Below are 61,246 nucleotides of genomic sequence, written 5' to 3' on the forward strand. Positions count from 1 at the left end.
CCTCATCCCACCTCCCCAGAGTGAGTTACTGTCACACAGGGATATAACATAGGCATATAACATCCCCTGCTTCTCTCATCATAATCTTGCTGCTCTGCACCTGCACACACACACCTGTCTGCACACTCACAGGAAACTCTCAGCACACTGGGAGTTAAGGGGACATTACCTTAATAAACAGGCAGATTTAACCCAAGCCAGCAATGCTGCCAGAATGGCCCCAAGCCCAGCTTCAACGTGACTCTGGAAAGGCCACCAGCACATGGATGAACGAGCCTTGGCCTCTCTGGCTTCTTGAAAGCAAAATGTCACAGTGCAGAGAAACAAGCGTCCTTGTCGCGGAGCTAATCTAGGCTGGGCAAGAGACACCTTGTCCTAAGCCTCCCTCTGTGTGATTTATCTGAAAAATACTGGCTTGCAAAGATCTGATTAGGAGTCTTCCAAAACGGCAACATCCCTTCACACTCTGTTCCCCACTGAAGGCATTTCCTCCTCTCATCTCACCCAGATTTCCTCATTTCTTCTCTGTCTTAAAGGCTTTTAAGACAGAGGCTGCCAGAGCTGTTCTGGGTCTTGGTACTCCCTAAGCCAAAGGAAGAACCAGGGAACCCCACAAATGGTATTTTTCTATAGATACAGGCTCACAGCAAGAGCTTGATTTTTAGAAGGGAAAGAAAATCAAATCCTTCAAAATGTGTCTACTTTGAGGATTAAATCATATTCATTGCAGCCTATTTGAACATTTAGCACATTTTCTTGGCATAGATATAGATGCAATTCTCATTTCGTTTACACAGCTGCAAATCCCTATCTGAGTTAAAAGAAGAGGGTAAAGTCAGAGCCTGCAAATCCACTCTGGAAAAGATATTCAATCTTGTAAATCACAGTTTACACTAGACCTTAGCCACAAGAAACTGAGAGGTTGTCTATTTACTGTTACAGCCAGGATGCAGGACTTGCAGACAGTTTACTTCTAGAAGCCAGTTCTGCCCCCATCTGTAGCTGCAAAGCATCTCAGCACATTATGGGTAATTAGCTGCTCAGTGGTGAAAGACTGCTGTGGTTTCCTTTGGGAGAAACCATATCCATAGTCTAAGCATTGAATGATAGCCTGGCACCCCTGTCAGAGCCTGGCTCAGGAGTTGTCTCTGCATCAGCATATTCGGCAATCCAGAAAAAAAATATGCTTCCCTATTCTCCCAAAGGAAGGTTTTAGCAAAAAACGTGTGAGAAGAGATATATCATGGATACCTGGAACCATTGGATACGTTCGTTGGTGTAATTTTTGGAAAATGCCTTTTCTACTTGCTCAGGGAGACTTTAGAGATGATTCAAAACTGCCACAAAGACCCCAGTCCTAAATGGGGCATGAGGATCAGCCAGTTCTCTCCAGTTTTCTTCCCTTCCTTACTGATAAAGCCAACTTGGTGCAATTTCTTCTATCTGTATTCATTACTGGTAGATCAGACTATTCTTTCAAGACTATTAAATATGGCATTTTACTGATGCCATGTTTTTTTACACCAGGTCCAAAATGTATGGCTACAAAACATATTAGCCAGTCTGAATGAGAACATGGATGTAGAGTTAAATATTAGAGGTACAGTAAAAATCTGCTATAGCTGATAATTCTGGGTTTCGTGATACATTTTCAACATGTAAAAAAACTATACATGTTAATATAAATATCTGTGATTTTTACTCCTTCTATTTGAAGCCTGGATCTGGAAATCCAGGATTTTCCTACAAGCCTTCAGACTCGGATTTGGACAGATGAAAACAAATAACAAATATGCAGGCAGGTGGAACATCTCTGTTCAGTGCTGGCATAGCTCAGAAGGCTGTGCACGGGTGTGGGGGAAATGGGCCTCCACATCTCCTAAACACTGTGCCACATGCCAGCTTTGTGCAGCTTTAGCACACAGCTTACCTGGGAGAAGAGCAGGGAATTCATGAGCTGGGGAAACACTGTGCTGCAGTCACCATCGAGGTGGTGAGACTGATGGTCCCCCAGCCAGTCTGCACTGGTGTGAGTGCAATCAACAATCCTGTGCTGGGAACTGACTGAGGCCCCTCCCTGACAGCTCCACAGGCAGCATCAGAGGCAGTGGGAGAAAAATCAGTTTTTAATATTAAAAGGCAGTTCAAGAGACTCCAATACTTGGGCAAGGGAATAGTCTGCTGCTTTGGCCATGAACTCTGTCTGTCCTACACCCCAGCAGAAGGACAGGGCTGATCTGATCCTGGGTCAGCTTTCTCACTGCAGAGTGTGGTTATGGGAACATCCACACTACACATATGTTAGTTTACTCCTAGCCTCTGCTGGAGCAGATAAACCAGCTGCTACCGAGGCAAAATCTGTGTGTTCTATGGACATTCAGCTTTATCCTTCAGGGAGAATAGTGGAGTCCTCATCAGACTTGTCTTCCTCAGCCCTATACAGCCTTTCAGTGTTGTACCCCCAGGCACTGACTGCTTGTATCTTCTGCCAGGGGTGCTTTTCTGGCTCTCTCTCTGGCCCAGTGCTGACTATCTGGTGTAAGCCTTGGAGTAATCCCTGGGCACTCTGCCCAGCAACCACGGGAGTTTCATGTGCCTTCCAAATCTATGGGAACTGGTTTTGAGATGATGTCCTCAGCAGCTGCTAATCAGTTCTCCCCCAGGATCTGAGACTTCCTGGTGAGGTGGCATGTAACTTCCACCCAAGACCTTCTGGAGCAGGTTTCTTAGATGGGGAGTTTCCAAGTCTAACTTGCCCCTTTAGGAGTTTAATAATGCCTATAAAGGCATGAAATAGCCTTTGATTAGGAACTCCTAACTGCTACTTATTTCTCTGGAGAATTTGGCTGTTTACAGCTTTGCTCATTCCTCTGTACTCTCACTCCCAACCAACTGGAGGTTGTTATTTTGGGGCTGCATTCAAAAACACCCATATGGGAAGAACATAAGTTGTTTCCAGAACAAAAATAAGTCATGATTATGCACATGCCTTAAAAGACAGTCAGTCCCTGTCTGCCTCTTGCAGTGGTATTCAAGCACCTTGATCTTTCTACCTTGATCTATCTACCCAGCAATTCAGTCAGCAAAGCACCTGGGAAAGATGTAGCCATAACTCTCTTTTCAGATGTGTATTGTCTAGTTTTGGCACTGTCTTAGTCTACAAGGAAATCAATTGCAAACCCTAATTCTCCCAATTGATTGCTTAGGCATCTAACTCACTGTGGGCCACCTGGGCAGCCATCTCCTCCTCTCTTATACCATCTGCCTGTAGCATCTTCTGCCTTTTTCCTCTTCCCTCTCCCCATGCAAGAGGTCCCTTCTATGCCTGGCTGTACCCTACCCAGCTGCCTTCACAGACTGGGACGAGCAGGGGGACACAGATGGGACAGGCTGTGGAGGCTTCTCTTAGCCTTAAGGATCTGCATTGCTTCCTCTGGAGCATAAGAAATGTGAATGACTGAGGTTTAAAATTAACAGTTGTCAGGAGAGATTAATTGCTACAAATTAAAAAAAAACTGGCTGAACTGGCTATTTGCCAGGAGTGAGAGTTTACCGAAGTGGATCACTTTGACAACTGAGATCCCTTTTGCAGCTGAATAACATTTCCCTTGCTTTTGTTTCCAGTTTATATCAGTCCGACAGTTAACCCACTCAAAGCTAAGAAGCAGCATAGACAATGAAAAGGGGAAGTCTGTTCTCTTCAAAATTAGGCTGATATCTACTAGTCCTACAGACCTGATGAACACCAAAAGGAAAATAACTGCCACTAGCATATTTTCTTTGGGTAACAAACCATATGTTTTAATGCAAAATATTTTGATAAGTGACTTCTGTCCAGCACATGTAATGTTGTTTGACTTAGCTTATAATACCAGTTAAAATGCTATTTTTCTGGATTCTAAGCTGTTTCCTAATGATATTTACATTAGGAATTTTAAAAATGTAACTATTTAAAAAGCAGTGAATGATTGTTCTACTATACTAAGATGTTTAAGTCTGTGGCCAAGTTGTTCTCTTGATTTGCAAAAAGAAACACCTTATTTATTCTTCAGTGTGTAACTAGTTGCAAATCAGACTGACAAGTAGCAAGGGGGAAAGAAAAATTACTTCTTTTTTCCAGGGAAACTAAAAGAAAAAAATGAAAAGGAAAAAAAAACCTCACAAAAAACTCAAACTCATGAATAACAATAACAGATTAAACTTTCTTGTTTGGCACCTTTAGGCACAGCTAAATGCAGTGATTTTAAAAACACATTCATTTCAGCCAGCTGCCCTTGCAATGATGACCTGACATTTCTGAGGGGGGCAATCAAATATGATCCTGTTATTTGTTTGTCCACCTGTTACAAAGCAGGGATAGAGAGTGTGCACAGATTCCCTGTGCTGAAATGAGATTGAGTTCCCATGTCCTCTGGCTCAGCTATCTCTAACCTTGTGTGCACCATGCTGTCTCTGTACTCTGTGGGATTGTGTTCTTGCCAGACACATTCAAATGTGCTTCATTGCTTGGATCCTGGGGTCTGCTTAAAGGAGTGAATTGTATAGCTCACGTGTGCAATCTCTATGTGTGGTCCTCTCTTCCTATGCCGAGGAGTTTGCTGTCTCTGTAAGAACCAACCAATAACCTCCCACCCAGTCTTGCTCGGGACGCTCTGGTTCAGTACACTGTGGACCTGAAATACCTTTCCAAGTACAGCAGCCTTGTGATGCAGTGCTTAATGTTCCTTGATCATGTAGCCAAGTAAGTTAGAAAGATTGATTGCCTTGTCTTTTCATGTTGCTGTAGCTCTGAGCTGGATGATGGGTGATTCCTGGCTCTCTTGGTCTAGCTTTGCTCTTGCAGCTTCTCCTTGCCAACCTCTTGTCAGCCCTTTGATGCCTCCTCCAGCTTTTGCCACTGGTGGGTCTGTCTGCATGCTCAGTTCACACAAGCTCCAAAAAAGGCTTTTGCTACAAATCCCTGGGTCTGTCCAGGACATGGATCTTTTTCAATATGGGAAGTCACTGCTGAGCTGACTTCTGCTGTCCCTGTGGACTTTGTAACCATGGCTCCTCATCATAGATGTGAGAAATGTTTTCTTCTAGCTCCCAGCAAATGTGTCTCAGCAGCACTGCAGCTGTGGGGAGCCCATGTCTCCTCGGTAAGGATGCTTCCTTAGAGATACCTTGCAGATAAACACAGTACCCTGTACTGGAAATACACTGGGGCACCTTTAAGGAGAAGGGTAGCACTTACAGCTATTCAAGAACTCTCTACTCCTCCCTTCCTACATACACCATACAAAAAAAAAAATAAAGTGCCCATATTTTAACTAAGAATCAGGTTCAGTTAAGTCAAACCCACATTTTAGGTGTAAGTGTACATCTGGGTGATGCTGCACCACAGACACCAGATCTCCATCATCACAGATGCAGTTTTTCTGGGACATGTCCTTCAGTTCACCCCTGTCCAGGTGACACCAGGGCTTTGCCACCCCTGGAAGGGCCAGAAGTGTTGATACCTGAAAGACACTGTGCAAGTGGAGGGAAGGAGCCCTAGGAGGAAGGTGTGGAATGGGGGGAGCAGCATTTTCCAGTCTTGCAGGAACCCTGGGAGTGAAAAGCCCAGCTGTTGTGAACTCTTCAGATCCCACAGGAAGAAGAGCTGCAGAAATTCCTCAGGAAGATGGATAAGCGCTCTCCCAAATTAGTCAGCATCTAAATATAGTAGCTCAACCCTTGCTGAATGACATGTAATCAGACCTCTACCTTAACGCTGTATTATATTGTTAAGCTGCATTATCAAGAATAATCACCACATATGTATGATGATCAATACCAACGCAATGTATTATAATTAATTTTTTTCCCCCAGAGGCAACAGATATGGGTGTATGTGGTAGTGAAGACATCCTTTAAAGGCAGGCTTTAAACTTTCTCAAAAATGAATCATCTTGAGATATGTGGGTCAAAAGATCGCTGTAAATATGTTTATTATGAACTTTAGGATTACTGCAGTTCGCTGGCTCGCTGTTCAGGTGGGGAGCTTTGTTCTTCCAGTTTCCTGAATTTTAGGGGAACTTGGGGGGATTTCTGGCCAAATGTATTCAGGTTTTAGTATAGAATTATAATTACTAAAAATGTTAAATGGCCAGCTGAAAAATAATAAAGACTAAATGACTCAATGATCACAAGAGCCTCTTCAAGAAGTTATCAGATATTCCCATATTTATAAAATATGCCATGATGTTGCAATAGCAAAGAGACTTTACAAGATTTCTGTGTAACACAGAGCTTTTTAAAAAATTCATTGCTTTTTTCTATAAAAATGTCTTATGAAGGACAGAAGTATCTTCTTAGAACAAAGGCCTGGGAGGACCAATTAACTCTATTCCCTTTTCTATAGCAAAGATCATTGCAATACCCAGTTCACAAGCTCCACTTTAAAAGCATTGCTAGTTTTTGCCTCACTAGTCTTCTCAGCAGAAGTTGCTCAAAGGTTAAATGCATTTGTAGAAAACTTTTGCACATTTACCACTTTTTAACATTGTCCTGTGTCTGGAATAGCTGCTCTCCCAACCTGATAATCTTTTCCTCCTGCTGTGTTTAGCTGAAGCCAGACTCAAGAGATAGGCTGTTGTGGCCTCCCTTTATATGACAGCATTTCCTTAAACTCCCCAGGAAACTCCTTTCTCTGCCTGCTGGATTCACCTTTCCTGAACATGGCTTGACTAAGGTTGAATGCAGCCTGCCAGCTTGAGTTTCACTGCAGCCAACACCCACTATTCTTTAGATGTCTGAGCATCCGAACAGATGCTCAGATTTTAATCCCCTGAAAAGGTACTCACATGTATCCTCAGAAGTCCTGGACTCACTTCCTCTTCCCTTAGGAATTTCCTGTTGCTTTCCAAAGGCTTCATTCCAAAGGCTTGTCATTTCAGAGGTGAATGCAGAACAGGTGATTAACCCATGGAATTTACCTTATCACAGCTGCTGTCATTTGCTTCCCTATTCCCACCAGGAATCATTCCCACCATCTCATCATTGAGATGAGATTCTTTTGGTGTAAAGTGAATTCTCAGGAAAGGCAGCTCTGGGCAGTTTTGGCTGAAGCAAGCAGCAGATTAAAACCTTCTGTTGTATTTTTGGCTGTGATGCTGATTTGATATTAAACATTCAGCAGGTCATTCCTTCTCTGTATCCCCTCCATCCATATTTCTGTTTTGCCTGTTAACACATTTTTTAGTCAGTCCTTTTGGCATCAGCTTTTCACTACAGAGCACAGAATAAAGCCCAGCACAATGCCTCTTGGATTCAGTGATTAATTGCTGGTGTTTTAAATACTAATAATCGCAATTCAACAAAAAAAAATAGTTTTTGAAGTAGGAATTCTGCTCTCATCCCAGAGGCTGATTGCTGTGACGTTATCAGTGCTCAGTTCTAGTTTAGCTTTACCATTTCAGTCCAAAGCTGTAATACTGCATCATGGGAGCTCAGGGCTTTTAGGAATAGCATCTTTCCTATTCACATCAGACCATTCAGCATGTAATCTTTTTATCTCATGCTGCAAATGCTTCTTGTGGTGAGTCCAATCTTCTACTGCAGCATTATTTGAAGTGATTAGCTTTGACAGATTCTTAAATTCTGACTCCCAGACTTGATTTTTTGAGGTATTGAGCCACGATGCTTCATGATACATTTCCCCCCAGATTATGATCAAAAATGGAGCAGTGGTTGTTGTTTGTTTGAGGTTGAATCTTATTTCCCTTTAGGCATCTGAATAAGGCAGTTTTCTGTAGCTTGATACTCACAGAGGAAACACAAGATTAAGAGCTTAATCAAACTAAGAAACAATGCCTGGCAGGAGCCAAATACCTCCCAGTCTCTTTCTCAGTATCAGCGTGTGCTTAGAATCCTCTGTAACAAAATTCCTTGTCAGGAACTTTCCAAAGAAGGTTGTTTTTTTTTAATGTTTTCATGCCCATCCACTAAAACTGAGGATTTTTTTTTCAGGGATAAACCATCTGAGTTGAAACTTGTCCTTGGGGGAGATTGGTTGTCATTCAGACACTTTGCTGTGTATTTTTCGCCGTTGTTGAAACTGATGAGAGAGACCCATCCCCCAGTAGATTTATATCAGTGCAGGAATAGAAGAATATTTGCCCTTCAGAAAACTTCTAAGGATGGAAAAATACATTTACTCTACATATTTATTCTGAAATCTATCTCCCATTGAAGACTGCAGGCTGATTTCCATCTCAAATGAATTGCAGAAACTTGTATTGGCCTATAGGGGTAATCTATATCTATGTGGTCTTCTTATCCAAAAGAACTTGCAAATATCTTTACAGTCCATAGATATGTGATCCAGAGTCAATAGCAAGTTTTGTTACTGGCTTTGAAGGCTTTACATTAGTCTTCTCTGTACACAGTAGGATTTACTTTAGGAAATTCACATCTGGTATGAAATGTGACATCTGTGTAACAGTCTAGAGAGAGATTTAAGTTCTACATAGTCAGAAAAAAAACCCAACAAAATAAAACATCCATCCCAAACTGCAATTAAAGTTTGTCAGACTGGAATAGGACCAGGACATGAGCAGTCTGATCACTGCTCTTTGAGAAGGTACTTACAAATGATCATAAATGATGAGTAGCCTGGCTTTCTGTCTGATCAGAATTTGGAAGGTCTTTTGATACCTGAATGTCAGCCTCCTATTAAAGATATTATTACATTTCTGAGGAAAGAAAATGGTACAGTTATGCCAAACAGCAGGAAAAGAAATGTCTATTCTGTAAGAGCTAGGCTTGCACTAACACTGTCACTAGTTTGCACTAGCACTGTAAACAGAGGTCCAGGAGACAGCCAAACCACTGAAATAAAATGACAGGGTTCATACAAAATAAGAGGCAAGTTGTCTATTTCAATGGGAAATGAGCATTGTGGAAAATCAATATATATTTCTAACATTTTGAAAGTTATTCTATTCATCTTTTGGACTGCAGGAGGTGGCATAAGTCTTTATTCTCCCCTGAAATGACTGATAGTTCCTTTTGCAAAGGACAGGACAAAAGGCTGCACTTTATTTTAATCTGACTCTGACTCTAGCTGGTACTGAAAGCCACCTAATTGGCAGCCCACAAGAGTGAAATCTTCCACTTACCCACAAAAAAGCTACAGCTGTGATAGTGGGAAGGCAAGCTACTCACCACCAGGAGAGGACCATGGAGGAAAATGCTTAGACCAAATGAAAAAGGTGCTGTTCATAATACATTTGAACCATTGAATTCCATTGAAAATTACACTGGGGGGCTGTGATGTTGGCATCTGGCCATTGTGTCAAGGATCCTCTCCATTTCACCTCTATTTATGTTGCTCAATGAAAAATCCATCAGGCAGGAACCACTTCTAGTTACTAAGGACCAAGGCTGTGTTTGAATGAGTGGCTGGCAGGGGAAAGTATTAGCACTCCCTAAATTCAGTCTCTTTTGTAAGGACCCTCTTAAACCTGTAATCTCTTGCATTGTTGAGGGTTTGATTACTACTCTTTTCTGAAAAAAAAAATACCCTTCCATTTTAATATGACTATTTTTAGCAAATATCTGTAGTGAGGGAAGAAATATGTCAGTGAGGCCCAGCAGTTATAGGTGAACAGAAGATACCAGCAGTTCAGCATCTAGACAGCATCAGCATCCTGGCAAGCATTCCCCACCTGCTGGACCAGTATGATCTGGAATGCGTGGTTTCAAATCCAGTGGCCACTTATCTCTGGTAGGTTTGTCCTGCCCTCTGTCCCCAGCCAGGTCCCCTAATCCCTTCCCTTGTTGTAATGCAGTTAGGAAAAATGGTATGACCCAAAAAATGTACCCCCAAAAATGTAGACTTTTAAATTCTTTCCCTTATCTTGTTCTCCCCAGTTCCCCTTATTGGTTGTGTAAATTCCCCCACACCCCTTTCCCGTGCATTGAGAAAGGACTGCTTATTGATACCTCTTCCTCTTTCCCTCCTGCAACTTCACCCTGAAAGATCACAAGAAACAAAGCTGCGACTGCCATCTCAGCAAAGGGAAAGAGTCTCGTTTTTAGGGTCTTCTTTGGAAGCTAATCTACCTCCCCTGCCTCCCTGGCTGCTGTGGGACAGACAGTGGTAGCAGAGGGGCAGGGAACCTAGTAATTATAGTATTCCCTCACCCTGATGATTTTCTGTACCAGCAGTGAAGATAACAGGGTTAGGTTAAAGAAAAAAAGTAAATAATTAGTTCTCAAGAGGTTTTTGCTCTAAACCAGTGTGCTGAAGGAGTTGAATGAGCCCCAGTTCCATCAGGAAGGAGAGGAGGGGAAATGGTACCTGTCACACACCTTTCTAATCTGGACAGTCCGTGATGATGGCCAAAGTCTCAGCCAAAGGCTGCAATTAGGGTTTGGGAGAGGATTAGGATTAAAAAAGCCACAAAGCCTGGAGCTCCAGGGCTACTGGAAGTGCAAGCTCAGTACCTTGTTACAGACTAACCATTTTTATTTTCTGGTTGAACTGATTTTCTTCCAACTTTGTGAGTCAAAGCTGCAAACCAAGGAGTCCAATGTGTGTCAGAAGTACCCATGAGAGGCTGCTGGGGATTGTGACTTTTCTCCTTTACTGAAAGCAATACCCTGGATCCATGGCAGTGCTGGCCTTAGGTGCCTATAGCTGCTGCCATGACACAGAGTGCTTTTGTGAATTTAAACTAAGGGATTAGACAAACAATCAGCTAAACTAGAGTGCAGCACTGTTTTGTTAGAATTAAAACCTTTCTACATTTTTCACCAGCTCTTTATACTTTGTTTAAAAATACATTGCTTAGATATTTCATTTTAACCTTGGCATGTTTCTTTTTTTTCCTGCTGTATTTCCCTGCTTGTAACTACAGAACATGGTGCTGTCTAATCCTTCTTCAGTTCTACATATCCAAGCAGTTGTTGGTCAGGCTGAGGCTTACACTGTGCTCTTATCCTGCTGAGGCAGTGTTGTTCTGTAATCACCCTAAGCCAAGAGCTGCTTCCTCCCGCTGAACAGATCAGCCTTGCACAACACCAACCTCTGCACAGCCTGACTCCTCTGCTGCTTGAGCCAGCCTCCTCCCTCTGCCTGCACCACTCAGGCAGGACAGAGCCACACTTGTAAAATTAAGTGAAACTAAATGAAGATGTTGAGACTCTCTGACATTCCCTAGGACTGGACTTCCTGTGTTCCTAGTTGCTATTTTTACAAGGAAATAATTTTCATGGGTTAAAAGCTAGGGGAACTTAGACACTTATTTTTTTAACCCCATTTTCATGGCTTAGAAGCCTGGGGAGCCTATAGCAAAGGCTTGAACATGGTGTGGCACTCACTGTGGAGTCATTCTTCCTTTCTGAGAGTACCCAAGAGCTCTCTACCTGTTTTGTTGTTTTCACTGGAAAAGCATTCATAAAATGAAAGGGCACCCATGAGAAACAGGGAACTAAAGTCAGAGTATATAGCACACAGCCAAAGCCAGAGACAGCGACTGGATCAATGGAGTCATCAGGGATTTAAGGACTTTGGTCTCATGTTGGACTGAGAAGGATGCTCTCAGTTTACTGACAGAAGGGAGAGCATGAGAACAACTCACTGTGTGTGCTGAGCAGCAATACTGATTTACTCTAGCTGAAGATCTACACAACTATTACTCTATGCAGAGGAGAAACAAGAGCTTGCAATAACTCTCTCCAATTAGCTCTGGAGAGATGACTACTATTTGTTCCTTCTCCTTTCCGGAAACTCCCCTATCTTCCTTGCCCAGATCTCTCAAGCATCCTTCTGTGTAATGCTACAGCAATCCTGCTATGCGATGACAGATATATCTAGTGTATCAGGGAGGATGGGGAAGGGGCTGCAGTGGGAAACAGCAGCTGTGGAGGCTGGTGCACTTCCTGTGGCAGTGTGGTACTGCAGTGCCTCTCCCACCCAGGTACCATGGATCAGAAGACACAGGACATTCAGCTCTATCTGGCTCAGGAGGGCTTTGGGGAAGGAAATAGTCAGAGTATTGTGTCCTACACACAAGGTATAGGACACCTGGCCTGCTGCAAGGAAGAGTAAGGCAATTTGAGTTTTGCATTTTAATCACCAGCCTCTATTCTTATTGGCCTATATTGATATATATTATTATTATTGGTCTCCTATCACCACTGCTTGCAAAAATCCAAATCTGCCAGGCTTCCTTTATCCCTAGATATTTTCTGTATCCTTGAGGACTATCCAAAATATGTGGGCTTCCCCCAGCCCTGTGGGTGAGTACCCTTTCCCACTGATATCTCTTCTTAAATATTAGAGAAAAACACAGACATGAACAGAAACAAGTCTAAAGTATTTTGCTGTGGAAGCCAGCCCAAGAAGTAAATAATATGAGGGAGCACAGGTCCCCATTGGCGCAGAAGATCTGCTTGGCTCAAACTTCTGTGACATCTACAGAGTGCTGTGTACCTCTACCAGATGCTTCTGTCCTTGAGCAGCCCTAGAGGGATGGATGGCCATTTGTTCTAGTTTGAAAGTAAACTGTCAGAAGTGAACCCCACTCAATTACCTTAAGAGAGATTTCAAATCTCTCAGAGTTACAAATTAGAGAGATTATAACAAAGGCAACAATACAGAGAAAAACTGGCTTAAACCCACCAACTCAGAGTGGAACCTGTAGGTCAGGGTGGTGGCCACTGTCCTACCAAATGGTGGTTGCAATCCTGTTCAAAGCAAGGGTCCTGTAAATTTCTAGTACTCCTATGGATCTAGCAAGGGGTGGTGGTGGTGTCCCAGGTCTCCAAACCCAAAGATTATATACCCGCAGGTTTGGGTGAGAATGCTCAGTACCTCACCCAGGGCAGGGAGTTTCACAATGGAATGATGTAATCCTGTGAGTCATGGGGTACTTTGGAAGTCCTTGATGGTCCAAGTCTTTGCAGCTGTCTGTTCTGGTGGTGCCATTGCATCCATCATGACCCATCAGAAGAGATGATCCTCTCAGGACCAGGTGACCGTGCTGGTGCTTTCCCCGAGGGAGTTATCACAGCTAAGTCATTTGTGAAGAGAAACAAACACTACCCTGCCTCCAGAGTTTGCCTCCTTTCACTTATCTAATTTAACACCCAGCTTGTAGCCTGAGGTGTCAGGTGTACCCTGGGCAGCTCCTGCAAACCACCCACCATCAACAGTTCATCAGAAATTACCTAGAGGGGAGTAGAGTACAGAGTTTAGTTACACTCCCATAGCGCTAAACTGGCACTCTACTTCTCTAACCAGGACACCATTGAAAAAGGGGAGAGGGGAAAACTGACTGCAAGTTTTAAAGATGTTGTTTCCTGAAACCCTTTCCTAATGTTCCTGATCTTTATGTTTTAGTGTGCACCTGTCTCAGTTTTCCTTTGCTGCCCACAGAGGCCGTCCCCGTTTTGTTTCACAGTTCAGCTCTGTTGCATGCCTTGGGCCTGGCCCTGTCACCTGGCCACAGGGAGCTGAGTCAAACCCTAGGCCATGAAGAAACTGTTTGAACACAGAAGCTTTACCTTCAAGAAGCATGGTGTTACCTAAGGGCAGAAGTGAATTTGAGGGGTATCGTCTGTGCTTTCAGGGAGTTATTCACGTGGAACCAGAGTACACAACACATTTCCCCCTCCAGGATCTGTCTGGGCATTGAGGGGCTTGGCTTCTGTAGCCACCACAGGCATAGCAATGCAAACAGAGCCTGCTTCATTGCAAGTGAGGTTAAGAGCTTACAGTCTACTGGCAGTCTAATGGGAAAAAAATTTGAGCCAGCATTTTGGACTTCACCTTCTCCCCATTCCTGTTTCGGCCAGCTTCAGACAAAGATGTTGCTAAGCTGGCTGAGCTTAACCCTCTGCATGCCCATCTGCATAATGGGTCTGCTTTAGATCCCTTTTGTTGCATTCAGTTCCTTATTGAACTATGATGAATTAGTGTGGCTTTACTGTCACCAGAAAACACATTCATGCTTTATTTTGGATGTTCCAATTAACTCTTTCTCTCTTTCCCCTCAGCTCTTCTCCTCGAGCCTTCCACACTCCAGGTTTTCCTCCCACTTCTTCCCTGAGTGGTTGTGACACCCCATTTGCTGAATTTAAGCATCTACAACGAGGACAGTGGCCAGGAACCAGCTGTGCCCCTGCTCAACCATTCCCACCTCTGCCCTCTGTTCCTTCCTCACATAGCCCTTGCTGCATCCCATGTCTTCTCCTGGCCTCTCACCCCAGCACAACTAGATCATCTGGAAGATGTTTTGATGAGCACTAAATGGAACTACTTGCAAAAATCAACAAATAATTTTGGCTGGGGAAAAAAAAAAGTTGTGAAGAGAAGGAGGAATTTTGAAAATGCCATGCAATGTCACTTAGACATGTGCAAAATGAGATGTTCCGTTTTGGAAAAGCCTAAATCACATGAAAGATTTTCTGACTGGCTTCAGACTATCAAACAGCATTCCAATCACTGGATTCCAAAACAGTGGGTTTTGATAGTTGATAGCAGTTTTGTATTAAAAAAAAGAGAAAAAAAAAAAAAAAGATTTTCAGAAGATTCAGAAGACAATGTTTTCTCTTGGCCTGAGAAAAAAAGGCCTCAGGATGACCTGAAGTGCCTTTACTTTTGGGTTTTCACTTTTTCTATTTTGAGAAAAATATGTTTGAAATTTTCTACTTCACTCTGACCCAAACAATCCCCTCTACCTCTCCAGTATTCATCCCAGTGAAAAGACACATTAAGAAGGATCCTCTCACTCAGTCCAAGCCATGGCCTTGTTTTCTACCATTTTAAACAGAATTTTGTACAGCTTCTTTTATCTTTGACAACAGGGGCAGCTTCCCAGGACAGATTTGCCTTGCTGGGCTAATAGCAGCCTTTGAAAATCCACCCAGAAGTCACACCTAGAGTTTAAATACAACATGAAGAGATTTGAAGTTAATGTGATATGCTTTTAATGCAGCCAAGCCTAGAGCTAACAGCACAATGCCTCACTCAGAAAATGAAGTGGGTGACCCACTCCACTGAAGTTTGAAATTAAAATGGAAATGAACTTCCTCACTCACCCATCATGACACCCTCACCTTAAAAAGGCTTTGGTCACCAAGAAAAAAGATGGGATGTATTTTTTAATTTTATTTCCATTATGCTGTGAGTTAATTATCATGGAAATTCTGAGAAATCACTTGGGAGAGAGCCCAGAAAAATAAGGCAAAGGAGGATGGATTTTAAGTGGAATTTGAAAGAGAAGACTCTATGATACATTTCTGAAGTGCAGTGCCACTTCCTCCAACCAGGGACAGTCCCAGTAGCCTCCTGGCACTCCAAGGAGTGAGGTTTCCAACTGGGACCTGCTGTGCAGGGCATGTACCTGACCTTGCTTGGCCAAGGGCATTGGTGCTCAAAGCAAGGGTGACAAAGGGCAGCCAGCAGCGCCCCGAAACCACAGCTGTACCCCGGGTGCTGCATCCCCAGCCAGTGCCTGCCCACCCAGGGCTTGCAGGCTGTCACTGCCCTGCTCTGTCACAGCAGTGATTTGTGCTATCCCATCTGCATCCCATTCTGCACATCAGGGATTGCAGTGTGGGCTCATCTTCACCACACAAAGGTGTCAGCAGAAAATGTGACTTCAAAGGCTGGAATTGCTCCCTGACTAAGCCAGGAGTCTGACTGCAGGGTCTGGATCTGGCTCAGAGTTGAAATGCACAATCCTGTGAACCATTTGTGGCATCTCTTTTCCTCCAGCATCTCTTTGGTGTCTCTCATCACTGCCACTTGCTAATTAGCATGCTTATTGTGGGTTGCTTGCTTCTTTTGAAATGTGCTAAGACACGCAGTTCTGGAAAAAGCACACTGACAAACTTGAAACACCTGTAATTATCTGCACTAATAGCTACAACTTGGGTCCAATGGCAGGGAGCCACGCTATCACACTGTATCACATATGAGCAGGCATATGTCCCCTGCCTCCCAAAGCACCATCCCCACAACCAAATAGCACTCGGCCCTCCACAGCACGGAGCGTTCATCACAACCAGGCAGCAGCGCCGTTTCCGCACCACGCTCAGAAGTGTGTCTGTTGCTACAGGGGATGATTGAGTACAGCTGCCAAAAATCACCAGGGAATCTTTAAACTTCACAGTTAAGATAATTTCACTGCCTTCCTTGTCATTTCCTTGTTAGATCTGAATCCTGTAGGACTTACTCAGGACCCACCCAATCTTTCTCGCCTGGCCCACAGTGCTGAAATCAAATGCAAATGCTGTGAAACCTGAATCACTGTATGTCCCCTTAATCAAACTTTGGGGGATAGGCAGTATGACACAGAAAAACCACTTCTGGAGAAAAGAGACATCGTGTTTTAACCAGCATCAGCCTCCCTGCCTGATAAGGAGGACACCAGTTTGTAGGTTCTTCCACGTTCTTCCAACCTACGCATCAGCCCCTGCATCCTTGCTCAGATCACACAGCATCTGCATGATCTGAATCCCACAGGCAGGGTTTATTCATTGTCACATGGCTGGGGAAAACCCACACTCATCACTTGACAGATCTGCAATTTAACCCAGGACAATGGAGAGACCGACAATTTAGGCAGCAGTTGGAAGCTCCCTCTCTGGAAGCTCTCATGGGACACGGGGACCTGATGAAGCTGCTCAGGCCTCTAGGAAGCGCTGTACCAATGAGTGCACCAGCCACATCAGCACAAAATTGAGCATCCTGAAAAGTGCTTTATCTGAAACACAGAAGAGTAACAGGACAGTTGAACCCAAAGAGCAAAACATTTTCTGCTCCTCGTCAGAATGGGCAGAAACACTCTCTAATCAGTCTAGAAAAAAGAGCTCCATATCTACCTTAAAAGGGTATCCAACCTGTCTGCTCACTCCTGGAAGCCCACCCATAAACCCTCTTGCTCCTTTAGCTGGATCCAGCTGCAGTGTTAACTGGGGCTAGGCTCTCAGGCTGATTCTTGTCACCTGTGTCATTCCTCTTCACTAATATAAAAATACTGGTATATTCCATTACTCTTTGCTAGGTACAGCTTTCTGTGAGCCCACGGAGTGGTTCCAGCATGGTGATGAATTGCACAGCTCAGGCTATGCTTCACAGTGTGGTGAAAGTGCAAGATGGAGAAGATGAAGTGGGAGTTATACACTTGGCATTTGCAGCATTTGCCCACCCGTGAAACACAGTGATCTGGAAAGGGATGGTGACATTTCTTCATCACCCCTGAGTTAATGTCTGTGCCTCTGGGCTTTCCTTGCTCAGATCTGAATCACCCCATGATGGTTGCTTGCTTGATTCCCCTTCCTGTTCTCTGCCAGGTTCTCACCTGGGCTTTGGAGCAAGTGAAGACATTGTCCCATGTGGGCACATACCAGCGACCACCTACAACACCTTTGCACATCCTTGCTAGTGCCAGCGCAGCCTTTGTCTCACAGGTGCATGACCATGAAGGAGGCAGGGTGTTTCCATCAGAGGGTGACAGTCTCTCTGCTGACCAGGGCCAGCCACCATGTCAGAGGGAGGACAGTGAGGGACAGAGGCAGGAAGGGACGCTCCTCACTTCATGGATTAGGGTAGGAGGCTGGGAGGGTGGTTGGCCACATTGTACCTCCCTGTCTTGGGTCTGAAGCCATGTGGCAGCAGATGCTCTGCGTGATCTGGGGGGTCCTTGAAGAGGCAGGAGGGGTCAAAGTGGTGATTGGAGGTGCCTTGGCCCTGCAGCCCATGGAGCTGGGGCTGAGCTACAAACCCAGGCTGGGACCTCCTGCCTCTCTTTGACACTGCCCTTGGTCCTGCTGGACACCAGTCCAAACCTCAGCTCTGGGTCCTTGACCGCAGTGTAATATCCATCCTTGCAGCCAAAAGCATTTTGGAACACGTATGTTTAAGTACCTGGCTAAAACCTTCATGGCAAACAACCAAATCATGTCACCCATCTTCTTAATATTATTTTATATATATGGTGTGCATACATTCAATGGTCCAAACTCAGATTCACCAAAATAAAGAGAAGCAGCTGATATTTGACAGCTGTTTCTGCAGATGGCATAACTAAATTTTCTTACCCTTTAATGCTTGTTTTTAATAGAGAAAGATGATTTAATTGCACCTGTATTTGCAAGGCAGCTTAAATTCATTTTATAAAATAAGTAGTGTAAAATTCCTTTACCTAATTTATCTGTAGATTATTTTTGATTCTTTATCTCTGTTTCTTCTCAATTACTTGTCTTCTTTTCCCCTCTCACATTATCTTAAAATGTAATTTTTCCTTTGTTCACCATACTTCTCCCTCCTTCTCCGCCTTCCTCACTTCTTCACTCATTTTTTCTTTCTTTCTTTCTTTCTTTCTTTCTTTACTTCATTGAAATATTAAAAATAAAGGTGGATTTATTTACTGTTTTTCATCTGGCTGTCCTAAGGAAATAAGACATGAAACAATGGAGTCTAGGCGTCACTCTCCTTAGTTTCTACAGTGAAAGCCTCAAACATAACAAATTCTTACAAGCTGCATGAAAACCAAGGACCAAGTGAAGATATTCAAGCTAGGAATGTGCTGAGGGGGAGGCCACAGCATAAATTTAACAGTTATTTTTCCTGTTCAGTATTCAGTCAAGCCAAACTGCAAGTGGGGATCAGACACATGACCACTGTCTGTGTTGTTTGGGTTCTTGAGTGGATATAGAGACAGGGACAGTGGGTACAAATTTACAGTACAGAACACACTGCATTCTTTCTGCTGTTCACTGCACATCTTGCTTTCTGAATTTCCTAGAAGACATTTTATTACAGTAAAAATAAACAAAACCTCTGCTACATCTGGTTTATGAGGGGGGGAAAAATGCTGGCACTGAGAAAGAGAAAACATAGCAATAACAGATTATAGAGAAAATGGTTTTGGGACTAAATACTGCCTCAGAGTTGTGAACAAAGAAACTGTTTCCTGCTGTTTCATTCCTGTTTTGTCCAAAGAAAGAGGATTTCATATACCTTCAGTGTAAATAAAGCAGGGCTGCAATGAGAAAATACATTGCTCCATTATTAGCTTTTTTCTCCTAAATGAAGCAGTCCTCAGGACGTTTAAAACTGGCTAAAAATACAAGTCAAAAAGGGATAATAGCTTTGTGAAGTGATAAAAAATGATCCCGACATTGCACAGGCCTGGTGTGTGTGCATTATCTTAACTCTCCACTGGTGTTTATTTTATATGTGTTGTCACGTCAGAGCTCTGACAAGGCTGGAGCTGAGTTTCCATTCCCCTGGAAACACTTAACCCTCCCAAAACCAACAACCTTGTTCAAATGATCAGAGATCAGCCTAAACTTCCTCCTGTTCTCTTCACCTTTCCCCATGCCCAGTCTCCCCTCACCCCACAGTACACCTTTTAAGCAATCCTGTTCTCCAGTGGCATCCAAATTGTAGTACTGATGGCTCCAGAACACTAAACTGGGGCCTAGGAAATTCCCAGTTGTACTTTGAGCTGTGAAATGTTAATGGCTGAGAAACCTTGGGGTCATTGTTTTTCCCTTCTGGTTTTGAATTTCCATGTTGTGTTTTTTTGTTATAGTTGTCTTTTTTAACCTAAAAAGTGTTTTTTTGAGTTTTTTGGGGTTTTTTGTTTTTGTTTTTTTTTTTGGTTATCTAGTTCATGGCTTCTAGGGTCTGGGTTTTAGAAAAGCAGCATCCCAGGCCACAGACAAAAGTTGTGATAAAGACTGAGTGGTACTGGCATCTGTTTTAGTACACTTACTCTGTGGTTCCTGCCCTTGTGGCTAGCAAAGAGCTTTTTTGACTCCAAACATCAGATTCTTTGCCCTCCTTGTGAGGAAGGGGATTTTTGATGCCAAAAAAGAAAATCATATGGATAAAATGCTTCATGACTCAGTCCAAAAAGAAGTCACAGATTGTTTTGCTTTCCAAATTATTTCAATAACCTCATGCTAATCTTGAGCTCTGGAATCCTGATATCACCATTTCTCGGATTTTCTTTTGCCTGATGGATGCATGGGGCACCGTCCAGTGACTGAAGCGTTAAGGAAGCTTCCTTTATTGAATTGTATTTTCACTCTGTCTGTCTCTACTCTTCCCCACCCCACGCCCCCTCAGGATTTTATAACCTCCATGCTCTATTTTGGCTAGTGATGTCAGAGGCAGAGCAGTTACCATGGAGAAGGGGACAGACTCCACTGAGATGGACACAAACATAGCCTAAATCTACAGCAAACTCATGATTCATCAGCCAAATTGCGTGTCATCATTAATGACTTGCAAAAGGGGTCACTGATAATTTTTCATTTTAATGTATGTGGTGGTGGACAAGTTTATTAAAAACTTAATGAAAGCCTGGCTAATGTTTACATCAGAAAAAGCCACAACACATGTTATTAATGAATAAGTGGAACAATATCAGGCACCCTCTCAAGAAGGGTTACAAGAACATGGCTATAGAAACCAAGCTGGGGGCTGGAAATTTTCACTAAAAGAAAACACAATTACTCATTGCATGCCAGGATCAATGTCACAATGATGTACAGAAAATGCAAGGAGCTCCTTAAATGGTGAAGAGACAACAAATCCAATGGCACTAGCTTGATTAAAGAGCATCTCTATGAGGATGCACTGATGCATTTCAAAATATTTCTGCTTTTCTTTCTGTTGTTTTGCTCTTCCTAGTGTTCGGCTTACTTCTTAAGGTTTGATTATTATGTGAAATATTTCACTCCTGCATAACCCTCTTTTCTCAACAGCTGTTTAAACTTTTTCCTCATCCATCACTCTAGGAGTGTTTTCGTAAGGTGAATGCTCCACAGTAACCTTTGCTTGCATATCAAGGGGTAAGCTCAAGTACCAGGAGAGGCTCTAGGAACAACATTTGGGTCCAGAGCACTGTGGCTGGCCATGTGTTCTAGAGCCAAATAAGTGTCTAAGATCACTGAAAAATCCTATATACTACCTAGATTTAGGAAAAGCAGTTCAGAAACACCAAGAAACCCTTTTTTGGTCATAGAATTCAGCACTGAGATGCTCTGCAAAAGTTTTTTTGTGAAAATAGCCTCGCACATTATTTCATAAGAATAGGAAATATTCTCATCTTACAAATAACAACAGAGTTGAGAGTTGTTTTCTCAATTTCCTTTATGATTGGGAGGCTGGTTTTTGCTCATCATCAGGGTTCTGGGAGTATTTCTTTCTCTAGTAATACAGAGCTGAAACCCCAAATTCAGCTCCAGCTCACAATCTAACATAGGCAGAACAGCATTCAGTTCACTCTTGTATAATTTTATAGTGTTTTGAAAACTGTCAAGTATAAAAATGCAGTAAAATGGCAGCACTAGGAGCTCTCTGGATCTTGGCAAAAAATGTCCATTATTGCTCCAGTGGAATTTCATGACGAGGTGTTGTGGTAGCTGTAACTGGCTTCTTCAGTGATTATTAAACACAGTCACCCAGAAGCATCTCCTGGCTCAGGAATTCCTGTAACTACTGATTTTCAGAAGGGTTCTTCTGAGGCAACACCACTTAATGCTTCCCCTGCATGCTGTACTCTTCCTTACGCAAAACTGCCTGCTGGAAGAGGCAAAGTTGAATCTCAGGCTTGTACCACCGTGTTTTCTTCACCTTACATTTTCACATGAGCCCCACTGGAATGAATCACATGAACCTATCTTGGAAATTATAGAGTTGTAAGGGCTCCCACCCCTTCAGGATCCAGGATTCCAGAGAGCATTCTTCCATGAGTGGAGTGTGCACACTACCCTTGTCCCTAAATGTCCTGACCCCTCTCAGCTGGGCTTGTTCTCTGCCATGGAACAGGGAGTCCTGCTCTGGAAAGGTGGCTATAACACCCTTCAGAAACACATCCCATCCTGCCAGAGCAGGGAAAGAAAAAACGGGAAGGAAAAAAAAAAGAAAAAGAAGAAATAACGGAAGACTCCCAACTGTGCAGCAGAGTACAAAGGAATATCTTGTTCTCTTTGAGATCCATATGGGAAACTCAAAATGAATTGGCTTGCTTTACGAATTTTTAACTCTGAAGCCAAACAACCCCATGTATTAAAAAAATTGTGGGATGGGAGATCCTGACACAGATCTGCAGTTCCAAGAGAAGAAGAAATACATCTCATTTTTCCCCATTTGTTTCCTTTCCTCATCTCCCATCTCCCATCTAAGGGAGCACCCCTGCAGAGTGCTTTTAATTAAACAAAACCCATTTGTTTAATGTCTGGAACTCAGGGAAGCAGGAGTAAACATTCCTGTGAAAGACCAATGTAAATTTGTTTAAGGATAGGAGTTTGTAATGACCAAATCACATCTTGTACTCAAACTCCACTTAAATAATCAGATTGAGAGTGCCCAGAGACTGCCTGGGAGCTGTTTTTAGAAGAAGAAATGTTTTGTTCTGTTATCTGAGCTGTCCCAGGACAATCCTGCTGAGAGGATGTTGTTACCAAAGGGTGTCCTAAGTGGGTACTCATGAAATGACCCTCTGTGCAAACTGAGAGAGACATGGAACACAGCATGACAAAACACTGTTGTGGATAATCATCTCACTTTTCCCTTAATGTGTTTAGAGATCACCTATTTTGTTCCTTTTAACAGTAATCTTCATTCAATCCATCTTTGTGAAGCCATCTTCACCAATTTCCATTCCTGGATTTGGTAGGAGATAAAGTATTGAAAATTAAAAAGTTGGGGTTTTTTTTTCCTTCTGAAATTTTAGCATTTTTCTTTGTGAGAAAGCAAACAATACTAACATGAAGTTTTGTGAAAAAAATCCTATTTTTTTTTAATTTCACTAATATTTTCCATTTGCTGACCAGGTCTGTCTGCCAATAAAGACCCCTGCCTCCATCCCATTTCTGCTGAAATCCACCCTTCTCAGGGTGAGATGTCACTGGGTGAAAGCTCTCAGGGCAATGGTCACCAAGAAGGGAGATTCAGGGTGGCCTCAAAACAAATCATCTGAAAGTGGTCACTGCTACGTGTCACGGCTTGCACGCTCACCACCATTTGGCTCTGGCAAATCAAGTGTGGCTGACCTTTTTCTGAGTGAGTCATTTATTTCTGTGTACCACTCAGCGGTGCTCCAGCCTGATGGCCTCAATACTCAGAGATAATGCTTCCCTCCTCCTTTCTGATTTCAGGTGGTCAGTCCTGGGTGTTAATCAACATGCTTTCATCTCTTTCTGCTGTCTTCTGCACATTCCTCTGCATGTGGAGACATGGGAGATATGCAGCCACTGTCTCTTCAAAGCAGCAGTGTCTTTAGGCTTGGGGCTGGGTGCAAACTGAGAGGAGATGCTGGCCCTCGTGGTGTGAGAGATGAGAGATCTGCTGAGGAAAGGTACTGGAAAACTGGTTACCACTGCATCTCGCACTGGCTGTCAGCAAATGGTCACAGGTGAAGCCCAGACCAGTGCACAGCCAAGCTAGAGGCCCCCAGGGATGCACACAAGAAGGAAGAGTGCAGCCCTGCCACTCTCAGGGCACAAGAACAGCTCTGCCCTGTTTGCCAGAAGCTGGGATGTATCCAGTCCTACTGCCTCGGGGTGTCACAGTGTGCCTTGTTGAAGGACAGATAGCTTTTAGGTGGAGAGCAAATTTCAGAAGCTCCTGCTAATCTCTTCTCTTTCATCTGCCCCTTTTCCTCCTTTCTGGCACTGCCAGTGATGCCACCCTCTCTGCTCTGTCACACATGTACCAAAATCCTGTGTGACCTTCAGCTCCTTCGTCCCTCTCCTCCTTCCCTGACTTTATAACAAATTCCTGCAGTTACAGTTCAGCAGACCAGGGCTCTGCAGGGCCTTGTTTCAGCCCTGGCACTGGGGCTGGTTCTGCACATCTGTATATACACTATAAATAGTGCTTTCTGCCTATTGCTGAGACTAGAAAGCAGGGATTCATTCAGCCACAAGCCCCCTTTAAAAAAAAAAAATAAAAAATAAAGTATGGTGAGAACTTGGAGCCATTTTCCTATTTTGGGTTTTGGGATGTGGAAAGTTGCAGGTCTCCCTGGTTATTTATGCTGGTAGTGTTTCCAGCCAGCAGTTCTCAAGGGTGTTGAGAAGGAGCTACAGTGTCTTTTGGTTGAGCAGCACAGTAATTCACAACTTACAGATGAGTGCACACACACAAAAATTTGTGCACATATCAAATCCCAAGCACCAAAACTGCAGGCAACTGTGGAGCTGCACTGCAGAAACCTTCCTGACAGGTCCTGGGAGGAACTGTCAGACGTAATGGCACGTGGTCATCTTCACCATCCTGGGAAAAATCCACATCACCAGGCACTGTCCTGCAAGGCAGATTCTGCCATTGCTGATCAGGTCCCCTCTGGACAGAGTGAGTCAGCTCTGAGCAATAAAGTATTAGCAAAGCAACCACCACGGATCCACTGGGACTTCCCTAGAAAACCAGCCTTGCTTCATTCCCACCAATTCAACTTTACTCATCCCTACTAGTAGAAACTACAACACAAGCAAAAAATACTAACATAACAAGAAACAGACCTTCACTCCTTATCTGAACACCCTACACAGATCCCACTCCTTGAAAGCCTCCACTGCTGGGGGTGGTTGACTGGCTTGGGCTGGGGTACACACAATTTTCTTTCTGTTCTCACATAGTGGCTGTGATACCCTTATACCTTGCACATAGAGAGGAGACAGACCCATTCCATGCAAAATAACAAAATGTGGTGGACAGGATCATGGGCAGGGCAATACTTTAATTTTGGATAACAATGCTTCTCTATGCTTTTCCTTACATAGATTGAGATTTCTGTCTAAGTCTATAAAGTGTGTGGCTCAGAAATATATTTAGCCCTCATGGCATAAAATAAACCTCCTAAATGGGATTGCTGTAGGCTTGAGCACTTACTTGTCTAGTAAACTGGAACAATCTCAAATGTACTAATGATTATGGATTTTATACAATTTATTTATTTAATAATTGTGGCATTAATCTCCAGCAAAAGTGCCTCAGACCTCAACAGGCTCAGATCAAGGGATCCATCTGAAGTGAGTACTTAGAGTGACCTCATGTTCTTTCCATTCATTTTCCACATCCCATCTTCATCTACTGGGTATGTACCATACCGTTCCATCTATTGGCATGGCTCTGTACAAACAGCAGATAAGAAAGAGTAATTAGGTGGAGTGGCAGAGAGGAGTTCCATGAGGGACGAAGCTCCTAGCACTGCAATGTGTCCTAGATATCATGGGCAGAGCGCTGCTGCAAAGAGGAACCTGTCACTGGGCATGGGACTGACTCCCTTCCTGGAGTGTGCTGCAGTTGTGGAGGCCAAAAGAAAAGGCAGGTGTAGGAGTGGAGGCTGGGGAGCTGGGACTGAGCAGAGTGTGCCCTTACAGAACAGCTGGCACTTCTCTGCTTGCCTCCTCAGAGGCAGCTGTGTGTTTTGTCTGAAGCCAGTCTCTCACTGGAGCTGCTTGAGAGCAAGCACTGAAGAGCCCCTATTGTAAAAGCCACACAAAAACACAAAGGAGAGAACCCAGAGTAAAAAAATATTTCCATAATAAAACTGTCAAGGGAAAATGAGAGACTAGAAACTTCTGTACTGCCAAGTAATTAAGAACAGTGACTCCTCTCTCCAAAGCACTTGAGATAAACTGCCTCCTCAGAGAGAAGCATTTGGGGTGAGATGCACACATGGACCAGGGGAGTAGATGACCCATGGAAGAGTGCCCAGGAGCTGCAGGGGATGGATACGTGTCCTGAGCTCCTGCCATGGAGCACAGAAATTCCCACTTCTCTGTGGGCTTCCTGATGTTTCTCCCACAGTTTCTCCAAATTAGGTCACTCCCACACAGCCTACAAGTGAGAGCAGCCAGCACTGGACCACCCAGGGCAGTGGGGAGGACACTAAGGATGATAAAGCAGAACCCCAGATGATATGATGCAAGGGAGGGTTGGGCAATTAGAAACACACTCCAGGGGACAAGGGACAAAGAAAAGTCCCAGATGATGGTGGAATCTGGTGATGGTGATCTCTGAGTTGTGGCCCAACCTAGGTGGGAAGTCCCCATGTCATCGTGCTCTGTGCACGCACTAAGCCCAAGCTGGCACGTGGGGGTCCATCTGTGGCCTCGCTGCACCCGTAATATGGTGGATCCTCTGCTGAGGTGTTTCTCTGCCAACAGAGAGGAGTTGGCTTTGTCAAAGTCATATTTGCTCTGGCTAGCTGAGAGAGCTGTCCCCATGCTTAGCTTTCCACCAACAAGGAATGAAATGAGGTGTCAGGGCTCCAGGTTACTTTTCAGCTAGATACTGAGAATCTGCCTCCTATGAACCGTCTGGGATTCAATTTTCTCAGCACTGGACCAGTGCCTGTTTCCCTGCTGCATCTCACAGTCCTTTTCCTACCCACACTGCTTTTACCAGAGGGCTGGCTGCCTGTGACAGTGAAGAATAACAGCAGCAGATCACCAAAATTCATTTTCTTGTCCTCCTTCTGCTCTTACTTCCCAAGTCACAGGAAGCCCTACCAAGAAGCTGCCAAATGAGAATCAGGCCTTTCTAGGGCAAATGCTGATGAACTCCAGATCTGGATGGTCTTATAGACCCTCAGAAGAATTCAGTTCACATTTGGTTTTGCAAAGTGAATCTGTCTAACAGGCACAGGAATACCTTCAGGCTGATTTTTTTCTCTTCCTCACTGTAATTAGGAGAAGGCATCTAGCTGATGGAGAAAAATTATGTTTGGTTCAGCTCACAGAGCTGAATGAAAAAGTCTATGTCCCCTGAAAGCACTCATGCACCTCATGGCTCAAAAGAAAGACTGTGGGACTAGCAAGAGGTCCCATATTTTTGTACAAATCACCTGCTATTTTTAGTCCAGACACTGAGACATAGAAATGCACCAAATGAAATAACAGATGAAACACACAGATGTGGAAACCAAGACAACCAAGAACTGATGGAGTTCAAATGACAGAAATAACCCTAACAGATCAATACCAGACTAGACAACCTGGAAGAACCTGGGGTCTCAAACACTCGTCTGTCAAGCTGAGAGCAGAGGCTACTTTCATTTCAGAAGTGATGAAGTCATTCACATGCCAGGTATAAAACACAAATGCCAGACCGTTGGCATTGTGCAGCTACCTGACAAAGGCATTAAGTTAGTTGGACTCATTTGAAGCACAGTCTTTTTATATTTTCAAAACACCAAGTTCTGTGCAAGTATCCAGGCTGCCATGGCAACGTGGTACATTTGTTCCCAAGTGTCATTTCCCATCACAATTGGTTAGGATTTTTCTTCAGAACTTTGCCCAACTTCAAAACTTTGGTTGCTGAGGCAACATCTCTCTTTAGAGGGAAGTGATTGGCTCTGCCTGTCTGTGCCAAGGCAAGGGCTCTTCTGTGAAGACCTGTGTGCTACAGCAAGGGTGGAGGTGAAAGGAAGGCTACAAAGATATCCAAGGAAGCAGAGGGAGAGGAAGCAAGTGTGCTGATAAGTGGCTGCTGAAGGGCAACACACGCCTTCGTGTGAGGCAGGTGGGACGGGCTCTGAGTGGGAGGCTCCAGGCTTAGCACAACGAGCTAATGTGCCACATTACATCACTGAGGAGATTAAATGAGATCTCGTTGAGAAAACACTTTGCCTTTGATATATCCGGTGAGGATCTCGTGGAGATGCATAGTCCTCACAAGACCTCTGCAAGAAAGGAATTTGTCACTGGGCTCGTTTGACAAAAAAAGTGATGGAGGAAGAGAGAGCTTGAATGAACTACTGAAGGTCAAGAGTAAATTAGTGGCTGATACAGAAATAAGCCCCTGGGGGTGTTATGTTTCATTTGTAAGATCATCATTCCTCTGATATTTAACTTATGCTTAAGCAGAAACCCATTTTCCTTCTGCAGAGAAGCGCTGCAATCCCTTTCTCTCTCACTAACATATTACAGTCCTCACCTCTGCTATTTGTCAGTGTATTTGGCTGAAATGCACTGAAGCAGGGATTACTTTCTTTCCAGATAGGAAGGCCCGGATCTCTTGCTGACATCCTGCTGCAATAAATGTGATCACCACGAACAATCATTACAGACCTGGGCAACAGTTTGGGAACCAGTTTAGAAGTGGGATTGCCTTGGCATGCTTTACATAAGATCTCCCTCCCAGCAGCTCCCACTAGCCCTGTGTTTCCCTTGCCTCCACCAGCAGTCAGTGCTGCCCTGGGCAGCCTCTCACTGCTCCTTTCGCTCTGCTGTCACCTTCATATGAGGGAGGCCACAAAAGGGGTCAGAAAAAGCAGAGAAATTAACTAGCAGAGAAGTGAGAGTCATTTGGACTGTGCAGGTTTCACCTATCTCTTGCTGTGACCCAGAACAGAACCATTTACATTCTTTTTTATGTCATACGCAGGCAGATGACAGGCTTAGAACAAATTACCACTTCAATAGGAGATCTCCAAAGCCCTTGGCTATTGAATGCCCGTGAGCCAGCATCTCTTCCAGCCTGGAGGTGCACACAGGATGTGCTGCTGAAAAGCAAAGCCAATGAGTAAATATATCAGGTTGGTACCAGCAAAGGCTTGACCAGAGGGCACAACTGATTCATTAGGCCAGCTCTTGCCAGGTCTCCACTTTTCAGCCTGAATCTCAGTGCCCCAGTTCCAGACTGATGGTGACTCTGATGCCTGTGTATGGGTCACTGGAGATTAGGCTTTGATTTCTTTCCATTTCAGCATTTCATAGCTGACTGCATAAGCAGAGTCAGATACAAACCCACTCCCTGGATCACCACCTGCCTGTTCCAAATCTGGGTCAATGTAGCATTAAAAAACATCAACAGCCAACACAGCCCTGGCAGGCAGATGCAAAGAAGAAAAGTAAACATGAGAAGTGCTCTTGATGTCAACAGAGAAACATACAGAGACAGAGGGCATCAGGCTTTGTCTTTCTCCTGCCTTTAATTGTCTTTGATGCTTCCTTCCCATGGGCATTCAATTTTAACTGCCTCTTCCAAGCTGATGGAGGAGATCAAAAATGGCCTATGGTGATGGCCACGTCTGGCAGAGAATCTCCTGGGAGCTGCATCCTCCACATCCTGGGACATTTTCTTCTGTCCAAGTGACCACAAAAGCAGCCTGAGGAGTGACTCCCATGGCAATTATATTTTCAGGGATTGTCTACACCCCAAGACTCTTGCCTGGGCACTGACTCCAGGACTTTTTCCTCACTGGTCCTGGATGTCTTACAGCCTTGGCTATGAACCCCAGCTCACGTGTAGCAGTATTTGCTGAGGTTATGAGACCCCAAGGCAGAGCATTGCCTCTGCTCTCCCACGGGTAACACAGAACATCTCTGGAGCACACATGAACCAGGTGAAGAAGTCAAAGGAGGACCTAATAGTGCCTAAAATACTTCAGCACATGGCAGATGTTGAAGAAGACCTCAGGACCTCTTCCCTGTCTGCTGATCCCAGTGTGGGGGGAGCACGTCCTCTCCCATGCTCTAGCATCTGAGAATTGCCTGGGAGTCTCCTATTCCCAAAGGCAGGACATTCAGCAGCTGCTGGACAGTCCAGCAAACAAACAAGCAACTTCTGCAAAACGTGTCTGGACATCAGCCATATTAACCATGAGTGCTGCTCTCCCCTGTGGATACAACAGCTGCCCATTGGAATAAACAGGAAACCATTTTATCCTCTGAGGAGCAAGAAAGGTGAAGGGATCATGACTGGAAATTGTGTCTCTGGGTTTGGGGCATGCAGCATGAGCCACAAACAAATAGGTCTTCTGTATTTTCTCATAGAGGATGGACTCGAATGCTGGACTTCTCCTTCTGAGCTGGTTCTCTGACCTAGCATTACCCTTTTCTCCAGTGCAAGAGATGCAACTGCAGGAGCTCCACCCTCTTTGCATATGATCTATCCATTACTAGAAGTTGCATCTGTACCTGAACAGGGTACAGTAAAGCAATGTTGGTGCAGTGTGGCAGTAGTGATGTTACTGGGGAAACCATATTTTAATTGCCTGACTCAGGAGAAGCCAGGTAAATCAGTCATTGTAGTTCCCCCATTGCAGCAGCTATGCTGCCAAAAAATCTGGACTGAGCATCAGGTACGTAGGACTCTGGCACTGAGCAGTTTGTCAGAGCCATGTGGTGCTGGCAAAGCTGTTTTCCTCTGTGTCTTCAGTTCTCCCCAGCTCATGCCCTCACCCTTCACCTGCTGGACCCACGTGAATGGCAAACCTCCCAGACCGGTGGCAGTCTGCACTCCAGGGCAGACCACCAAACACCTCCTCATTACAAGGCACAAAGGGAAGATAACTGATAATGGAGAATGTGCACCTTATTCTGGGGCAAGGGTCTAGGACAGTGATATTACCTGTATTCTGGATGGGCTGACAGCCGTTTCTCTAAAAACTTTATAAATATCTTTAACATTATGCACTTCACTCCAGAGTCCTAGTGAAATATTGAAGCTCACCTTTTTGGTCATTCGTATCAGAGTCTAAATAGTACCAGGTGCAGTTTGAAACCTGACAGACTATCAGGTGAAGGATTTCCAGCAAGGAAGGATGCCTGTGCATCTATTTATAGATGTATTTTTAAACTGCCAGAGGTGCTGGGTGCTGACAGGCACACAGCGTGTGGCCAGCTATGGATAGACCTGCTTCCCACTCAGCAAGCAGTCCACGGGTACTGGGATCAAGGCAAGCAGGATAGTGCTTGCCTTTGTTCTGAGGATCCAAAAGGCTTATAAACCAGTGCTGCCTGGCTTTCCTGGCCAGAGATCTGTGGGATTTAGGGCCAAATTGCCCACACACTAGTCTGAGAAAAAGAAAAGATTTATGAAAAAATAAAAAAAGGAAGGCAATATAAGGCAAAGATAAATAATGGGGAGAGGAGGTGGAGCACCTTGGCTGGGTGAAAGCCAAAGGGCAAGGAGAAGAGGAATAACCAGGAAGCAGCAGATGGTCCAGGAGATGTTCTCCAAGGAATGTCTCTAAGTGTCCTGTTCCTAACAGGCAGTGCTGAGAGTTGATCCAGCAAGTTATACCCTGATGTCATGCCTGCATGTGAAGCAGGGAAGCTTTTGCTGAGCACTCTGTAAAGTGGCATGGGGACAGACCACAATGGCCAGGAAGAGAAACAGGAGGGGATGACCATGCAGATGAGAAGAGAGAGCAGGCATGAGGTGGAGGGGAAGAGAAGTAAATGGACCGCCTGGGATTGCTGGGAGAGACCTGGAGCAGAGGTGTCCAGGAAAGAGCAAAGGATGCTGCAAAAGGATGGCAGAGCATGACAAAGAGCAGTAGCAGACATAGGTACATCACTGCTGTGGGAGAATGACTGGTTGGGGATTTTGAAGGAGCCTAGGCCAGAATTAGGGGATACAGGCTGCTAGCCAAATTTAGAGGACTTGAGAGTCAGCATGAGAGCCCCACCCAGCAGAGCACTTCAGAGGCACCCCAACCCATGACACGTGTGCTGTTCCACATGGCAGCACAGCACTGCTGTACCACAGTCTTCCTTGTTTCTTGATCTTTTCTGGCATTGTCCAGAGCAAGTCACAGGAATTTCTTTGCCTGCAGGAGATCATTTCTCATCCTAACAAGGGCTAGAGAAGCCCTAGAATGTGTTAATATTATTTAAGCCAGCAGGTAAACTCTGCCACTGAGATTGGGCTACTGGTTCTGTCAGACACTGCACAAAATCATGGTAAGAAGTGATGCGTGCTCCAAAAAGGTTATTATCTAGAACAGGCAAGGAGATAAAGTCCTTGCACAACTAGTCCAGTAAGTCAGCAGGAGAAAGGGGGAAGGAGTCCCAGCTTCATCTGTCTGAGATTGGTGCTTGCTGGACCAGATGAGATTATTTCTCACATTGCCCATATGAGCATATCCCACTCGCCAGTGTTTATCTCACATCCTTGAGCAATAGCCCTCAGGACTCTGCAGTTCGGTTCTGTTTTATTTTATGGAGGAAGTGACACTCACAACATGTTCAGAGGTTATGTTGCTGCACTGCAACAGCTCTCGTCCTACACAGAGATGGAAGAAATCTGAGTGGTGCAGATGTGATGACTCAGCTTTGCTGGAGCTCCACTGACATTTCATAGAAATATTCTGATGAGCTTCACAGAATCACAAATCAACTAGATTGGAAAAGACCTTTGAGATCATCAAGTCTGACCTATGACCTAATACCACTATGTCAACTAGACCATGGCACTAAGCACCACATCCAGTCTTTCCTTAAACACCTCCCTGGGCAGCCCATTCCAATCACCTTTTCTGTGAAGAAATTCCTCCTAATCTCCAGCCAAAACCCTCCCTGGTGCAGCTGAAGGCTATGTCCTTGGACAACAAAAAATGCTGCCAAGAGCCCAGTGGACTGTGTCTCTTTGGAGTGATCCACTCACACAGATTAACACATCTCATGCAGAATTAGATGTAGTCTGCAAGTTCTTTGGGTATCAATTCATTGTGGCAAGAGATCAGTGTCTTCTACAACAGCTGAGCTTTGAATCAAAGGCACCTTGGTGGCTGTCTGGTTTGGGGTGATTACTTTCATCCAACTGTGCTTCCCAAGGGGACAAGCCATGGGTAGGGAAGGGGCTTCCTGTGCCAGAGACAGCACTGAGATGAGGAAAGGACAAGGTCAGGTGAGCAGGCTAGGTAAGGGAATGCTGTGCTGCTCAGATCCAAGTGGCTAAGCCTGACTGGTTTTGTTCCCTCTGTTAGTATTGTATTTGAAAACAGTATTTTTGGTCATCTAATGACATTTGGACATGGACTTTATCCCAAATCATAGCATGCCAGAACTTCAAATGAGACCAAAAAGAGACACCTTCACCAGGAGGATGACAGTCTCTTCTCAAGTAGTTATCATTTGATTTGAGGAAAAAACTGGTCATCTTCAGGACCAGCAATCCCTTATCAGGTAGGTATCGCCATGCACCTACCCAACTGAGAACTGTTCATCACAAAATTTCCACTTGCAGTGCTACGTTCAACACAAGCCAGCACTAACCAGTGATCTCAAGTTCCAAACAATGCCAGTTGTGCATGTCCCAGCTCTGCTCCTTGTGCTAACGCTGCACGCATTAATCGCTAAACAATGTTGTTTCAAGTCGTACGTACACTTACATAACCTCATACCATATAATCAACACATTCCTTGCCACAAAGAGATCAATCATTCTGATCCCCATCACGGAAATCTACCTTCGCTCTCTATCATGTCACAAAAACAACATTAAAAAATTAGAATTTCCAACCTCCACACCTGCCAACGCCCAGCACAGCTTGATGTTCCTGGAGATGATGGCTCATTTAAGACCTCTGAACGACACATGACCACCACTGGCAGCCAGCAGCAGCCAAAATCCAGCCATGTCCTATTGCTCCAGCACAGAAAAAAAATTGTGATGATGAGGGGGTGTCTGAGGGAAGAAAGGAGGCAAGGAGCAGAAGAAGGTACGTGATGGAAATAGAGCCCTTTGCACAGTGTTCCCTTAGCCTATCTCCATCTCTCTCCCCACACAGCCCCATCATCGGGTGTTGTTTTCAAGCCTGGGAACAGAGGCATTGCCTCTTAATGGAGCATTAATAGAGGCTGTAGGTACTGATCCCATACTCTCACACCCACTTCCCTTGTTTGCTGTGCTCTTGTGCACCTCTGAAAGAACCAGAGAGATACTGCCTGCACCTTCAAAGCAAGGACAGAGGTAGTTGTGGGACAGTGGCTGAGAGACCTGCAGAACCCATTACTACAGCTCTGCAGGGGCTGTGGCTCATGGCAAAAAAACAGCCACAACACCAAGCTGCTGCCTCAGGCCTGTGCTGGCCCTGCTCTGAGCCACTCCTGATGCTGCAAGCTCGTGAGGAGGGCAGAATGCTTTCTGACAGACACTGAGAACTTCAGTTTCTAGGGGAGGATGTGGCTGTTATTCCTAAATTCACTTACTCCTCTTCCTGTAGATTATCCCCTCCATGGAGCAGCAACATCCTTTTCTTATTTTTCCATCCAGGGAGCACTGTGAGAATAGAAGGTGCCTTTTTTTTTTCCTGTGGGGAAAAGAAGGGGCCTCCTTTTGCCCCAGCATTGCTTGCTCTAAGAAGCACTGTGAGGTGCTTGGCACATGCAAAAACATGGGGCAATAGAATCACTAGAATGAGACCTATCCCTGCCTATTCTTTGTGAGTCTGGGCCAGCCTTCTCTTCCTTCTAGCCCTACACGAAGGCTGTCCCCAACCAAAAAAATTGGAAAATGAAGAGCAGAAGGCTCCTTCTCTTAATTTGCAGCCAGTCTTTCCCATGTCACCACCACCCCAGCCCCTCCAGACTTCCACAACCACATAAGGAGTGCACCATGTACCTCTCAAAACCCAGAAGCAGAGGGTTGAATTCCCCAAGTGCTGCAGTGGGGCCCAGCCCTCGTGTAGCAGCTGCCACAGAGTGCACACCACACCACAGCCCTTGGGACCCCTTGGTTTTCCCTCTAGGAGGCAGCACCACAAGCAGGGCCACAGCTCGGCATCCTCAAGGCTCTGGTACCCTCTGCTGGCCCTGAACGTTTCTGTCACTACTGGTACCCTCTGCTGGCCCTGAACGTTTCTGTCACTACTGAAACCTCTCCTGGGGTTTTTCAGCCTGAAAGCAGACACAGGCACCAGCCTGTCTACCACCTGCAGCAGCTCTGCTCACCCAACACTGCTGTCTTCTTCCCCCACCAGTGTTCTCACAGCCAAGGTGGCCCTGACCTGCTGAGAGCAGGGACCTACCAGCACCACACATCTTGTGAGAACACTTAGGAGAGCCAGTACTAATATGCTAGAAATAATAAAATTCTGCCAAGTTTCTAAGTGCAAGATTGTGCTGCAAATGTAGAAGGGTGAGTAGCTGCACAAGAACACCCTGGGGCAGTGTCTAGGAAAAGGCTCCTGGTGTGTGCCATTGGCATAAAGGAGGAGGTGGCAGGGACTACTTGGAGGACAGAACACAGCTCATGGAGATTATCCTGCATCCATATCCTCACTGGAGCAAGCAGGGAACTCTGCCCATGCCTCCAGCAAGACTTCACAGCCTTTTAAAACTGCAGGCTAAAGGGTTTCCCTGCTGCAGCCCTGGGAGAAGGCAAAGGGATTAGCAAAGAGCAGGGAACAAACAGCAAATAATTTCCTTCACTGTCACTGGCCAAGGGGGAAGAAAGCAGCAGACTGCACACTGGGAGTGGGTAAAGTGCCTCCTGCACTGCTGAGCCCAACTGGACAGCCTGTGCCAACAGGCTTTATGCCTTAATAGACAAACCCTGAGTGAGAAATGAGCTGCTGCCTTCGGGGCTGCTGGTGCTGCCCATGAGGCTGGAGCCTGAGTGAGATTAAGAGTGCAACAGCAGGCAGGCAGGAGGGACACCTTTCTCTTCAAAATCCTGCACCCCCTTGAAAGGAAGAAGAGGATCCACCTCCTCTGCACCGCAGGACCAAAGATCCTGAGCTACCAATATCAGGTTTTATTTTAATACAGACTAAAAGCTTTTGGAGTTCAAAGAAACATGGACGTGTAACAGCAACAGAGCACACAAGGGACACTCGGAGCACCCCAAACCCTGGCTCAAGATGGAGGCCTGGAGCTTTTTGGCTCCCCAAGGAGAAGCTTCTTTCAGGAGCAGGCCCCAGCTCCCAGGGGCACTCTGCCTACTCCTGGGCAGGTGTCAAGCAGCAGCAGCAGTAGTTCCCTCCTGGAGCCTGGGACAGGGAGGTCACTTGATGCGGTACAGGACCTTGCGCTGCATGCGGTGCTGGATCTCCCCCCGCCGCATCATCAGCTGCAGCACCTTGTAGATGGCATGTTCTGGGTATTTCTGCAAGAGGAGAGTGGGGAAAGATGAGCCACCATGAAATAACAGACAGGAGCTCAGCAGGAACCTGCAACCTTCGCTAAAGCCTGGCTAGGACTCTCTAGAAGGAGCAAGCCCAATAGTCAAGACACTGATGCTCATTTCCCCTTTCACTATTTTAGATCTGACTGCAGCCAGTGTCACAAATCAAAATTCTGGTTTCAAGGGTAGGACCCCAAACCAGTCCTAGACCTCAGAGCTTTTGCAGAAACTCACCTGAGTCCCCTTAAACTCTGCAATCACATTGCACCCCATTCCCTACAAACAACTTCAAAAGCATGCCCAGAATCTCGCCAGTCCACTCTTGAGGAAGGGGTTTCATGCTCCCAGCAGCAGCCTGGAGTCCCTGGTTTCACAGCCCAGTCCTCCATGGGGTTTCTGACCCACCTGCCGCAGGAAGTCCTGGATGATGCTGTGCTCGGACACCTGGGAGCCGATGGCAAAGCGGCGCTTGAGCTGCTTCTCAATGCGGGACAGCATCTCTTGGTCCTCCTGGGTCGTGAAGCCTTCTGCCCCTGCAGGGAGACACTGTGTGAGCTCTGTGCCACCCAGAAATCACTCTCCAAGACAAAGCGCTCATCTCCTGTGTTTCTCACCACACCTGCACAGCTTAGAGACTTTAGGGAACCCATGAACAACTCCAGTGTAAAAGGCTGTGGAACTCCAACCACACAACTGGACATGGACCTGACTTCTGGAGTCCTTCAAACCCTTTGTTCCATCCTGCTGCCCAAGGAAACATTGTCTTCACCCCCACAGAGAAAGATGTTGGAGGGTTAATTGGTTGGGGTGTCACATCCAACACCAGACTCTGCTGTTGGGACCAGGCCTCCCCAAGCAGCACAGGAGACCCTCAGTGTAATTTACCATTGCCCTCCCTGTGAGGCACAGCCCCACAGCCACGATGGCCCCTTGCTGCCACAAGCATTGCTTTGTCTTTGCCCAGGAAGGAGGTCCAGCACCTGCCCCTGACAGCCAGGTTGTGGGCGAGGAGCTCGTGTCTCCCTGCCCTGAGCAGCCAGGTCCAGCAGGTCTCCCCAGCACAGAACATCTCCTCCTCACCTGACAGGTTGCCCGACATGGCCGCATCGAGAGTGGACACGTGGAAGAGCCGCAAGGCCTCCTCAACATCTGCCTCGGTGGCAAAGGGCTGAAGCCTCATCTTCGCCAGGGACTCGGCAATGCGCACGATGGCCTCCAGCTGCCTGCAGCCACAGGAAACATTCTCTTTCTACTGCAGCTAGGGCGTTTTCTTCCCCGACTCCTGCCTGCCATGCCCACCTACCCCGCTCCGAGCACCTCCTGCCTCCCCCCACACCACTTTCAGTGTTCAGGGGCACACCCTCCCATACCAGTCCCCCTCCTGGACCAGCCCAGTGATGCAGCCCCAATCCCAGTGGTTTCGGGGTGCTGCTCACCGGATAGTGATGGGGATGCTGGAGCGGCGGTTGCTCTCCTGCTCGTGCTGGCGGGTGCCGCTGCGCATCAGGACATAGCGGTTCTTCAGCTTCTCCGCCGCCCCTGCCGACAGCCGAGGGCCACACTTCCTGCAAGGGGGGACAGGAGTTGGAGGCAGCGCCACTGGGGACGGTCCCTCGGGCCCCGCTCCCTTCCTTGGGTGCTGCAGCACCAGAGAGAGCCACTCTTGCACCCTTTTTTCAAGGCAGGAGTTAAGAGAAAGGCCACCCAGAGTGCTGCATGGTTTGCCTCTCACCATCTCCCCGTGCCTCCCCCTGCTCAGCCTGGGCGCTGCCAGAAAGACACGCGTGCCACTCACGTCCGACAGAAGGAGATGAGCTTCTTCAGCTTGTTCAGCTCGATCTCGCCCTCCACGGCCTGGGTCTGCGTCAAGGCACTCACGTGTAAGGACATGACGTGCTTGGCCAGTGTCTGGGAAAGCAGAGGGCAGTCAGACAGCAGAATGCCCCCACCTCCTCCTCCTCCCAAAGGAAGGGGCACCATGAGTCCCAGCTGCACCCGCGCGGCTCCACGCACCATGTCTCGCTCCTCATTGTGCTCATCCTTAACAATGAAGATCATGTCAAACCGGGACAGGATGGTGGGCATAAAATCAATGTTCTCCTCGCCCTTGGTCTCATCCCAGCGCCCAAAGACGGAGTTGGCAGCTGCCAGAACAGAGCAGCGGGAGTTCAGTGTGGTTGTGATTCCTGCCTGTGGGTGAAGGCAAAAAAAAAGGGATGGTGTCAACACCACCTCCATGTCACAGCAGGTCATTAATTCAGTGAAAGGCTGAAAGCCATTTCCAAGGACTCATTGTCAATCACTTGCATTTAAATAAAGCCCCATAAGTAGCACCAATTGCTCCTTAATTGAGGGGCCGGAAACACATATCCTTTTGGAGGGGGGCTGGCTTCAGCTGAAACTTGGCCACTGAGTAATTTCATTTAAAACCTCTTGACAAGGGCAGAGACACAGGAGACCTCACCCCAGGTTTGTGATCTGAGACGTACACTGGGCAGACAGGGCTGAGTCCTCCTGAGCAGCTCTGGCACAAAGCATGGGTTTGCAGGTACAGCCTGACAGCCACCAGCAAGGAGAAGCCATGAAGTTCAAGCTGCCCAAAGCCTTCAGGCAGGGCTGACTGATCTCAGACCAGCAACCATCAATACCACTGCCTGGACTCTGAAATGGGCAGTCCTGTCAAAAGATGTGTGACCAGTGGTTGCTGGGCTCTCAGGTCCCCCCTCAGGGCAGCATGCATCAGTGCACAGCTCACCTTGGCAATGGAGATGGTCTGCTGCTCCATCGCCTCATGGATGGCCACACGGTCATCCTCCCGCATCTTTTCATCCCAGGTGAGAGAAACCAGGCAAGGAGAAAATGTCACCATCAGTCACCTCTGCCACACCTCTGCTACATGCTAACTGAAGTCACCCCCAGCAAAAAGCTCTGTGAGGACCTCTGCCCAAGAGGGCAGGATGTAACTGAATTCCCCTGCAGCCCCATCCCCCTGACCTTCCCTGAAAGAAAGTGAGGGTCTCAGAGGAGTTGCCCTTCCTTCTGCAGCTCTGGGTTCTCCTGGGACAGCTGGCATCCCAAGGGCTCTCCTTCCCACTCCCACACAGGCAGCCCCAGCGGTACCTTGTCAAACTCATCGATGCACACCACTCCCCCGTCTGCCAGCACCATGGCTCCTCCCTCCATGAAGAAATTCCTGGAGACAGGGTCACGGATCACCGAGGCTGTCAAGCCAGCAGCACTGCTGCCTTTTCCTGAGGTGTACACCTAGTGGCATGCGGGACAAGGAAAGGGACAGCACATCAGCTGCAGCAGCACCCAGGAGCCCAGTGCCCCAGCCGAGAGACAGAACACCCCTAGCACCACAAAATCTAGAGCTCCTGGGGGAAGAACCTCCAGGAAAAGCCCTCAGCACACGTAAAAAGCAGATGTGCTGGGTAAAGAGCAGGACTACTGCCTTGTCCAGAGCCTTGGACTAAGCTTGACACACTGAAGGGCGTGCAGACACAAACACAGATATTAAGTACAGAACAGGGAGTGATTCATTGTTTGGTAGGCTGCTGCATTAGCTTTGTTTGCCCCTGGAGGGAACAATACAGTCAGAGGCCGAGTTTAATAGAGACTACAAAAAACCACAGCTGAAAACATAATTCTACGCCTGGGCTCAGGCTGGAGGTCCGTGCCTGAGATGCAGTCAACTCAATTTGTCCTGACCAGCCAGCCCCTCTGCTGATCAATTCTCAACAATAAACAGCAGCATAAGGCACGTCTTTGGACATCTGCAAACAGCCCAGCTCACAGCGTAATAAAAAGCATTACCTTCTTCCCCTTCCCACCCTCATTCCCCATCCCTTCTAGGCTAGTACCAAAAATGGCAGTTCATGCCTCTGCCAGCAAGTCTACTTGGGGATGCACAGGCGTGTGTCTGCTGTGACCACAGTCTCATTTCTGGGGCTAGACAAGGAGCAGCAGAGAGAAAAGGGGTGTGCTACAAGTGGTACCTCAAGCCACGTACCCCAATGGGTGAACACTTCTCAACAAACTTCAGCAGTTGGGATTTGGCTGTGCCAGGGTCCCCCAGCATCAGCAAGTTGATGTCCCCTCTGCGGGTCAGCCCATCCGGGAGCCTGGAGTGATGGGGTTGGAAAGAAGAGAGGGATGGTGAGCCTTTATTTTGATAAGAAAGCACTGACTTTGCTAAGAAAGGCTGACTCTTCCCCACCTCTTGCGGGAGCCTCCAAATAAGAGGCAGGCGATGGCCTTCTTGATGTCGGTGCTGCCGTAGATGGAGGGCGCGATGCTCTTGGCAATGGTCTCGTAGATGTTGGGTGTGGCAGCAAGGCGACGGAGTTCCTCCTCTTCTTGAGGGGTCACCGAGCCAGTGAAGCTACGTCCTGCACAGGGATGAGGGGAGAGATGCAACAGTGAACAAACGGAGGTTTTAAAGGAAATTATATCATCCCCCCCCACCCCCACACTACAACCAAAATCCCCTCCTGAAGATCATGCCAAGTGCCACCATGTGGGAAAAGTGGAGAAGGCAAGCATCTGCTAACCCAGCAAGGCAGGCTGTCCTTAGAGGATGGTAAGAAAAAGCAAGGATCTTGGGCAAAGCAGCTGTGCCAGAACCAGAGGGAGAATTACAGTCAGGACCATTGTTTTAAATACAATTTTAACCATGGACTTCAGCTGGGATCCTCAGGGATGGCTTAGCAGATTCTCACTTATACACCCTGAAGGACTCAGGCTGAGACCTCCTCATTTAATATAACTGAGAAAAAGCCTTACAGGACATAACTATAGAGAGCCCAGGGCAAGTCAGACCCCTGAAATGGCTTGAACCCTCTGTTATATAAACAGCAGAGAAGGACCAACAAGGCTTTGATTTCAAACAGCTCTTGCTGAGGGATCACATTGTTCAGGAACAGGGTGGGGAGTGTCTCCCAACACCAGGCTACCAGCACAGACCAAATGCACACCAAAAGCTGCCCTCACCTGAGCCCTCTGTGTCCACCTGGATGCCCACCACGCGGATGTAAGCGCTCCGGATGCCCACCCCCACATTGTAACGGCTTTTGTTCTTGCTCTGCACAGATTTCTTGATGGAGTAGATCCCCATGATAGTGACTCTGTTCCCTGGGACAACTTTGTCACACAGGTACCTAAGGGGGAGACAGGAGAAAGCAGAGGATGGTGGTGGGAAACGATGGCACCAGCAACAGGCAGCAGGAGCGGGAGCACAGGGAAGGCTGTGTCCGTACCTTTCACAGTAGAGCTGCAAGTGCCGGGGCATCTCCCCGTGTGGCACGGCATCTGGTGACTCCTGCAGCTTCAGGACCTGGAAATCCACACACTTGCACTTATCTGGCATGATAAAGTAAGGGTCCAGAGGGCACCTTGGGCGGCCAGCTTGTTCTCTGTGCAGAGAGATGAATCAGGGAAGGCTGTTAGCACTGAGGAGTCACCCCTCAGAGCACACCTGTGGAGGGGATGGCAGGGATAGCAAGGGGCAGCCGCCCCTTCCAAGCAGAGCCACATCAGCAGGTAAGGGTAGACACAGGGGGCCAGACCAAAGGCCACCAAGCCCTGTGTTTTGTCTTCAACAAGTGCCAATTGTGTACATGAGAACAAGCCAGAGGCAGGGTGACACTTGTCTGGGCACTCTCCCTGCCTCCCACCCCTCCCCTGCTAGCTGTAAGCAGGAAAGGTAATTCATTAATTACACAGAAGGTAGCAGCACAGACTCCGTGACATGGCAGGGCGTTTTTCCTTACAACCTCAGGCACGAAGCAAATGTTAAGTGGTTTCTGGTGAGAAAGCAATTAGCAATGTGACAAGGCTGACATCCACCTCCCAGTCTCTCAAGACATATCTGCCTTGCTAGATTTACAAGCTCTCTGAGACAACGAGCAGCTCCACATCCTGCTGCTGTCTCAGAGAGGCATGACTGATGCCTAACTCCATGCAGGGCTTTCAGGGAGGGCAACACCAGAGTGCAGATGCACTCATGAAGTCAGGGATCAGGAGTGAGGTGCTGTACAGACCACACACAGGAATGATCCCCAGCCAAAACCCCTCTCAAGCTGCATTAGAGGTCAGGTGCAGAAAATAAATACTAGCAGGTATGAGGCCCAAAACCTAACCCATCAGGACTGGCTGCCTCGAGAGCTGCAGCACAGTGGCAGCCTGATGCTCACAGCTCTGAGGCACCAAGAGCTGTAAAACAGGATAAAAAGGCTAGCAGAAAAGCATCCCTAAGGAAGGTAACACAAAACAGCCCCCTCAGGAGTGGAAATGTGGAAGCAAGGAGTTTGTTTAGAGAAGAGAAGAGCAACTTAACACAGCTTTATGAGACAGCTGGAGTCAGGAATGAACCTTTAGGTACAACAGGCGAAACTCCCTATGAATAAAAAGAACTCCCTGGACAGGCTCACTCAACACTGCATGCTGCACTGACCACGCAGAGCCACAACCAGTATGTGCACAGACGGACAGCCAGAACTTGCCAGTCTCAGAACTGCACACTGGCACAGGAGCAGCATGAAGGGTGGAGGCAGAGCAGTGCAGATGCTGCTGCCTTGTGGAACAGGGAGCAGATTCTGCAATGCACAGGCTGTAGCAGGAGCAGGAAGGGGGAATGCAGTCTTTTCTCGCCCTCCAGCCCGCTGGTGCACGCCCATGTCAGTCCTTACGTGTTGCATTTCCTGGGCAGAGCGTAGCCCTCCAGGCCCGGGCGCACCGAGATGTTGCTGATGGTGTTGCGGCAGCTGCGGCACTGGATGGTGATTCTGGTGGCTTTGGCTCTCACAGGGGTTGCTGCAATTACAATCCCAGGGATCTTCACAAGGTGGGACATCTGGTCAGACTGAAAAGGGAAAGGCGAAGGGAAGGTGAGAAAGCCATCAATGGAAGTTGGATGGGAAACTAGAAAGCCTGAGAGCAAAGGACAGAACACTCTGTGCAGAACAGCACTAACAGCAATAATGTCCCTGCAGCAGGAACCAGCAATAACAGCCCTTTGCAGTCAGAGTTAGGCTGCAGAGTAACACTGCTTGTTAATTAGTGAGTGGCCTGTGTCCTCAGCCATGTGAGCAGGTACCAAAAGCTCCCCTGCAATCACACCCACCCAGATGCTGCTGTGCACAGCAGCCAATTCACTTCACCTCACCTTCAGGCTGCGGATGTTGGCTGAGTTGGCATCTGACTTCAGCATCACTTGGATGTCTTGGAGAGTCTCCTCCCCTGAGGGACGAGGACGAGTGACCTCATCTGCGACTTCTTTTGCTGCTTCTTCCAACTAGAGAGGGAACAATGTGCTATCAGTGGGTCTGTTACAGCAGGACATCAGAGCTCCTCTCCTGACAATGTTCAAGGTTGCCAGACTCCATCCTTACCAGCTGCAGGTGCTCTGCTGGTTGCTTGTACAGATAGTCCGCGAGATCTTCATCAAAGCTGGCCAGGTCTTCCATCTCCACCTCCACCCAGTACTGCCCCAGGTTGTAGTGCCGTTTGAGCTCATCCCTGGAAGGCAGGAAGCAGCAAAGGTTTGCAGGGTAGAAAGCACCAGTCACCCACAGTGGCCTCAGAACAAGCAGGGATCAGAAAAGGCAGGTCCTGTAGGGAGTCCTTGGTTTGGAAAGCAAGCAAGGGTGAGTTCCAAAAGTGCAGGGGAACTCAGGCAATCTTTCACCCAAGCCCACTCTGAAAGGTGACATAAGACCAGGGACACCAGTGCTTGCAGTGGCAATGTAAAGTATTTACTGGAGTTACATGACCAGATAAACAAGGAGAAAATTTATATTGTAGGATAATAGTGACTATACATAAGATCTGGTTTAAAACAAAGGAAGTAATAACAGAACAAACAACACTTTCCTTAAAAATGCCAGGATTACTGAAATTCAGAGGTGAAAGACTATTCTAGTCCTTGATTATGATGTATTTCATGTTTTCTCAATATTGTGTTTCCAAACTTCATAGGCAAAGGGTGGCCAAAGGAATTCCATAGACTTAGAAGGCACACGTGAGGAGTGGTGCACTGATTTAATGGATGCAGACAATTCTCCTGACCAGAAAGCACTACAACTTCAAAGACAGACCTTGACTCTCAGAACTAAGTGCAAGCCTGGCAGTGTGGATCCCTCTATTGCCACCTTTTCTGCTGGCTGGATGGCTAAAAAACTGTAAGAAAACCAGACCTCTGCTTTTCTATTAGGGTAAATACAAACATCTCTTAATAAAGAGCTTTTTACGGCCTACAAGAAGAGACAAAGTGGCTATTGTGTATATGGGGTGTGCACTGCAGGAGGGAGGTTAAGAGCAGACTGGATGTGCAGGTGGGAATGGGTAAGGCTCAGAAGGAGAAAAGGGGCCACAGCAGCACCTGTATTTGAAAGTGAAGCCCGTCCGGTCCGTGCCCACCCGGTACTGCCGCAGGAATTCCTTGAAACGCTTCTGCAGCTGCGATTTCCGAACCTGCCCCTCGTCCACGTTCGCGTCTCCCCCGAAACTGTCGCTGTAGTAAATGCCGGGGTCGTCGAAGCCGGACATCGCGGCTGCTGCTGCGCTGCGGGGGCGAGAGCGCTCGGTCAGCCCCAGCCGCCTCCTTCCCCCGCCCCGCACCAAAAGCCCCGCGGGCCCGCCCCTCGCCAGCCGCCCCGCACCGCGCCCCTCGCACTGCCCGCGCTCTTTCCCCGCAATGCCCCAGGGACATCCCAGCGCCAATCCCGGCGCCAGCCCCGGTACCAATCCCAGTAACAGTCCCGGTGCCAGTCCCGGTGCCAGTCCCCTGCCGCTCCGCACCTCGCTCCCCGCCGGAACCTACTGACAACTTTTTCGCGGCAAAAGCGGCGCGCGGCGGAAACCAAACCGGCGCAAGGCGCGCGCGCTGCCCCCGCCGCCGCGCGCTCCGATTGGCCGGCCCGCCGCGCGCCGCCGCCGATTGGGCCGCGGCCTCCTTCTCGCCCCGCCCCGAGAGGGAGCGCGCGGCGCCGCTGCCTCCGCTGATTGGCCGGGGCGCTCCGCTCCCTCCCCGCCCCCAGCGGTGTGGCGCGAAATCCTGGACCGAAGGGCGGGGGGAGGCGAAATGGCGGGCGGGCCGCACCATTGAGGCGGAGCGCGGAGGGGGAGCGGGTGATACCATTGCTGGCGGGGGGAGCGGCCTGGGCGGCGCGGGAATAAATTCAATTAATTACTCTTGTGGGGGGAAGCTGGGGCTTGTCCCTGCTTTAGGGCCTCAGGACATGAGTTCTCCGGGATGCCTTCCTCCTGGCTATTAATGAACTACGGGGGAAGGCTGGCAGGTCGCTGTGTGCGCATTTTGGCCCTTCCAGAGCGTGGAAATGCGCGCCCTAAATGCAGAGTTAGGTGGGAAGCGCAGTGCATGGCAAAGCAGGTTTCATCTGCAGCCCGTGGGAAATAAAGACGGTGTTGTTGTTGCAGAGAAACCAGATGTGTTCATAAAGACGACAGATGAGTACAGAGCCTTAGTCTCCACCTCTGCGGACTCGAGGCTCAGTCTGGAGTGTGTGACAGCAATGGCTGTGAGATACCCAAAGCACCATCTCTCTCCTGCCGTGAGCAGGGAGGGTATGATGCCAGTAAGAACCAATATTTTCCAACTTTGAGGTCGCAGTCGGCTCTCTGAGCAGGGAAGAGGGGCTGAGTGTGCTGCAGTGTGATTCTGAGCTCCTGGGCGTTTGTTTGGCTCTTTGGGATCTTAGTTATGTCAGCATGTTTGAATGAACAAAATGTTTTAGTTGGGATGGTTTAGAGGGACTCAACAGGTAGAATTTAATTCAAATGTGAATGAACAAGTTCTTGTATTTAAATAGCTATCAAGCCTCATATCCCTGCTTTTCAAACACCCAGCTGTCTTTCCCAAGAATTAACTGTTTGTTCTGGCAGGTGGATCCAAAGAGATAATTATTAAAGGGAGCTGGGGAAGGGGTGCAGAGTAGAAAAGAGCCTGAGAATGACGACAGTCATGTTTTCCCACTGCTCATTCCCAGCAGGACCTGCTTCTGATTCTTGTTCTTTGAGCAGGTTCAGTGCTGGTCATTAGAACAGATCAGTAGGAACACGTGTCTTCAGGATTAAGGTCACAGCCGGAACAGGCAGATCATGGGGACAGGTTGATCACAGAGGCTTTCTGGTAGAAAGAGAGGACTCCGAGGTGGTAGCACGGCAGTTCTGTCAGTATCTGCAGTGCCATACCCAACCTGCAGCCTCTCCTGTGCTGGGAGAGCTCCTGGAGCAGGCAGGGCCTGTGGCTGGGCACAAAGCCAGCCCTCCCGATCCACCTCAGCAAAAGGCAAGGAAAGCAAGCTGTGTGCATGGGCTGCTCCAGCAGTGCTGTGTGTTTAGAGTGTCTTTAGCAATGCTACATGTGTGCTGAGTCCTGGGTGCTGAGTCCTGAGTGGGGAGGTTGGTTTGTCATCTGGGTGGGGGCAGTGGTTGTGTGCTTGGTGCCTCCCATTCGGCCAACTCGACCAAAACCTTAATGTTTTAAGGTTTTTTTTTAACTTTAAAAGTTAAAGGCATCCCTTAAACCAAAAGTTAAAGGGATGCCTTTAACTTTTGGGTGGTGAAAACACACTTGCAGTTCTGATTCACGGTGAAGTTCTTGCAAAGGCAGCCTGGTAACGCAGCCCTTTGCTGGCACTTCAGAGATCACCTTTTGCTTCTGATAGAATAGCAACCAGCTCTTGTGTACCACTTCCAACCCTTAAAAATACTTTGCACACTGACTGAATTTCAGGCTGTTTCTAGAAATAGAGAGCAGTGTGTAGGAGCAGAAGGAGCCTGCCCCAGCTTATAACAGGTTATTGTTAGCAGTGAGTGGGAGCAGAGTCTGGCTTTGATGATAGCTCCCACTTCTGTCTATTGTCATGTCTGTGCAGGGAGTAGCTCCAAAAGACATTAAACTGGGAGGAAGACACCTCCTTTCTCCCTGGGTAAGGCTTCAATGATAGGAAACACCAGGCCTGAAGATTTTATGTTGAAATTTATTATGTGTATAAATTATACAACCAGACAAGAATGACACTGTATCTTCAACAACTGTCTTGTTTTTCAAAGACCAAAAATTATTGGAAAAAGAAATAACAAAGACCTGCTAGTGTCATGTAAAACCGTCTGTAGCCCATGGGAGCCGTGTGGCTCCACAGAAAAAATGATCACAGTATTATCTAGCAGTATAAAAAATCCAAGCAGAAGAGCTCCGAGGAGCTCTGTCTTTCTGAGGAAAGACAGATGTCAAAGCTGTGTTTCTGATCCTGGGTTTTTGTAGGCACTCTGTAAAGCAACGACAATTCTTGGCCATTGCTTTTAGCCTTTTCTACCCTTGGTTTTTGGTGATAAAGTTAGTCTCTGAGAAGAGCTCACACCAAGCACAGGAGAGACTTTGCCCAAAACCCCTTACAACACTCTGATTTCTGGGGAGAAAAGTCTCCTAGTATTAGTGGCAGAACCAAGATCACAGTACCCAGTCAGGGGTAATTTCTCTCACAAGGACTGGGAAAGTTGGATTAGTTCAGGGTGAGGGAAGTCACAAAGAGAAGGTGAAGTCCTGCTTTTTCACATGGCAAATAAGCCCACGGCGACTGTCATGGCGAGGAAGCTGAGCGCCATGATCCACCGCACCAGGGAAGTGGTGGGTGTCGAGTCTGTGCTTCTCATCTTTGTCCTCTCACTTTCTTTCCCAGCTGCTGGACCTAGATCAAATAGGGAGAAAAAGCAAATAAAGACGATTGAGAAGAGGTTGTGGCAAGAAGCTGCTAAGGTGCGGTGCTTGCTCTCCCCAGTGCCAGAGCACATCCTGCTGGAGTCATCCAGGGAAGAAGGAGAAAGCCCAGAGCCCAGCTGGGAGAAACCATGGCAGCAGGCTCTGCTCTCCCAGTGGAGAAGGGAAGCAGCAGACTTGACCTGGAAATCACAAAGGCCCACAGCCCCTCTGCCTGTAGGTGACTACCAGCCTCTTCTCTTGTCTCCTTACATGCACCACCCAGCTCCATCAAGCCCCTGATGTGTGCAGAAGACAGGCAAATACTGAAGCTAGAATTTTAAAAGGCATTCTGTCTCCTGATTCTCACTGATTTAATTAGTTAGGCGTCTAAAGACAGTGAGCAGTCTTTAGCACTCCAAGCATTTTTCACAGTACAGGAACTTCAGGATGGGATTCCTCATCCAACACAATTTTTTCTGAAAATCTTACTTGTATGCATGTATTGGGAAAGGAATGGCAAGGTTTCACAGAGAACTTTTAATGCCTTTCCCACAGAAGCTGCTTTGAGCTTCATTATCTAGAGATGCTTAAGGCAAGGTTTGCTTTTCATCTTTGCTATGGAAAAACTGTGGTTCAATCCATTATGCACTGAAAACAAATCTCCATTTTAGTTTCAGAAAGGGTAGGCCATAAGGGTTTTTTTATTTGAATTGCATGTCATCATGGAAACCACTCTGCTCTGTAAACATGTGAGCTCGCTCCTCACTCAGGTACAAGCCTGACTTATGAGCTGATTACACTCCACCACCCAGAGCCCTGCTCACTATAAACCCAGCACACTCTCTGGAGAGTTTTCAGTAAATACTTCTGGAAGGCAAGAAAATGATCAGAGGGAGATACAGTCCATATAGACAGGCTGCTGGATAGGGCTGTGTCCAGAAGAACTTTCTGTCAGCATCACAGCACCACGGCTGATCTGCAGCACCCAAAATTGATGCCTTTGCTTCTGTGAACTCAAGGTCAGTTTTGTGACCCTGTGGTGAACGAACCTTAGATTTGTTAAGGCCCTAGAGGTGGAGAGAGGAGTCTCTTTTTGTAAAGCTTCCTCACTGACACACTTTCTGGAGAGCCCCCATGTGTTATCCTTGCTCTGTCGTGTCTAGAAGAAGCTTTGCACACAGCAGTGCCTCTCCTTGCCCCACCTGCTGATGGCTGGAGAAGAGATGGGGCAAGCACCCCATGCTGGTTTCCCAATGGCTTTTACAAACAAGGACAGAGGAAGGGAGAAGGAAATGAAGGAGCACTGTGAAGCACCTGCCCTTAGAAGTGTCTTACCGTGCTCATGTGCTTTGTTGACGTTCCTCGTGCGAAGAAGCTCTGTCTTTGGCTGCACAGGGTGACCATTCTCCTGGCCCTTGGACACCAGCTCCTGCAGTGCCTCAAACACCTGAGAAGGAACACTGTTTCATTATATGGCCTCCTCTTGTTCTTTCACTTGACCACTTGCCCCTTCCCCAGGCACTTTAGGAAACATGAGGCTTCAGTCTAAGTCTCGTGGCACATTTTGCATAGAACAAAAGCTGGCTGTGAAGTCAAGAGGATGTCTTTCAAACTCCTCATTCACTTTACAGGTTCTCCCTGAAGCTTTCAGCCAAGGAGAAGGCTATTGCCCATCTTCTGGTGGGAAGAAAAGCAGGGTACCTGTAACCTAGTCAGAGTGCACAGGAGACCTGTGGAACTTCACCACAGAGGCAGGACAGATACTAGATGGTAATCCCCAGTCCCAGGGTTAACTCAAACACTAAGGGAGGGAGAAGAGCTTTTCAGAGTCCATTGTTTTACTCAGCTCCCAGGCTGGAGAAGCATGGCCATCCAACTCTGACCAGCTTGCCCTGATCCACAACTTCTCATAAGTTCCCCAGTGGAAATACTAGCCTTGTATTTCCCCTGTAGCTATTTTCTTGTTTGAGAGAGGATGTGGGCTGGCAGGGCTGGCAGGCTGTTACTCACCTGTATATTTAACAGGAATGCTTTCTTGGCTTCCTCCATGACTCTTTTCTTGGTGGCAAGGTCCATCTCGAGAGCATTCATGCGGGAGCGATAGAGCTGCTTGAACTTGGTGGCATTGGAGACCCCATCAAAGGTGAAGAAAGCCAGCCCTTCCCCAGTGCTGGGCAGCTGGAGAGCCTTCTGGGCAATTTTCTTCAGCACCTGGCCCCCAGACAGGTCTCCCAAATACCGAGTGTAGGCATGGGCCACCAGGAGCTCTGGCTCGTTCTTGCCTATGTAGTGGAGCCTCTCGACATATTTCCGAGTAGCCTCAGGACATGGGATCTCTTCCCTCCAGTTTTGGCCATAGAAGTACTTCAGGTCTTCCTCCAGGGCAGCTTTGCGGTGCAGCTCCGCCGGAAAATACACAGGGGCATAAACTGGATTGTTCTTGTTACGTTCAATCTCTTCCTCCAGAGCAGAGTAGATGAAGTACAGGGATGCTGTAACCAGCTGAAAGAGAAGAAAGAGGATGAGCTACAGGTGCATGTGTTTGCCTTTTCAAGTCTGTGGGACAAATTGTACTAACAAAAAAGGTACTTGTGGGCACACCCACTATGAGTCACAAACATCTGTGATGTTGCAGATTTCCCATGTGGAAAGCAGTGCAAGGTACAGGGAGACACTGTTTAGCCCTTCCCCTTCTGCTTGAGACAGCAGTCAGGTGAGCCCTTTCCAGCAGGTATTGGTCTTACCTGCTCTTAAAGTCACTGCCTTGCCTTCAAGTTAAAGTCTTGCAGCTTGATGTAATGTAAAGTGTTTAAGCATTCCTGGTCTCTTCCCATTCCCTCAGTCAATAGAGAGGGTATTCCCAAAGGTATCCTTTCTGGTACATTGTTCAAATTTGAATGCTCCAACATGTGGCTTCTCTTTGTGGGGCCTTGTGAGATGATGACACACCCTGGTTATTTTTCAACCTATTCATCCTGTCAGCGTCCCACCATCCTGGCAACTGAGGCACCACCACTCTGCTCACTCAGGCATGCAAGTGGGGTTGCCTCCTCGGTTGCCCCAGGGAGACAAGATAAAAGGGATCTGGAAGCACAGCCTGCCTCTGAAAGATGCCTTTGTGAAGGAGTGCTGTGAGGCTGTGTTCTCCCCTCTATTTTGAAACCATTGTTACTGTTGTTTTTCCCAGCTTATGCGATACTTTCTTCTATCTGCCAGCTTTTCCACGTGGTCTGAGACAATATAGCTGTGTTCCTTCCTTCCCCAGGCATTCTGTTTTCAGAGGCTGTTCCACCTGCACCACCCCTTCCTTACCCTGGGACCCCCTGTGAGCAGCAAACGGTAAAAGATGAATGTGTTGCAGTAGAGGCGAGTCAGGTTTGGGTAGGGGGGATTATGCTGCTCACAGGAGAGAAAGCAGTTTCCTTTCTCACAAAGCAGTCAGTTCTGCAGTGAGAGAGTTCCCGTTTCAACCTTTCCCCGCTGTGCCAGCAAGCAGGGCTTTGATAAGCACAGGGGCAGAGACTGGCTGTGGAAACAAATATCAGCCATCTGGGGAGTCATGTAGCAGGCCAGATATATAGGTCTGCCAAGAGAGTAAACAAAAACACAGTTTTTTAAACAGTAACCTGTTACCGGAAAAGAAACAAAATATGGGAACATTGGCTTACAAGTTAAGCAAAAATACAGCTCAACTGATGGTTTTCAGAAGCTGGTAGTGGTTTAATGAAAAACATGGCTTTTTAAAACTTGTTAATTATTAAAATCCATGTCCCATCTCATTTGCCTGACAGCATGTAAAAAAAAACAACATCTAAGAAACAAAGTTTTGTTCCCGAAGGTCTTTTTACACTCTTGCCTGTCTCAAAGTTCACTGCCTAACCAATGCTGTATTTCTAACAGCAGGAAGTCAGCACCTGGGATTGAATTTATGCTTGGCTAAGTATTCTGAATATCACCTGTCAGAAATAAATAGTCTCTTTCCTACTTTTGTGGATTTATTTGCCAAGGAACAATTCGACAACAAAGTAATTAAGCCACAGGTTGAATTGGTAGCTGTTATTTGCAATGCTGTGCGTCACATCCTATAGCCTCTCAGGAATTTCTGGCCCAGGTGTTTGCTTTGGTTTTGCTCATGGCTTTGTTATGTGGTTGAGATCCCAGGAATTGTGCCTAGCCAGGTTAGGCTAATATGTGGAAATGTTGTCCTTTATCTTGAAAAAAGCAACAGGCTCATGCTTGTTAGCAGCAGACACAGATTGCTCAAACTCAGTCTACTTTTGAGTTATTGTTCATGATCTCAGCTGTGGTATAACTCGAGTGACAATGCAATGTTCAGTGCCAGCAATGATCCCATATCCTCACTTTCTCACCATCCCATCATTATTTCTAGCTGCAGCCGCCTAGAGCGTTGTAAATATAGAATTCCCCCTCTTTTGGGCATTTCAGCTGCTCAATATCTGAACATAGTTCTATCTCCATTAACTATGACTGGCAATAATTAACATGCAGGCATTTATAAAGAAAGAGAAAAGCAGTGGCATTAGTCCCATCAACCTCTTTGTCCTTCTTCTCCTGTTTCAGCTTGGCTGCCCATCGTGATAGGCACAGTCCTTCCCCACCTTCAGCAAGAGGAGCCAGTAAGACCCCAGGGTGTGCAAGTTTGATGTTTTTCATAGGAGATGCTGATACATCATGTCCCCATCCTCCTTACCTGTACTGGCCCCATCCTCCCCCCTTTAGTCCCCTCACAGCCCATCCGATGGAACTGGTGAGGAAATCCCATCCCCGAGCAATGCTGCTCTGAAGTACCTTAAACTCCTGGAGTGACACCTGCCCCTTTTGGAAATTCCTCATGAACGGTGTGTTCTCTGCCTGCTCGTGCACCTCCTTGGTAGCTTCCTTCAGCAGCTCTGACAGGTCTGTGGACATTCTGGGGCAGAACAGTGAAACGGGTGTTAGTGCTGTCTCCTCTGACAAAACACATCTTGGCTCCCTAGGGCAGAAGGGGGAGCCTGGGATGGCAGAAAAAGCAGCTGAGCATTCCCGAGAGATGTGGGTGGGAAGCAGAGAGCACCAGATTTCCAAACAGTGTCCCGAGCAAGGAAGACTGTCGGACTCCATCCAGAGGTGGAGGCAGCAGCATGCCTTTCCCTGCAGAGCAGGAACAGGAACAGGAACAGCATGCCTAAAAGCGAGGGGAGAAACACAACACTCCTCTGACAAAACGCTTCCCTCTCATTCCCGTCCCGCTCTCACCTCTCGGAGCTGTGTGCCTGGGAAGTTTCCATGTTTCTCCACGTCGTTTCACCCCTCTGCTTCCCTGCTGTGGCTTCCTTGCTGTCTGTGCTGGCAGGACAGTGCAGCTGTGAGCGGGGCAGCCCGGCTCCCACATCCAGCTTTATACCGCCAGCCCACGTGAGCGCGAACCGCTGACCTCCGGGCGAGCACACGCTGCTTGCGACACAGCAGCACTTCCCTCCCCAGCTGGGCTCCCTCCTGGCCTGCAGCCCCGAAGAACCAGAAGGAAGTCACCTGATGCATCTTGATAACTAAGCAAAAACAAGAGGATGTCCAGAAACTTCTCTTTTAAGGGTGCATGGCTCCGTAACCCTTTCAGTGCCTTGCCTGTGGCAGGGTACTGCAAGGGGTGCTCGTTGTCCTGGGACAGAGGGCTTGGACAAGGAGGATGGGTTTACAGGGGCACAGAGAGCAGCCTCCTCGCCCTCTGCCCCAGGCTGTGTGCCTCGCACCCTGCCTGGAGAGCTCACCCAGCACTCACCGTCACCTGCTCTAGCACAGCTCAGGTATAAACATCCCATCTGCCACGTCTGTGCTCACGAACGCCCCAGCTCTGGCCTGCAGGTGCCAGACCTGTCCTTGTGCAGCTGCCCCTTCCCTTGGCACTGGGCAGCGAACCCTGTCCCTCTGCACAGAGCCAGCACAGGCATGCCAGCACCGATGTGCAGCGAAATCCCTCCCGTGCTCCCTTGCTCGTGGAAACCATGGCATCTGATTTGTTTGACGGCTGGCTCCTGTCGTCACCACAGCAGCGTGCAGGGCAATTTAGGAAAATAGCACACCATCTCCTGGATACCCGGAAGGGTGGGGTAGCTGAAAAGATATCATACAATGATTGGGGGAAACTGAGGAAGTCTGCAGAGACTTTCAAAGGCAAATAATTTCTCTGTTTTGGGAGAAGAGCTGGACTTGGTGCTTCTGTCAGTAGCTGTTGCTCCACTGTTTTTTGGTTTGTTTTTTTTTTTTTTTGATAAAGTGGTCAGGGAAGCAGCCAACAGATGAAGCTGGGCCCTTCCTGCCCACCTGTAGCTATGCTGGAAGCTGGGCTAGCAGGGACAGATGATTCACTGGCTGCCTGTACTTTGGAAAAGCACATGTTTTTGCTCAGCCCAAAAGAGCAGGGCACTTCCAGCCACCATTGCCCTGCTGCTGTGGGTGTGAGAAACTCCTGGTTCACTCGTGCAGTGGGTGGTGGGGAGGCAGAGCCTGGGTGGAAGAAGAAGGACTGTGGCATCTGCTGTCCCTCTGCAGGCAGCCCTCTGTGTGGGTGCTGCCATCCAAGCCAGCAGCTCGCCTGTCTCCCTGTCACTGCACCCACACCAGCCCCAGCAGGGCTGGGGGCTGTAGGTTAAAAAGCTGTTCTGGAAAAAATATGCAGACATCTGGCATGCAGCGTTCAGGAAGGATTACTCAGCGTTTCCATCCTGACTCAGCCAGACTTTTCCTGTCTTGCTTTTGTCTTTTAAAGCAACAGTGCACACATCTGAATCTGTGTGACAAAGCCCCAACCATCTGAGTGCAGAGTGCATGTGTAGAGCAGACAGCCCCATGGCCAGTCCCTCCTGAAAACATTGATACCAGTATGCCACAGGAATGCACCCAAAATTAATGTTTCCCTCTGCCATAATTCTTTAAAGCTCTTGTTTCCTGTCATTTTCAGTGAGTCCTATCCTGACAGGGGAAGCTGGAGCACAAACTGAACTTCTAGCTCTAGTGAAGTAGGAAATATATGAGAATTATATGAGAATAAGAATTATGTTATGACAGTATATTATTTATTTTGTGAAATAATATGAAAAAAATCCAATCCTCAATCCCTGCCCCTTCTTTCACCCACAGCCCTGGCAATTCACCCAGTTCTTCCTGAGGACTTTCTGGGTGCTTTCAAGCCAATCAATGATTTTTTTCCCCAGCCTGCTCTCCTGCCTTCTTCCAAGCAGCTGTGTGCTTGGAGACTCCATAAAAGATATACCTAAAAGTCCTTTTCCCTTTCATCCAGGATTGTGGTAGGTCTGAATGAGACTGGGGGGGAAGACAGAGAGGGTGTCTAGTCATGTTGCTACCATTCCAGGTAGGTTTTCTGGCTTTTAACCATACTGCCCCAGGACATGGAGCAGTACTTCTTCTGGTTCTTGGGGCTTTACCTTCCCCTGGGCAGGTCACAAGAGATGCAGCTCACCTCTGCCAGATGGGCAAAGGTGCAGACAATAAAGCCACGCCATGTAAGTGATTTATGCTGTCTGATCTCTCTCTGATTTGGGTTTCTTGGGATGGGGCAGCTGTGAGACTGAGCCCAGCTCTCTGGAAAGGCCCAAATGCCCTGCAGCAAGATGGAAGGAGAACTGAAAGTGGGGTGTCATCATCTTTGCAGTTGCTGGCCTGGAGCATTTCTGGCCCCTCCAGTGTTGTACAGCAAGGGCTTGAGTTGCTTCTGCTGTGTTGTTGCTTTATGGTGGGTGGGAGGTCAGTGACACTGAGCTAGCCAATGTGCCAGCAGGTGTTTGTGAGGGACCATCTCCTCCTCAAAGAGAACTTTGCACTTGAGAGCAATGAATGGGGAGGGAGGTGAGTGCTTTCAGTAGAAGGAACAAACTCTCTCCCAGAGCATAGTGGGCCATGGGAACTCAGAGGCCAGTCTGCATCCAGGTCACTAGGAAATTCTGCTTGAATATCACTAAAGCATCAGAGCTGTGGTCTCCACTGTGCCTGCCAGAAGCCCTGCTGTCTCCTGCCCTTCCAATGAGCTGTGGCTGGGTAGTGCCAGAGCTACTCACTGTGAGGACACCAGCAAAACTGCCCAGGGGATTTCTAGTAAAGACTAATGAAGTGGCCTCAGGCAAGATATTTGTAAAAGTTCCTGCTGGGCTTAAAACCTGCCTGCACATCCCAGCCCCTGAGAAAGTTTAGTCACGAGATGGGAGATGAGTGGTTAAAAATCAACAGAAAGTTATTGAGGGGTCAGTGTTTCCATGTGGAACGGGAAATTTCTCCTCTTTGTCCATTAACAGACTATTTTGCCAGTAGATTTATGGCCAGAAATGTCCAGTTACACAGGCAGTCACGGGATGCAAAGTCAGCTCTCTTGAGTCCCTTGTGGGTTGTGCTGTTCCACGCTGGGCTCTGGCAGGCAGCTCCCAGCACTCAGCTCGGCTTGGCTTGGTTTCCATGGGGAAAACCGGCCTTAGCCAGCTCAGAGGGGCTAATGGGCTCTCTCAAACCGTGACACAGCAAAATGCAGCTGCCTGGCTTGCACTCAGCTGACTCAGTGACCAGGATTTGCTGAGTAATGGTAGGGGAAAAAGGAGTTACAGCAGCTGCTTAAAATAACTTGCTGGAGAAAGGAGTCTGTGCTGGAGTGTACAGGGATATCCTGTGTGTTAATCTGTGTTTACCAAAGGGAGATTACCTCTCCCAGCCCCACCTTAACAGAACTGATTGTGCTCACTGCACTCTCAGCATCCAGAAATCCCAGTCTGGAGCTAAGATACAGGTGGAAAAAAAGGAGGCCAAGAGTCCAATGCACTGGAAATCCCTATGGAGAGCTCAGGTGCTGAAGCTGTCCTTGGGGCTGGCACTGCTGGTACCTTTGGAGGGTTGTATGGACAGGCAGCGCTAGGCAAACCCCCCACAGGAACCTCAGAAAACAGTGTGGTGGGAGATGGAGGTGCAGGCAGATTTCCCAGGATAAATGAACCAGCATGACAAAAATGGGAAATGGAGATTACAATAAATATTTTCATAGATGTATGGGTATATGTGTGCTGCAGCACACTGACGTCTCCAGCACATAGCTATGAGCCAGGAGAGAGCCTGGGCTCTCTGGAAACAGAGCGGGGAGAAGGAGGGAGAACAGATCAAGTGCCCTGCAAGGCATGTGCCTGGCCAGAGTCAGGCAGTGACCTTAAGCACACAGCAGGTTATGGGTTCACTGGTCTGAAATGTTGGGACAGGGTGTGCCACGCTTCCTAGAGCCTTGGTGGTCAGGGGAATCAATCCTGTGTCCAGCTAGGAGCTGCTCTGGCAGCCAGAGGGAGGTATGGAAGGGAATGGGGCAGAGTTAGCAAATAAAAGTCCCATTTTTGCAAAGGTTTCAGTCAGTGCTGCTGCATCCTTTGTTTCAGTGCCACAACCGTGGAAAATTAAGTGCGCCCTGACTGCGAGACAGAACAAACGGCGCAGCTTTGGATTTGACAAATCGCACGTACACAACAAAGAGGACCTTGTACCCCGCCGCTCGCACCCTTTTCCCAGGAGAAGGAGGAACGGGAAGCCAACTTTTGCACAGAAAGCGAGACCCGAGCCCCCCCTCCCCGCAAGGTTTCCAAATGACCTCCGTGTGGTTCCCTGCTCCAGGAGTAAAGCTGGGCCGAGGGAAGGGGCTGTTTCTGGAGATTTCTCCAGTTGTCGGGAGCGCTGGGACCGGGGCCAGCAGCAGCAGCAGCAGCCGCAATCTCGGCGCTGCGGAGGGAGCGCCCTGCCGGCAGCCGCGGCCCCGCCGTGACTCAGCACAAATCGCCCCTCGTGCCGCCCTTGCTCAGCGATCCCGGCCCTGACTCAGCACTTCGCCCACGCTGGGAAAAGCGTGACTCAGCAGCCGCGGGAGGCGGTGGCCGCGGGCTTTGGGGCTCACGGCCGGCCGGGAGCGCGGCATCGCTCGCAGCCACGAAATGTTCCTCTTCCAGCCGTCCTTCCCAGGGCCGCACCGGCTGAGGCGGGAAGGGCTGGAAAAGCTGCTGGTCCATGCTGGGAAGGCTGCACACCTCTCTCAGCCGGGGACGCGCGGGGTTGCTGTGTCCATCTCCTGTGGGACTGCGACATCCTCTGCTCCGTGCCGGGAATCCAGGCATGGGAACGCTGGGGTGCCGGATGGGCACCCAGCTGTCGCCTGTGCTGGTGGAAAACAGCAAACCCAGGAGCAATGTGTGGGAATGAATCCATTTTAGAGACCGGCATTCAGGATGCGCCAAATTAAATGACTTACTCAAGACACACATAGGGTGTCTGTGGCATCGTCTGTGCTCCCTCCTTCACTCCTCACCAAATATCGCTCCAGGGCAGCAGGCAGGACTTGCTGTCTTGAGAGGGTGACAGGTACACGCTGAGGAGGAGAAATAAGCCAAAGAACGGCAGATATTACTTCAAAGACCTTTGTTTAGGGCAGAGTGGGCTCAGCATTGGAGAGCCCTGTGCACTATGTAGCTTATGGACTGCAGCCGGTGCAATAAAGAGCCAGAACATCTCCCTTTTTTGGGGGGATGCATCGCCTAGAACCCCAGGCACCGAGGAGTCAGGGCTTTGGGCTCAGCCCTTCCCCTGAGAAGTGCCGGGCACAGCGAGACCTCGGAGCGGTGCCGGCAGCTCTTTAGCTAAATAATCATTAACAAGGCGACGTGGGATTTGAATGGAAGTGTTCGGCTGCCGGGTGTGGTCCGGCAGAGGCCGAGGGAGACCAAAGGTACTCGGCAAGTGGTGAGACTGAAGGTGCCTGGTGTGGGGTGAGCCACCGCCTGACTGCCCTGCTGGAGCTGCTGGTTCAGAACATGTCCCAAGGCCAGCGGGGCACTGCTGGCAGATCACCCACACCTTGACTTTTCAAATTTTCTTTTTGGTTTTTCTTCCTCCTTTTTTGGGCTAAGACTGCAGAAGAGCTCAGAGAAATTGGCACCTCTCTCTCACTGAGACTGATCTGCCATTTAAGCTCTTTTTAAATTTTTTTTTTTTTTGGTCAAGCAGCTAAAAATACCACTGAAGTGCCTCACAGCAACCTTTCTAAACACAGATTTTCCTACCACTCCGTGCTGGTGAAAGAGAGTTCCCTAAAGCCACAGGAAGGCCGTGTCCTTGCCTCACCCCATTGTCAAATTTGCTTCGTGCCTGATCCATGCTTTTCTGCTGAGATTGGCCAGGAAAACAACTGCCTGGATACAGGCACATGTGCCTTTTCTGTGCTGCGAGGGAATTCCTGATGCCCTCAAGAAAATCCCTGCTGCAGAATCCCCAGCAGTCTCCATGGCAGGGCTGAGCCCCAGCCTCTCTGTTGCACTGTGTAGCACCCTCTGCACACCCCATCCAAGAGCTCCTGGCAAGGGCCAATGTCCAGCCTTGCAGGAAGGCTGCTGGAAACAGCACTGCAGCAAACTTGTACTCATGGGGAGTGATCCTGCCAATGGCCATCTCTATTCCCTTGCTCCTGAGCACTGGAGCACCTACTTTCCCTCTCATTTGTTTATATGGTCTTCATCCACCCTTAGCAGCACCAACAGTAATCTAAAGGAAAGGGGAAGTGGCTTTATTCTCAGTTTGTGAAGGGAGGGAGAATTTTGTTATTCAAAATAAGCTTTGTGGAAGTTTTGACATGGCAAAGCAACGTGAAAGTCCTGTGGAATGAAGAACAGCCTTCCCAGTGTATTGGCTCTGGACCCCTCTGTGCTGACTTTGTGAGACAATACTGTGGGAAATCAGGACATATTTTTGTTACCACCCTTTAAAAAAACATTCATGTACCATTTGGAGGTTAGTGGTTGGTAAAAGAGAAACATGTAATTTTTTGTCTATATGAATGTGTTGCTGGCATGCCAAGTATCACGCTACCCAAACATCATGGAAATTCTCATTAACTTTTAGTGTCTATATAGTTTTTAGAGATGTCAAGCAACTCTGACCCAGTACTTTCTTCATCTGGCATAGCAACTGCTGTTCTGGGTCATGCAAAATATCTGCCCACGTCAGGATCCTGTTCCCAGTATGGTTATTAATGGATGCTTAGGCTGAGTACAAGCAGCCTTCCCGTCCTCCGTGCAGTCACAATGTGTGGATAAATGCATGTGCTGGAGTGGTCGCTGTGCAAAGCTGCACAGGGCTGATGGCTGCAGCATAATACTGGAATACCGTAAATAATACTGGAATACCGTAAAACTTTGTTTTGTTTCTGTCCCCGGGGGTGGCAGAGCCTGCTAAGCAGGTCACCGCCAAGGGAGGGGCTGTCCTCTGCAGTCGGGAAGCCCGGGCTGGGTGTGCGAGGGACCACAGCCATCTGGTGGTCAGGGCGAGCACGCAGCGCTGTGCTTTTTAAAACAACATCAGAAAACTTTTAAAAAGGGAAAGGCATTTAAAAGAATTCCTTACAGTGCTGTCTTTTTTATTTTTTTTTCCCAATCATGAAGCAGTTTTTGCCAATGCAAAATGCCCAGCCTCTGCTTAAAATGATCCCTTGCAGACCTAGCAGGATTTTTTTTCCCCCCAGGTTTCTTTGTAAAAGAAACCTTGCAAAATTATTCAAGTTATTACTGGTATAATCTATAATACAACAGCACTAATTTGGAATCTTTCCATGCCTTCGTCCACATTCTTTGTATTTTCAGTCACTTGAAAAAGAGATACCTCATCACTGTTGAATAAATCTCAGTGAAAAGCACTGTGACCATGGCTGGCTGCACAGCTGGGAGGGGACAGGCTCACCCTAAGGACCACAAGCAGCTCTCTGAATTTTCACCTGTTGGCCATCGATTCAAACTGACCTCACTTGGCAGACACCAAAAATGCTTTCCATCTGTTTGTCCCTTGACAAAAATAGCAGCAACCCATTTCTGTTTCACTCAAGTCTTCCTTGGGGACAGTTCCCTCTTGGCTTTGCCAGGTTCCATACCAGCTGTTTGGGGTAGTAAAAACAAGGAGAGGGTGAAGATGGGGTCTTTATCCTGAGGTGCGCTCAGGGCATCCCGGATGCAGTAAAGAGGAGTTTGAACTCCCCATGCTCAGGATATTTATTCAGGGATGTCTTAGTTTTTTCTTTTGGAGAATTTGCAGGCAGTGCTCCAAGGCAGCTGGAGGCACTGAGAACTTTAAGTGCTAGATGAGGCATGAACCAGTGTTAAATCATCGCCAGTGCGAGCAGGCTGGTACCCTTGCTAAACGCAGAAGCTCTTCCTTCCCAGCTGAGCCAGGCAGCCTGAGACCAGGCACTGGCCAGAGGGCTTGGCCTTTCTTGTTCTGATTGCCTTTCTGGCCCCAGAGTTACAAAACCAGCCTGTGTTCCATCATGATCCTGCTCTCGCTTCCTCCCTTGCACGTGCCCCAGCAGGGGAAGGTCAGCCACTTGGCCCTTTTGTCTCTTCAGATGACATTTTCAAATCCACTCAACCTTCTTTTAAGAATCCTTCCCACAGCTCCCACTCAGCTAGGCACTGGGGAGCTGGTATAGGGACAACTGAGGATGTCCTGTGGATACCAGAGGCCCCTTTAGTAGCAACTGTATTTCTTGCATGTCTTTTTAAGTGGCTTATGGGCTGCAAGGTGGGTCTTGAGATCTGGTCACAATGCAGAGAGGGAAAGAAGAGGAGGTAGCTCATCCTCTTGCTATTTTGAGA

The 61,246-nt window shown here is 47.6% G+C and overlaps 2 protein-coding genes across 4 annotated transcripts; both read right to left on the reverse strand.

Annotated features, from left to right (window-relative positions):
• Positions 1 to 35,444: 35,444 nt before the first annotated feature.
• On the reverse strand, positions 35,445 to 44,746 carry MCM5 (minichromosome maintenance complex component 5). 2 transcript variants are annotated; one of them, XM_015626917.2, is made up of 17 exons: positions 44,660 to 44,746; positions 44,241 to 44,423; positions 43,252 to 43,378; positions 43,026 to 43,154; positions 42,550 to 42,722; positions 41,119 to 41,274; positions 40,853 to 41,019; positions 40,080 to 40,251; positions 39,873 to 39,984; positions 38,981 to 39,124; positions 38,616 to 38,681; positions 37,874 to 38,050; positions 37,656 to 37,768; positions 37,297 to 37,425; positions 36,941 to 37,083; positions 36,266 to 36,393; positions 35,445 to 35,842 (listed from the first exon to the last, which is right to left on the reverse strand). In XM_015626917.2, exons 2-17 carry the CDS (start codon positions 44,405 to 44,407, stop codon positions 35,741 to 35,743), a joined length of 2,205 nt encoding a protein of 734 aa, XP_015482403.1. In that variant the 5' UTR covers positions 44,408 to 44,423; positions 44,660 to 44,746; the 3' UTR covers positions 35,445 to 35,740. The 2 variants fall into 2 exon arrangements, with proteins under 2 accessions (XP_015482403.1, XP_015482404.1); XM_015626918.3 differs by lacking the exon at positions 44,660 to 44,746 and adding an exon at positions 44,603 to 44,626.
• Positions 44,747 to 46,843: 2,097 nt separating this feature from the next.
• Positions 46,844 to 52,959, reverse strand: HMOX1 (heme oxygenase 1). Of its 2 annotated transcripts, XM_015629494.3 has the most exons (5): positions 52,839 to 52,959; positions 52,392 to 52,512; positions 49,593 to 50,084; positions 48,918 to 49,029; positions 46,844 to 47,571 (listed from the first exon to the last, which is right to left on the reverse strand). In XM_015629494.3, the coding sequence occupies exons 1-5, from the start codon at positions 52,868 to 52,870 to the stop codon at positions 47,435 to 47,437; spliced, it is 894 nt and encodes a 297-aa protein (XP_015484980.1). In that variant the 5' UTR covers positions 52,871 to 52,959; the 3' UTR covers positions 46,844 to 47,434. The 2 variants fall into 2 exon arrangements, with proteins under 2 accessions (XP_015484980.1, XP_015484979.1); XM_015629493.1 differs by lacking the exon at positions 52,839 to 52,959 and having other exon boundaries at positions 52,392 to 52,718.
• Positions 52,960 to 61,246: the final 8,287 nt, after the last annotated feature.

Source organism: Parus major, chromosome 1A (genome assembly GCF_001522545.3).
Source record: "Parus major isolate Abel chromosome 1A, Parus_major1.1, whole genome shotgun sequence".
In the NCBI taxonomy this organism is placed as follows: domain Eukaryota; kingdom Metazoa; phylum Chordata; class Aves; order Passeriformes; family Paridae; genus Parus; species Parus major.

Excerpts from the sequence above, each read along its gene's own strand:
- MCM5 (XM_015626917.2), bottom strand. The coding sequence starts at position 44,407 with ATGTCCGGCTTCGACGACCCCGGCATTTACTACAGCGACAGTTTCGGG. Across the intron at positions 40,252-40,852 it reads GGTGGACACAGAGGGCTCAG|GACGTAGCTTCACTGGCTCG; the intron begins GTGAGGGCAGCT and ends ATCCCTGTGCAG. Across the intron at positions 39,125-39,872 it reads AGAAGTGTTCACCCATTGGG|GTGTACACCTCAGGAAAAGG; the intron begins GTACGTGGCTTG and ends GCATGCCACTAG.
- HMOX1 (XM_015629493.1), bottom strand. The coding sequence starts at position 52,703 with ATGGAGTCCGACAGTCTTCCTTGCTCGGGACACTGTTTGGAAATCTGG. Across the intron at positions 49,030-49,592 it reads CATTCCTGTTAAATATACAG|GTGTTTGAGGCACTGCAGGA; the intron begins GTGAGTAACAGC and ends GTTCCTTCTCAG. Across the intron at positions 47,572-48,917 it reads CAACAAAGCACATGAGCACG|GTCCAGCAGCTGGGAAAGAA; the intron begins GTAAGACACTTC and ends TATTTGATCTAG.